At 34.2% G+C, this 72089-nt stretch overlaps 2 protein-coding genes, 2 long non-coding RNA genes and 1 pseudogene across 4 annotated transcripts; 4 read left to right on the top strand and 1 right to left on the bottom strand.

Moving 5' to 3' along the window:
• The first annotated feature begins 31334 nt into the window (after nt 1-31334).
• LOC145033415 (cationic amino acid transporter 6, chloroplastic-like) lies at nt 31335-34203 on the top strand. The gene is made up of 5 exons (XM_078982040.1): nt 31335-32032; nt 32226-32448; nt 32770-33100; nt 33262-33490; nt 33590-34203. Exons 1-5 carry the CDS (start codon nt 31630-31632, stop codon nt 34177-34179), a joined length of 1776 nt encoding a protein of 591 aa, XP_078838166.1. The 5' UTR covers nt 31335-31629; the 3' UTR covers nt 34180-34203.
• A 1304-nt stretch (nt 34204-35507) lies between these two features.
• LOC145033414 (uncharacterized) lies at nt 35508-37905 on the top strand. The gene is made up of 6 exons (XR_013677532.1): nt 35508-35598; nt 35932-35986; nt 36598-36639; nt 37247-37318; nt 37490-37547; nt 37643-37905. It is a non-coding gene; the product is annotated as an uncharacterized LOC145033414 (long non-coding RNA).
• Nucleotides 37906-43010: 5105 nt separating this feature from the next.
• Nucleotides 43011-43705, bottom strand: LOC145033413 (uncharacterized). Its single transcript, XR_013677531.1, has 2 exons — nt 43592-43705; nt 43011-43278 (listed from the first exon to the last, which is right to left on the bottom strand). It is a non-coding gene; the product is annotated as an uncharacterized LOC145033413 (long non-coding RNA).
• Nucleotides 43706-54183: 10478 nt separating this feature from the next.
• On the top strand, nt 54184-55995 carry LOC145034528 (uncharacterized). Its single transcript, XM_078982965.1, has one exon. The coding sequence runs from the start codon at nt 54523-54525 to the stop codon at nt 55768-55770; it is 1248 nt and encodes a 415-aa protein (XP_078839091.1). The 5' UTR covers nt 54184-54522; the 3' UTR covers nt 55771-55995.
• Nucleotides 55996-60066: 4071 nt separating this feature from the next.
• LOC145035204 (uncharacterized) lies at nt 60067-61230 on the top strand (annotated as a pseudogene).
• Nucleotides 61231-72089: the final 10859 nt, after the last annotated feature.

Here is a 72089-nt window from a genome sequence, read left to right as displayed (position 1 = left end):
ACGCGCAATCAAACCATCAAAGGTTGATCACGTAAACACACACAATCTTCCAGTCATGCATTGAGTTAGATTATTAATTAATGTAGTAATTCCTAATCGGTTTTTCTACAATTTGTAAACATTATTCACACTTTGTTTAATCTTCACACTCATAATCCTAATCGGATGTTTGTCAGACTGTTAATTCTAATCGAAGATTATCTTGATTTTATAGTTTCGTTCGAATGATTTTTTGACTTTATAATCTAGACTTCTAGATAAGTTAAGTTTTTGGTTCTTCTTGACTTTGTGATATATTAAGAATGTATTTTTTTTTTTTTTGAATTTTTTAGTTTTTTATTTATTGTTTTTGACTTAATCACATTGAATATATATGAGTATTTTTTTTTTTAATTTTTTTTTTAAATTTTATCCAGAGAACACGCAATATGAATGTTTGCCTATTTTATTTTGTAGTTTTTGATTTAATCACATTGAATGTGTATGAATGTTTGACTTTATTTTAATGTTAATATCAATTATCAATATATGAAATTATTAATGTCAATTTTGTTTAATGTTTTATATTTTTATTGAATGTTGTTGATTTTGAATGTGACTATGTGTTATCTTACTCTGAATATCGAATGTACACATTTTATTTTATTACCATAAGTTAGTTTACAAACATTGTGTCGATGACTTTTTTGTATTTTCTTTTCAACTTTTATGCCAATATACCTTCACCATTTATATTATTTTGAAGATTATTGTTAACCAATATTAACCATTAACTAAAATCGTTAAGCGACAAAAACCATTAACCATAACTAATATTAACCATATCTAATGGCTACAAAATGCATTAACAATCATAAGGGTTATGGTTCAATTTTGACTAATAACCGAATCAAACCGTCTCATATACATCCCTACAAATCATTTTTCCTTCTTCTTCTTATTATTATTATTATTATTATTATTATTATTATTATTATTATTATTATTATTAATTTTGCTTGTAAAATTACAGTGTGAAATGAAAACAACTAAGATTCGATAAACCAGTATCATGGTAATAAATGTCTTTTCATTTATTCTTTTTCATCTACTCTATATACTGAGACGTGGGTGACCTCATTCTTAAATACTTGGGGTGGAGCACTAGAGCGAAGTTCAGCTTTTTCAGAACTCTTCCAAGTTCCATCATTTAACAGAAGTAATATATGTCACATGTTCCACAACATGCATTCAACTCTTGTATCATGAAACTTTGTCTTTAACTAAGCTCATTTTAACCTTAGCTAGTCACATCAAACAAACACCTACATTTTTATTTAAGGTTGTTTTGTATTCGATTTTTAGGATAATGTATCCATAGAAACGATAATTGGTTATTTTAGACAATAGAGTGAGCGATAAACTTACTTTAGTTTCAAAAATATCATTTAAAAGGAATTTGGTGAGAGAAAGGATTCAGAAGGGCGTTAATCAAAAGCTTTGAGCTTTTTAGCTTCAACGAATTTGAAAGCTTTTCTAGTACAACAAATGATAATAACCGATTTGACATTAGAAATCAGCTTTCAAATTTCTTAATATAAAATCAACAATTCGTTGCATCTATCTTAAATCAATGTGAAATAAACTATGTTTCAATATCTTAATATATGGAGACTTCAACTTTTATTCCTCTGCATGTATCGAATTTGTGTGATGGCCAGCTAACACTTATTCCATCGCATTTAACTCCAAAAAGAAACAAAAGTCGTAGAACTATACAATAAAACTCAGCTCAAACTATCATAATTAAATTCCAATGACACATAAAACTAATTCATACTATTTTATTCAAGTTAAATGGAGAACAAACTTGAAGATTGGTGTAAAGTCAAAAAGGAGAGTTCTCTTTTGAAGAGAATCATATCCAAATTACTATAATCATATAGATCATTTTCACACACACACACACACACATATATATATATATATATATATATATATATATATATATATATATATATATATATATATATATATCATCCACATGGGCAGATGGGAGGCTTCGCTTTGTTAAGCTTTCCGTCCATCCATTTCTTCTTGGTCACAATGATGTATGCAATTATGAGTGGTTTTCTTAGATTATTCAAGCAGCCCATCAAGAAAACAATGGAATCAAATAGATTTAGATAGATGCTCCTTTAGAGCATAAAGTATGTAGATGTGACTACAATTTTAATTTACTGAATAGGTAAGATTTTATTTACATAATAGCAACTGTAAGCAATGATAACTATCCATATATGAATTTACAAACTCTTCATCGTAGGCATGTTTTGACATTAATTTACAAAAACTAAGCTGATTATAGGGTTGTTAGTCCAAAATTTTCTTTCGTGACTTGATGATAACTTAAAAGAATTGTCCTTATGTAAAAACTTGTAGCTTTATAAGTCCTATAAGATCTATGTCAATATCACTTCTTAGGACAACAAGTTTTAAAACTTAGTGATAAGTTGTTTAGAGATGTGTTTTAATCAATCGACTAGGAAAACAGAATAAAAACGCGACAATCTAAATAAGATTTGGTTTCAACATGTATATTCCAGAATAGCACAAAGAGTTTGACTACAAAAGTGTAAGGCTAATACGAAAGTTACTCTACCCTTTAAGTACCTATCCTATTTATAGGGTACTTACGGAATCAAAAAAATACTAGGGCTATACATCCTAGTACGAACCCTATTGATGCCTAATAAATACATTAGATAGCGAAGTCATGTGGACCTTAGCTATTTACAAACGCTTCACATAAATACTTTAGGCAGTAAAAACGAATTTTGGTAATTATCCAAGTCAAAATCGGATCTGAAAATTGAAATTTTAGCTGATAGACGAATCAACTCGTCAAGTTCACCCAACTCGTCGAGTCCATACATGGACTCGTCGAGTTCAGCAATCAGACAACATAAATTTTCGATTTCTTGTTCTTTCGGTAGTCCACTTTTGCCCAAATTCAATAGAAAAACAACCTAGGCTATGATACCACTGATTGGTTTTGAGCCCTACAAAATTTCTATGGTATACATGCAACTCTAATGCTTTGGATCTAAGTTTTTCCATTGCTTAGGCCCTAAGTAACGACCCCCATATGGCAAGCCTTGGACGAAATTCTATGGGCTCCCATAGATTTACGTCCATCTTATGTTAATAGGATTCATTAGCACAAACTACAACTATTACTGATTTACATAATCAATCCTCGTTCTTTTAATCAGTCTGTTTTGTTCACTAAATTAATTCCAAATTAATTTCTGATCAATACTAATTAAATAATATGATTTCTCAATTAATATATTATTCTTATAATATATTAATAAATCATAATTAACCTCTTTCTTTATAATCCATCCTATCAAATAACTATGGTGAAGGTAATCCAAAAGGACCATGTTACTATCGAGTCAAGTACATACCAATTATAGTTATGGGCTTAGACACCTAACCCAATACTCACGTCCTACCTCCTCCCACTAATCCCATGCCATGTCCTTCAAAAGGCAGGAAGCATATCTGACCTTCGCCTCCTCAGGGGCAGAAACGCGTCCTGAACGAGTTAGCCATATCCGCTAACCACCTCCTACTAGCAATGGGGACCCTCTTCACATAGAACGCAGGAGGTCTGTATGCACAAAACTTACAGAAAGAAAGAGTACGAGCTCCAACGATAGCCATAAACTCATCATGGAACACGTCCAAGTGCTCATCCAAGATCTCCAAAATCCCCTCCTTGACCGAACCAAAGATCACAGGATTCTGCTTCAAAATTCCATGGGTAATCTCCGATGAGATGAACTCCAGTATCTGCTCGCTAATTGGCTAAGTACCTACACTTTATCCGGAACCAGAACTAGAACCTCCTTCTTGAGTGCTCATGACCAAACTGAAACACAATATGAAAATGATCAGGACATACCCTAGAATCATCCTCCCACAAGCTCCTTAGATTCTCCAAGACTTTCCCCGATTCGAGTATGAATCATATGCTTTCGGTAGTACGGGCCCAATAATACCTTCCACACCCATCCATACTTTCCTTAGGAATCATCCCGAATCCTCTAAGTCACCTACCCAAACTGATGCACCAAAAACTCAAGAAACAACACTACTAAAGCCATTGAGCATATCATAGGCTCTCCTAGGTTCCCGATCTCACCCAACCCTCAGTTGTTGAATGACTCCTACCAATGTCAACTAGTTACATCATGAATATAATCACATGCAACATAGATCAAATAATCCTTCGAGTAAAAGAATCAACCCTAGAACGGTCGGACTCAAGCAAGAGCTGCACAATAGATTCAAATCCATCACTCTGAGATTATTTAACTCGTGCCCCATGTGAGTTAGCATATTCCTTAGCAGCCAATTCACATCACTAAAAGTCCACAAAGCACAAAGCAAGCAACATTCAGACAATGGAAAATCTAACCAACATTCACTAATCAAACCATTATATCCATTATTTGGAAACCATACTAGCATGCAGTTCTAAAAGCTCATACAATTAGGAATATAAAGGCAATCACAAAATCCTAAGCAGATCATTAGCCCATATCTTGCATGAAATTCTCATAATCATATCATATATCGTTATAAACATGTATTGGTATTTTGGGAACTACTTACTTGAGCTCTTCCAGTTGCACATATTGTAACATCCCAAAAACCGAGACCAAATTTTTTTGTTTTTAATTATATTACTTGTAAAATTATGTGAGGAAAAATAGTACCGATATCACATCAAACCACAAAACCATAGTTACATGTCTCAAAAACCATACTGTCAAATAATATAATATCAGAGTACAATCCCAGGGTTCTCAAATGCGGAATCATGTGTATGCGATGCGTTGCTACCCTGCCAACTTTTTCCCCTTAGATGAAGAGGTACCTGAAACCAAAACTAAAAACCGTAAGCACAAAGCTTAGTGAGTTCCCCCATCATACCACATACCATACAATCATACATACTGCCGGGCAATTCTGGGGTGCCCGACCTACCCATATCAAGCCATTCTGGGGTGCTGACCTACCAATGTCAAACCATTCTGGGGTGCTGACCTACCCGTGTCAGGCCATTTTGGGGTGCCTGCCTACCCTCCGGTTTATATCACCCGGCCATGGGGACTATTTCACCTCTACCACTATCACATAATAAAAGATCATAATCATGCTGTGTGACATATCTGGGGTGTTCGACCTACCCTTTGGTCCTAACGACCGAATCATGGGACTATTCCCCTCCTACTACCACTATCACATATATCATATTATACTGGCACATAGCAAACCAGACAATTATCACAAAGAAAATCATCTCAACTATAATCAACTACTAGTGGCTCGGCCTTGGAACATTAGACCCACTTCTACTGGAAGGTAACTCACCTCGATGTCGTGTAGTGTCTGCACTGTCCTCGGTATGGAAATCAACTCTTCTCGACTCCTCAATCCCTACACAACATCCTCTCTACATTACTATTTCATATTCGTAACCCTTACAAGGGTCACTCAAGTCCAAGCCAAAGTCAAGGTCAAAACCCTGGTCAAAGTCAACTTTTGGTCAAAGTCAACATTTGGTTGACCAGACTTGCCGAGTTGGTTCACCAACTCGTTGAGTCCCCACGTCCACAAAATGCTACAACCTGTCCCTACTCGTCGAGTCTAGCAAGAGCTCGACGAGTTGTCCTTCAATAAACATCGAGACCTTCTTCAACTGACTCGCCGAGTTCATCCTTAAACTCATCGATTTCATCTTCATCCGTATGAAGGTGTTTAGTTTATGACTTGCCGAGTTCTCCTTGAACTCGTCGAGCCCGTTTTCATGTGGTTGGGACATCGCCTTGAACTAGCCGAGTTATCTCATATACTCGCCAATTTCTATGATTTTCAGGTCCTTAATGAGCCCAAACAACTAAGGGATCTTCAATCTTAGGATCTGGTCCATCAACAGAAAGGATTTGATGGAAAACACGTCTCGACTCGTTAAGTCCCATGAACGACTCGCCGAGTCCCTCTTTGTCTCAAACTATACAGTCGATTTTAATCGGTTTAAATGCACCCAAACCATAGATCCGACCTCCTAGGGTCCATATTATACGTAAAGCTACGAACTTGATGTCCATGCATGGGGTTTTTGGCTCAAAAAGCCATAAAAAGGGGTTTATATGTTGAATGGGTCTCACATGGCCATAAAGTTGGCATCTTTATGCAATGGGAACCCTCAATGGTTCCAAATCTGAAGTACAACCCCAATATACACAAAAATTCAAGTATAGCATCACTAAAGCTTAGAAAAAGGTAGAAAATAGCCCCAAATCAAGATCTAAGTAATTAATAGCCAAGGTATTAGCTTTATACATCAAATAAGAAGGAAATGTGCCAAGACTTCTGGATCTACTTGCTCTTGCATGATCTCCCAAGCTTCCTTCTCCTTTTCCAACTTTAAATACACAAAAAAAGGTACCAAAAATCTCAAGAACACTCAATAAAGGCTTTTGGTTCCAAGATAGGGTCTTCTGGAAATGAGAGGGGCGATGGAGGCTGGTTTGGGACGAGATAAGTCATTTAAATAGGGTACAAACCCTAAATATTAGGGTTTCATCCATACAAATTCTACTTGTTGATTCGGTCCCCTGACTCGTCAAGTAGGTCACTATAACCCCTGCATAATGTTGAGTCTACTCAAAGAGTTTGGCCTCCAACTCGTCGAGTCCCAGAGAAAAAGTACATATACTTGAGTTTAAATACGTACTAGGAACCAGGTGTTACAAATCTCGCCCACTTATTTTAGACTTCATCCTCGAAGTCTACTGCTAAATTTTAAAAAAGGTCGGGGTAGTGTTCCCTCATCTCGTCCTCCGGCTCTCACGTCCATTGCGAGCCCTTGTGGTGCCGCCATTTCACCTTTACTAGCTCAACCCTCTTGTTCCTCAAAACCCTCAACTTCCTGTTGAGGATAGCTACTGGCCGCTCAATGTAGTTTAGGCTGTCATCCACCAGAATATCCTCTAAAGGCACCATTGCTGAATCGTCTTCCAGGCACTTCCGCAGCTGGGAGATGTGATAAGTGTTGTGAATTTGATCGAGTTCGGTTGGCAAATCCAGCCTATACGCCACCTTGCCCACCCGGGCTACGACCCTGAAAGGTCAAATGTACATGGGGACCAATTTGCCGCGGTTCCTGAACCGAATGACGCCTTTCCAAGGCGACACCTTCAAGAGCACCATATCTCCGACCTAGAACTCCAGGTCCGAACGACGCTTGTCTGCATAACTTTTCTGCCGACTTTGAGCAGTCTGAAGCTTGCTCCAAACATGCTGGATCCTCTCTGTAGTCTTGAGTACCACTTCGGTACTCCCCATGACCCTCTGTCCAACCTCACCCCAGCATATCGGGGTCCTACACTTCTTCCCGTACAACATCTTGAAGGGAGGATGGTCGATACTCGCTTGATAGCTATTATTGTAGGAAAACTCTGCCAAAGGAAGTTAAGTATCCCACTTACCTCCTAAGTCTAAAACACATGCCCGCAACATATCCTTCAAAGTATGGATGGTCCGCTCGCTCTGACCATTCGTCCGCGGGTGAAAAATGGTGCTAAAGTGCAGGCGAGTACCCAACTCTTCGTGAAACTTCTTCCAGATTCTGGAAGTGAACCGCACATCTCTATCAGAAACCACCGAGGCTAGCACCCTGTGCTGAGCCATCACCTCCCGAATATAGATATCGGCCAACTTTTTGGCCGAAATTCTCTCCCGAATCGGAATGAAATGGACGCTCTTGGTCAATCGATCCACAATGACCCAAATCGAATCCACTCCACGCGCGGTCCTGGGAAGCTTCATGATGAAATCCATAGTGATATCTTCCCATTTCCACATCGGGATATCCAACGGCTAGGTCTTGCCGTGGGTCCTCTGATGCTCGGCCTTGACCTTCCTGCAGGTAAATCACCTCTCAACGTACCAAGCCACATCTCTCTTCATGCAGGGCCACCAATAATCATTACGCAGATCCCTGTACATCTTCGTCGCCCTGGGATGGATGGAAAACCTTAGTTTGTGTGCCTCTTGCATCAATACCTGGCGCACACCTCCATGATATGGGACCTACACCCTACGTTGTAGTGTCAACAATCCACGACTGTCATAATCGAAGGAGGAAACTTGACCCACAATACGCTCACTCTTATGATGTTCCTCCTTCATAGCCTCCTGCTAGGCCTCTCGGATCTACTCCAACATCGGAGTTTCCACTGTCATCCTCATGCAAATATCCCTGATCGAGGATGCCTTGCGACAAAGTGCACCGACCCTGACATTGGCCTTCCCTGGGTGGTAGAGGATCTCACAATCGTAATCCTTCACCACATCTAACCATCGATACTGTCTCATATTCAGATTTGGCTGATCCATGAGGTACCTCAAACTCTTATGGTTCATGTAAATAGTACAACGGACCCCATAAAGGCAATGATGCCAAATCTTGAGGGCGAAAACAAATGCCCCTAACACCAAGTCATGTGTTGGATAGTTTGCCTCATGAGGCTACAGCTGCCTCGAAGCGTAGGCAATAACATGCCCCCTCTGCATCAGTACCGCACCCAAACCCGAGATTGACGCATCATAATATACTATGAAATCCTCCAAGCCCTTTTGTAGGGCTAATATTGGCGCCTCGCACAATCTCTATCTCGGTGTCTCAAATGCAGCATGCTGCTCAGGCCCCCAATGAAAGACCACGAATTTCCTTGTCAACCGGGTCAAAGGTACAACTATCTTGGAGAAGTCCTGAATGAATCTCCGATAATATCCTACCAGTTCCTGGAAGCTCCGAATCTCAGATGGAGACCTCGGAACCTGCCACCATATCACGGCCTCCACATTGGTCGGGTCGACCGAAATCCCGTTCTAGTTGACAAGGTGTCCAAGAAACTGCACCTCGCGTAACAAGAACTCACACTTGGAGAACTTGGTGTACAAGATCTCACTCTTCAGAGTATCTAACAACTCTCTCAAGTGATCCTCATGCTGCTCCTGCGTCTTGGAATAAACCAAGATGTCATCAATGAAAACTATCACAGACCAATCCAACATCGGCCTACACACGCGGTTCATGAGATCCATGAACGCGACAGGAGCATTAGTGAGCCCGAAAGGCATCACCACGAACTCATAGTGACCATATCATGCCCGAAAAGCAGTCTTCTACACATCCTCCTCTTTGACCCTCATCTGATGATAAGTTGAACGTAGATTAATCTTGGAGAACCAAGAGGTTCCCTGAAGCTGGTTTAAAAGATCATAAATCCATGGGAGTGGGTAATGGTTCTTCACCGTTACCTTATTTAGCTCCTGGTAATCTATACGCATCTGATGCGACCCGTCCTTCTTCTTCACAAACATGATTGAGGATCCCCAGGGTGAACTACTCAGTATGATGAATCCCTTGTCTAACAGCTCCTGCAACTGTGTAGACAACTCCTACATCTCAGGAGCAGCTAAACGATACGGTGCCTTGGCTATCGGAGCTGCACAAGGGACTAGGTCGATCCTGAACTCTACCTGCCTCTCTGGAGGTATCCCAGGCAACTCCTATGGTATCCAAGACATAGGCGACATACCCCGTACACCCCTTCTGGAGATAGCGCCTAGCTCTCGCTACTGATCATAAAGCTGGTCCATGATGTGGCCTCTCGCCTTGAATCACCACTCTCCCCCACTTGGGGTCCTGAGCCAGACCAACTGTTGCACGCAATCAGTCACTGCCCAATTGGGGCTCAACCAATCCATGCCTATAATAACCTTGTTCCCCCGTAACCCGAGTAGTCGCTGGATTTGGCGCCACCACTGGCGCTGCTGCTGCTCCTGTCAACCTGGGGCAGTTGGCCTGTCTATGGCTACTCTGATTGCAATGAAAGCAAATTAGGTCTGATGTCTGAACAGTGGGGCAGGAGCAGTACAATCCCTGCCAAAGTGCCCCGTCTTGCCGCACTTGTAGCAGCCCGATGATCCCGCTCTACAAGCTCCCTGATGTGGCCTGCCGTACTTCATGTAGTGGCTCTCGCATGGCTGGCCCTTCGACCTAGTGTCGGATCCCTTGGGTTTCTTCCCCGAAACCCCAGTAATATGCTCCGTTTCTACCTTCCTCTTCCTGAGGTGCTCTAAATCAATCTCCCTCTCCATCTCCCTAACAATCATGGACTCCAGGGTTGGGCAAGTTGAGTAGCTGACTTGCTCCCGAATATCAGCCCTCAACATGTCGTGATAGCTGGTCTTCCACATCTCCCTATCTCCTGCATACTGTGGTACCAACAAGGCTCTATCTCGGAACTTAGCGGTGATCTCCGCTACTGACTCTGTAGTCTGTCTCATGTCAAGAAACTCCCTGGCCAGCTGCTGAAACTCCACAACTGGTGCAAACTCAGCCCTAAACCTGGTCACAAAGTCCGACCAAGTCATAGCCTCGATAGTTGGGGCTCCTAGTGAGTCACTAACCGACTCCCACCAATCCCTAGCTATGTCTCTCAAACAACCCGCAGCAAGGTGAACCTTCGACCCTTCCGGGCAGAAGGTCGTCAACTGTGTAGACTCGATGTCTACGATCCATCTCTTAGCAGTAATGATGTCCTTCGCCCCATGAAAGTCTGGTGTACCACTCCCCCTAAAGTCCTTGAAGGACACTGTGCGTGTCCCTGACAGGCTGGATGCCAAGTCACTCCTAAATGTCCAGAGGCGATCCTCCATCATCTCAATAATCCCCTCCTTGATCGACCCAAAAATGATCGGGGTCGCCTCAAGGATGCCTCTCATGATCTCAGATGCGATGAACTCGCATAGCTCGTCATCAATCTTCTCGGATCCCGCACCTGACCCTCCTGCTCCATGACGCGTAATCACCATTTTGAAATAAAACACATAAACTTCAGCTTCATACGTATTGTCAAGAGGTCTCTCACACTCTCCAAGTTCCTTGGTTCCATCTTCACCCTCCTTGATTCGAGTACGAATCCTCTACTTCCAGTAATACGGGCCCATACTACCTTCCACATATATTCGTACTTTCATCAAGGATTGCTTCGACTTCACCAAGTCCCTTTTGACTAATACTACTTCCCAAACTAATCCCATCTTAGGCTTGTCCAAGGGCACTCTCTGGTCTACTCTCTGCCATCAACTACTCAAGGAGTCCCTACCATCTTTCCCTACCTACCTTGCGAATACTATTACATATTCGCTTGCTAGCTAGTTAAAGCTAGCTAGAACCCCTATAAGCACAAAGCAGCCCTAGCATATAGCTTAATAAACTCATACAATAGGCATATAAGGCATACTTCCTAGATCCTTAGCCCTAATCTAGCATGCAGTTCTCATAATCACGTAACATGAACACAAGGCATCCTCCCTAGATCCTTAGCCCTAGTCTAACATGCCGTTCTCATAATCATATCATATAACATAACATATCAGGTATGAGTATCTTGGGGAAAACTTACTTGAGCACGGCCAGTCACACGCATCACACACCTTATTCTTTCCCAAAACTCCTTGTTTTATAACTTAGAAAACCGTTTTCTTGTAAAAATATTTCAGGCCCTCGATTTCAGTCCAGACACCCCTGAAGGTGTGCTCGAATCCCTCAAATCAAGGCTCTGATACCAACTTGTAACATCCCAAAAACTGAGACCAAAAATTTTGTTTTTAATTATATTACTTGTAAAATTATGTGAGGAAAAATAGTACCGATATCGCATCAAACCACAAAACCATAGTTACATGTCTCAAAAACCATAATGTCGAATAGTATAATGTCAGAGTACAATCCCAGGGTTCTCAAATGCGGAATCATGTGTGTGCGATGCGTTGCTACCTTGCCGACTCCTTCCCATTAGATGAAGAGGCACCTGAAACCAAAACCGAAAACCGTAAGCGCAAAGCTTAGTGAGTTCCCTCATCATACCACATACCATACAATAATACATACTACCGGGAAATTCTGGGGTGCCCAACCTACCCATGTCAAGCCATTCTGGGATGCTGACCTACCCATGTCAAGCCATTATGGGGTGCTGACCTACCCGTGTAAGGCCATTGTGGGGTGCCTGCCTACCCTCCGGTCTATATCACCCGGCCATGGGGACTATTTCACCCCTACCACTATCAAATAATAACATATCATAATCATGCTGTCAGACATATCTGGGGTGTCCGACCTACCCTTTGGTCCTAACGACCGAATCATGGGACTATTCCCCTCCTACTACCACTATCACATATATCATATCATACTGGCACATAGAACACATCAGGTAGTAGCAAAACAGACAATTATCACAAAGACAATCATCTCAATTATAATTAACTACTAGTGGGCCAGCCTTGGAACCTTAGACCACTTCTACTAGAAGGTAACTCACCTCGATGTCGTGTAGTGTCTGCACTGTCCTCGGTACGGAAATCAACTCTTCTCGACTCCTCAATCCCTACACAATATCCTCTCTTCATTACTATTTTGTATTCGTAACCCTTACAAGGTTCACTCAAGTCCAAGCCAAAGTCAAGGTAAAAACCCGGGTCAAAGTCAACTTTTGGTCAAAGTTAACATCTAGTTGACCAGACTCGCCGAGTTGGTTCACAAACTCCTTGAGTCGCCACATCCATAAATAGCTACAACCCCGTTTCTACTCGTCGAGCCTAGCAAGAGCTCGACGAGTTCGCCTACAATAAACATCGGGAACTTCTTCAATTGACTCGCCGAGTTCATCCTTGAACTCATCAAGTTCATCTTCATTCGTATGAAGGTGTTTAGTCTATGACTCGCCGGGATAGCTGATACACTCGACGAGTTCTATGATTTCCAAGTCCGTAATGAGCCTAGAAAACTGAGGGATCTTCAATCTTAGCATCTGGTCCATCAACAGAAAGGATTTGATGGAAAACACGTCTCAACTCATCGAGTCCCTCTTTGTCCCAAACTATATAATCAATTTTAATCGGTTTAAATGCACCCAAACCATAGATCTAACCTCCTAGGGTCCATATTATACGTAAAGCTACGAACTTGATGTCTATGCATAGGGTTTTGGCTCAAAAAGCCATAAAAAGGGGTTTATATGTTGCATGGGTCTCCCATGGCCATAAAGTTGTCATCTTTATGCAATGGGAACCCTCAATGGTTCCAAATCTGAAGTACAACCCCAATATACACACAAATCCTAGTATAGCTTCACTAAAGCTTAGAAAAAGGTAGAAAATAGCCCCAAATTAAGATCTAAGTAATTAATAGCCAAGGTATGAACTTTATACCTCAAATAAGAAGGAAATGTGCCAAGACTTCTGGATCCACTTGCTCTCCCTTGATCTACCAAGCTTCCTTCTCCTTTTCCAACTTCAAATACACACAAAAAGGTACCAAAAATCTCAAGAACACTCAATAAAGGCTTAGGGTTCTGAGTTAGGGTCTTTTGGAAGTGAGAGGGACGATGGAGGCTGGTTTGGGACGAGATAAGTAATTTAAATAGGGTGCAAACCCTAAATATTAGGGTTTCATCCAGACAGCTTCTACTCGTTGAGTCGGTCCACCGACTCATTGAGTGGGTCACTAAAACCCTCGCATAATATCAATTCTAATTGACGAGTTGGGCCTCCAACTCGTCGAGTCCTAGATAAAAAGTACAAATACTTGATTTTAAATACGTAGCAGGAATTGGGTATTACACATATCATACCCCTTTCTTTGATTAGAAACCCTTCTTATAAAACATTTATTTTATGAAAATTTTCACCAAACCCTCAGCTTGAGTCCAGGCATACCCGAGAGTATGCCTGAATTCCTCAAACCAAGACTCTGATACCAAGTTGTAACATCCCAAAATACGAAGGTAAAATTTTCATTTTTAAAGAATAATCAAAACATTAATGTATCCTTTACTAAAACATTTAGAATTATGTCAGAATAAAAACAATTATCAAAGTTCATTCCCTGAGTCATGGATTACAAAAAAAACGGGTATGTTCGCTGTAATCAAGCCAGATCCTTCACTATCAAACATGAAGTATCTGAAACCATAAACCACAACTGTAAGCACAATGCTTAATGATTTCCCTAAAATACCACATACCATACATAACATGTGAGTCTTTCATATCAACATGCAATAGGAGGTGCTATGTGCCAACCATAGTCTTGCCATTATGCCACGAGTCGTATCATGGTCTTTCCTTGCTAGGCCGGGGTCAAAAACCATGGGTCTTACAGACAAGTTCATGGAGCCACCTCCTGGTCTTCCATGCAAGCATCACAAAGACAACTAGCATACAATCTACCGCTACTTATCTAATTAACAGCCAGAGTCCAAACTCTGGTCTTGCATACAGATTGCCATGAGCCACCTCCTAGTCTTTCATACAAATACCAAGGGAAACCCCCAGGTCTTCCTAATATACATAAACAAAATGGGTCAGCATTGGTGCTTTTAACCCATAGTATAGTGAGGAGACTCACCTCGACAGGTGAACCCACAAATAAATCTCTTACTGCTGATCTGCTAGAATTCCCGTGCTATCAAACAAATAACACCCAATTAACAATTGGGGTCCAAACCAAATCCAACAATCTATATATGGGGTAAAAAGATGATTTCACCCCCTACCTGGTTGGTCTAAGACTAAGGCCTAAACTCCCAATCATAAAGGCCCACGAACCAAAAAGTATCTACAACCTACTTATGGCCCAATTTTCCAAATTAGGCTCATACCCTTACATGGGCCTTACCTTGAAGCCCATTAACTTATCCTAAACCAAAACACATATTCTCAAATGGCCTAACATAGCCCCAAACAGCTAAACCCAAAAAGGTAGCGCAAGCACTCAAAGCCCAATAAACCAAGTACACGGGGCGTACAAGCACATACGTGCAACGTACTTGCTTAGAGGCTTTTATGTTGCGCCTGCCAGCTTGTACGCCCAATGTACTCATGTTATTCAGTGCAACCTTGATTTTTCACTTAATCCATTAAGACAAAGCCCCAAAACATAGATCAAACCTCCTTGAGCTATATTATCATGTAAAGTTGCCAACTTTCCATCCATACATGACTAAATAAAGCTCTTAAGCTTAAAAGGGACTTAATAGATGACTTAAAGCATGTATGATACCAAAATTCACATAAAGCTTGCACCTTTATGCTTAAGGACACCAAAACAAACCCACATCTGAAAGAACAAGACCTTAAACAACCCAACTCATCCATAGACCAAAAAAGGAGACCAAAATCAAAATAAACTAGCCATGAAAGAGATCTAATCATACACAAGCCAATATGAAAACTTGATACCTCAAAAAGCTTCCCCATAAGATGATGATTCTAGATCCAAAGTCTCTCCACCAAGCCAAACAACTTCAAGCTTCTCTTATTTCCTTCCCAATGTTACACCCCTAAACCAAGGATGGCGGAAACGTCCAGGGGTGGAGGACTTCATGTATAGTATCATAACAACGAGTATAATAATGAGCGAAGTAAATGCAACCATCATAAATATAATCGAGAAAGTTACATGATTTCATAAGTTACATGTTTCAAAATCGATTACAATATAATAATAAAAGAGTTTGTTCGATGCCGTAGCGTTCCATACTCAAAAGCTTGATAGTTGCCTGTTTTTATTGGTTACCTGAGAATACAAGTAATTTTGAAAGAGCGTTAACAATTAAGTTGTTGAGTGCATAAGCTTTTGTATATACAATTGAAAACCTTTATTTTTTAAATGTAGTGTATGTTCAAGAAAAAATCCAATATTTTCCTTATAAAATGAGTTGCTATCTTAAGACTCAAAGATCGAAATGTACAAGTATTTTTCCATACTTATAATAGTGTATGCAGTTTTAAATAAATAATACCCATTTGAATGTAGAGATTCCCATAAACCATATGTGTCGTTATTTCTCTATGTGAGTTATTATAACCATACTATTGACATAGTAACCTGTTACGACGTTCTTCTGGCGTCGGAATGTTATGACATTTGTCACCCCAAACCTACCGGTCTAGCTGTTGCAAGCGGCTTAGGTGTGGGTTTTCAATCGCAATATAGATCTATATACAAGAATCATGCTCTCCCTACAAGAGACTCTGGTTATAACTACATGATTTTAACTAGTACTTTAAGAGTATAACGATGTAGTGCCTCACAACCAGGTTTAACGAGTTTACATGTAGTGTAATTGAAAACCCTTTTTGCAGTAGGAATAGAAACTTCCTTAATAAGTCTGTAGTGTTAATGTACCATAAACTATACCTATTATAGTTTATCATGCATGTTTGTAGTGAGTGAAAACCCTTTTTGTAGTGTAAACATAACCTTTCATAGCGAGTTTGTAGTGTAACGAACCATAAACTATACCTATTGTAGTTTATCATATATGTTTGTAGTGAATGAAAACCTTATGATGAATGACTATGTCTATTTCATGAAAGAAAACTTAACAGGAAACAAAATCAATATGTAGTTATTAATGTTATACACTGTGCTCAACATGTTACAAGGTGTTAATAATCTTGTAAACTGTTTTTACTAGTTTTAAATTTTCTATCACTGCTATTATAAAAATCAATGAAAATCAAAAACTGAATCCGTAAACTCTAGGAATTTATAAAATGTGTCTAGTTTGTTCATAATTTTTATTATGATTTTTAGTGGTCTCTGACCAGTGTGAAAATGTCCATCTTCATAGACCGGTCCGAAATCATTTCTGAAATGATAGACAATTTTGTAAAAATCGCCATAAATTGTAGAGACATCGTATGAACGTATCCAAGTAGTCATTAGAAAAGTATAAACCTGAACTATTTGCATATTGAACAATTTTGAAAGATATTAAGTTTAAGGTGGTCAAAAGAGTTCATGAATAGACCCTAACTTTTCTGTTGAAAGCTTTTGTTTGAGTTTAGAATATGTTTTGGGTGTTGTAACTTGTATCCCCCCTACCCTAAAACTTGAGGAAAACATGAAAATGTGGGGTTATGAACTCACCTTGAGTGATTCTCTGAGGTGGAAGGTTGAAGAAGTGGTGTTTCAAGTCAAGAACACTTGAAGGATGCTTGAGGGTTTTAAGATCCTAAGAACAATTATGTCGATATTCGTGTGAATGATCCGTGAATTGAATGAAGAAATGATGAATATTTAGGAGCAAAATGAAGAACTTACAAAGAGTGGGGGAAAGAGCTCGAGACTTCCTGGGGAAATTTTTGAGTTCCAGAGAGAGAGAGAGAGAGAGAGAGAGAGAGAGAGAGAGAGAAAGGGAGAGAGAGAGAGGAGGAGGAGGAGGAGGAAAGAGAGAAATAATTTGTTTTTGGAGGAAGCAATTGAGGTTTTATAGGTGAAGATTAAAGATATAATGAATGGATTTGGTCAAGGGCAAATCTAATGGAGTGTTGAAGAAAGATATTGATTTGACTAGGTAGGATGTGAATAGTGACATAAAGTGGGTATGGGGATGGCTTGGTGTCATAACTTTATGGAAAAAGGCAACAAACCTTTGTGTTGGATATTGAACAAAATGTATGATTTATAATAATAATTCCCCCAAAATAGGGACAAAATATGAGTCTAGGGAGTCTAATATGTCAAAAATAAGAGGGTAAAAATTCCCCATGAAAATCATCAAAAACGAGCTTAAAATGCGAAAGTGGTAAAAAAACCAGAGAAAGGATGTGAGCATGCGAGGGATACTGATGGTCCGGAAGGGTTCGAATGCGATAGTAGGGGAAGTTATGAAGGTCGATCTCGCTGCAAATGGCGGTCTCGTTGCGAATGGAGATCTCGCTGCGAATGTTCTTGCCCTGGTTGCAAACCTCAGATCTGGAAGCGAAAGTCTCCTTATGCGAAAGCGAACGTCCTCAGGTGAAGGCAAAAGGGTCTAGCTTCGTTGTGAGGGTTGTCCGATGCGAGCCTTCCCGGCTAGACTACGAACCTATAGCTTAATGCGAATGTGGTTTAGTACCTGTGAAGGCCTGCAAAGGTTCGCAGGTGAATAGTGCCCTGCGAACCTTCCTTGCCCCTCTTGGTTTCCTTCTTATGATTTGAGCTGTTATCAACCAAGGGAAGGTTCACGATGGTATGGATGTTCATATAAACATTAGAAAATGTGATTTTTATTCACAAGAGGTTTGAGAGAGATTGGGAGAGATTTTAGAAAGAGATTTGGAAAGGATTAGAGATAGAGTGTGAGAGATTGAGAGAGACTTTGTTTGTAGCCTTTGTTAGTGTTTGGCCTCGTAATGCAAGGTTTGTAACCCTCATTATGCTTCGTTATGAATGTTTTACACCCCTGAAGGGTTCATAATAGTGCTTTATAGAGTCGTTACATCACTTACCGTGGTTAGGGTTTAACATTTGAAACTTCTAAGCGACACTTAGTATTTTGATAGAGAGTTGTACATTAGGAATCATAGAAAAAACCCTATCATACAAGCACTAATTGTGACATCCACAATTTCACGGCCAGAAAAGACTGATTTGTTTATGCTTTGTTTTATAAAATCAGAGTAATCCTTTGATTAAAAGTGTTGCGGAATTTTTTCCCGGAAAACATGATAATTTCTTTATCAAAGCATTTCCGAAGAAATGCAATTTATTCATTTTAAAACATTTGGGATGTCCTGGTCAATACAGACACATAAACATAAATAGAACTTACATTATTTAACAATAATGATTTACATTTCCTTTAATCTCTCAGTGAAATATGTCTTCGTATCAATACCTGTGATACAAAGAAAATTGAGTGGGTCAGGCTTGGGAGTCTGGTGAGCATATATGGTTTTCAACCCACAATAATATAATTATTATAATTATTAATCAAACAATCAACCCAATTACCCATCCCCATTATCTCCTTTATATATTAAGGATTTACCCTAAGAATCAACTATCCTTCACTCATTCATTTCTAAGGATTGACCTAAGGAATTGGCACAAAGTTCGTTGTTGCCCGTGGTTCATACATCTGGTGAACACGTAATTTAAAACATCCGGTGAACACTTAGTTCTAAAATACCTAGTGAACACACTCAGTTCAACAACACCAAGTGAACACATCTAGTTTAAAAATACCTAATGAACATACTGAGTTCAAAAATACCAAGTGAGCATATAGAGTTGAAAAATACCTAATGAACACATTGAGTTAAAAAATACCTAATAAATAAATTGAGCTCAAAAATACCTAATGAACACATTGATTTCAAAAATACCTAATGAACACATTGAGTTCAAAAATACCTAATGAACACATTGAGTTCAAAAATACCTAATGAACACATAGTCCAAACTTTCTCTATGAATACGATCTCCTAATGAACACAAAGTCCAAAAGCACCTGGTGAACCCAATCACCTACTGAACACAAAGTACAAAAACACCTGGTGAACCTAATCACCTAATGAACACAGAGTACAAAAACACTTGGTGAACTCAATCACCTAATGAACACAGAGTACAAAAACACTTGGTGAACCCAATCACCTAATGAACACAGAGTACAAAAACACTTGGTTAACCCAATCACCTAATGAACACAGAGTACAAAAACAACTGGTGAACCCAATCACCTAATGAACAGAGAGTACAAAAACTCCTACAGGCTACGAGCCTATTAACATTCCAATGGACTATTTAGTATAGCATGTGGTCGTTGTCTCGGATAACTAGATCATCTTAAACATCGGGACCTATCATCATTACTTTTACAATTTCACCATATAAGAACAACCTTTATCCCACCCCGTCAATGTTCATAACGATGCGATCTAAACTCTTGTATCTAAAATTTTCCTCTTTACCTGATCCCTACTCACGGATCTAAAACTATGCCCAATCTATACTCCTGGACTAGGGAAAATTAACTATGCCTTAATCTCGTTTATCAACAACATCTACCCATGTTCTATCCAACATATTTGTTGATATAAAATACATATACAGTTTAACTCATTTAAAAACTATATAAAACATCCATTCCACACTCATCTCAAATAAACAACAATATATAAAAACATAGCACGTATTTCATAGTAAATACTTCATATTTATGTGTTAGAAGAATGTAACTGCACACTCACTTGATTAGACGATGCTTGGACAACACTATGACTCTTCGACTAGTAATTCTCCAGTGAAACAGGGATATCTTCACACACCAGGCTTCTCGCGGGCAATGCTTCAGCTCGACAACTCTGTTTCTCGGAATCTTCATAGCGTCAGGACTCACTTTGGGTATCGGGGATGGTATCAGAGCTTCGGGGGGTTAAAAGAAGGCTTAAAGATGAGTAGAGTAGGAGAGAGGTTGAGAAATTAGCAACCAAAACCGGATGCCTTCATTTTCTATTTATAGGGCTGGAAATTTAGTTTTCACGTCGTGAACCATCATTTCACGTCGTGACCTTGGACGTCATCATGTGCGTAGTCGCAACTTGGGTTTGCCAGGCTCAGAAGGGTCACATCACTGAGTTCACGTCATGAACCCTGACACAGGGTTGGGGTTCGTGCCCCGAACTTCAGAAATTCATATCTTTCGCATACGAGCTTCGTTTTCAACGTTATTTATATCTACGCGTAAGTGAGATTATGCTCTACAACTCTAGTTTAGACTCAGTTGGCTAAATTTGAATTTATTTTTATTATATTATTTTTAGTAGGCCGGGACAGGAAAAATCCTCTACTAAATCATAACTTCTTCATCCGACGTCCGTTTTTGTTTGTCTTTTTACCGTTAAACTACTATTAATGAGATCTTTGATTCTCATTTAGATTGTTTCGACCAAAAACCACTTGATCTCATATTCGAACTTTGGGCTGCATACTGCTAAGTTGAAACTTAGAAAAATCATAACTTCCTCATACGAAGTTAGACTTGGACGTTCTTTTTATACACGCTCACAGTTTAACGTATTCTACGACTTTTGTTTAGATCGCTAAGGCCAAATAACTTCTTTGTTATAATTCGGATTTCGGAATTCTTTAAATATCCGAAATCCTTGTCACGACCACTACAGCTTCGTTAATATTATTCATTCAAAATAATATTCTATCAAAAAGTCATTTTTGATGCTCATTGTCTCTAAATTGACTAGCCATGATCTACGGGCGTTACACTAATTGAGTTTATCGGTTTGACCCGTTGATATGATATCCCTAAAAATTAGCTATTTAAGTTTCAATTACTTAATCATTATACCTATAAATACGTATAAATATCGATCCCTAAATTTTTTTTCTTCACTGGTGTCTTCAAAGCTTTTAGAGTATAATTCTTCTGCATCTACATTAATACATTTCAATCCACCATGTTTAATATACAAAACTCTTCACTTCCATCCTTTTTTTTTTCCTGAAATGATAATCATAGAATTCAATCTATGACACTATTTTTTTATTAAAATATTCATGACATATGTTTAGATGCATAAAAAAACTCTATATGTACATTATTGTCATCTACGTAAATATTGTGTTGTATATTGTTGGGTTTTAAGCTTTTATACAAATGGTTAACTTCAAAATATTAATACATAAATATAAAATATAAGAACAATTTCTACAAAAGATCAAGTAATAACATTAAATGGCAACATACTTTGAAACTATCCTGCCATTTTATGTAATTCCATTATCTCTCAATATTTGTAATTCCATTTTAAATAGAATGTTATACAACAATTTTTTTGTTAACTTTACACTCAGTGTTATCATCCTACCCAAATTAGGTTATTGTTTTAAGATATTTTTCAACTTCAAGACTCTGGGACTAAAATTGCAAGACTTAAACTATTACGGACCAAATATAATTTTGAACAAGATCGGGGACCAAAAATGAAATTGTTTCTTTCATACAGGTTAGAGCAACGAATGGGGATACATTCCTTATAGGAGAGGACTTTGAAAACATAATACTGGAGTTTACGTGAGTGAGTTCAAAAGAACAGAAGGAATTGACATGTCAAAAGACTATCTTTCCCTTCAAATACTAAGGGAAGCAACCGAGAAAGCCAAGATTGAGCTCTCTTCTACAACCAAACATACATCAACCGTCCATTTATCATAACTGATGCATCTGATGCTAAAACTGTGTGAAGGATATTGGAATCACAACATAAGAGGTTGATGAAGTTCTTCTGGCGGGCTGGAATGACACTTGTCCCTAAAGATTAGGAGGTTGTTACTGAAATATTTAGGAAGACTCCACATAAATGAGTGAATCCTGATAAAGCAGTTGCCATGGGAGCAGCAGTTCAAGGTGGAATTCTTAGAGGTGATGTTAAGGAGTTGCTTCTTCTTGATGTTAATCCTCTTTCTCTTGGGGTTGGACACTTGGTAGGACTTTCTTTAAACTTATTGGTAGAAACACGTTTATTCCAACAAAGAATGGGATCGAATTCCTCCCACATATCTATTCAGCAACTGCAACCAAACACACCACTTGGAAGGAGTTAAAAGATGAAAGTACCCTTGTAATCAATCTTTATACGTAACTATTCGTTTAGATATATAGAACATAGGTATTTTGGTCTTCTATTAAAAAAATAATGCAATTGAATTTCACCCATCTATACAACGAGTTAACCCAATTACACATTGGAATGTAATCTTGAATTCTGGTTCTGTCGGAATCCACTCTTTTAGATTCCACATGAGCAGACAACTAAACCTAAGTGAGAATCAAAGTCTAACTAAGAAAACGGGAAATGGCATCCACAATGAACTTTTTGGCGAATTTGAACTCATATACATCGATGGGTCTGAAATATGTGCACAAGATATATCACACACCTACCAAAGTTTATGTGATACTCATTTGGATATTAAAGCAAATATAATCAATCTCTTATTTAATCATATTAATCAGATTTATATTTTGCCTAAATACCAGCCTATTATTTATCACTTTCAGAATTCAAATTTAAAACATATAATCACACATACCCGATTCTTGCTTCCACTGAAAAAGAGATTTAATCTTTTATTTTCATCAACTTCCCACTTGTGTATCATCTTCAACAATAATCATCTGCAAATCAAACAGGTAAGTTTCTAGACAAACATAATCATGTTGTGTTCAACACCCAGTACTCCATAACTTCGGTCGAACTTCAGAATGAGCGATTGAAATCAGATTATCATCGATGTATATATTAGCCAGAGCAAAGGTAGCCAGTGGTGGAAGAATTTTCTCTGTCACCGATGATTTTAGGGCAAAAGTTGAATTGGGTGTGTTGCGAGAAAGGGAGTGGATACAAGTGAAAATCAATTGCTTATTAGGGCAAAAGTTGAATTGGGTGTGTTGCGAGAAAGGGAGTGGATACAAGTCAAATATTCAAACTGAATACATGGAGTATATTTTTATTTTCATATTTTTACATTAATTTGTTTAAAAAATATCAACTAAGGTAATTAATCTATCTCATAATAAATTAATATACATATAAACATGTTTTTCCTTATTTTCTAAATTATATATTCATAAATGTTTTTTAGGATTTTTTTTATTTGATTATATATATATATATATATATATATATATATATATATATATATATATATATATATATATATATATATATACCTATTTTTAATAAATAAATAGTTTTAATCTATTTTTGTCAAGTGTTATTCTAATATAATTCTTTATTAATATTATATCATATAGATATATTAGGCAACTCATTTCAAATTCAAATTTATATTTTCTAATTATATGTTAAATTTGAATTTATAATAATTTTAAAATTTTGATATATCTCTTAATTAATAATTTATTTAAAATAATTGATTAATAATTATAAGATTTTATTATGAAGATTTATATATATATATATATATATATATATATATATATATATATATATATATATATATATATATATATAATATAATATAATATAAAGGAAGTTAGCAATAGTAACTTTTATGTGTTTAGGTTTTTGCCACAAATGTTTATTAAATTTGACACTTTTAATCCTTAAAGTAAAAACTTTTATATTTATGTGTTTTAATTAAGTTTTTGTGTTTTTAGGGTTTGCCACAAATCTTTAGTAACTTTGACATTTTTCGTCATTGTAAGGGAAAGTTTTATATTTTGGTGTTTTTTCTACAAATCTTTAATGAATTTGATATTTTTCGTCTTTGTAGTCAAATTTTTTACATTTTGACATAAAAAACACAAAAAACGACATTTAGAATTTTGCCACAATATTTTCCCAATTTTTGCAACTTTCACATTGTTGCCACAACATTTTTGGATTTTCTCCATCAGTGTCCCTCTTTTGGTTATTGTACACTTTTAATATCTAATTTTAGAGGTTGTTGATTTTCTTTTCTATTTGTGGTGATTTACACTTTCAGCACATATTTTTTTAAAGTTTATCAATTTTTCTCATATTACCCCAAAAACGATATAGCCGCGAGTTCTTTGCTAGTTAATATTATAACATGTGGTTGTATAGGTTATAAACTAGTACCAATAAAGGAGGATCCGATGAATTTATGGACTTATCAACTTAGAAAACTATGAAATCCAACTATATATCGTATAGCGGAATTAATGCAACCTAATGGAATAGTTGGACTCCTATCAAATAACATAATATTTTAAAATGGAGAATTACTTTAGACAGATTCCAACTCGCATAAATTTTGGCCCCACAAGGTTTATATATCTCGTCAACATTGTTGACTCAACAATATGTCAAATCGAATAGGAATTGATGTAGAGGTAGAAAATCATAATTGAGTCAGTGTGTCACGGGATGCTTCAATCACCGTGTGCCACTTAGTATTTTCTCCGACTAAGTCAGGCTAACTTCGACGATCTAGATGTACTAACGAACTTAGGAAGCAAGAGTTACGACAAGGGACACTTCAATAAAGATTCTATTATATAACTCAACTTCTTTACAAGACAACTTCTTGATGGTTTTGACAAATGAGTCCTCCCCCTATTTATAGGAACCTTACACCTCCTCAAATGGAAGTTTCTAGGTCCCGATCATTCATGACTAATCTAGACTCTTCCTATTATATACATGGATTTTACAAGACTCTAGAATATTGTAAACTTGTATACGATGCTCTAGAAATCTCTAAGTCTTCCCGAAATTATCCAAATCGTTCTTGTATGATCTAGCGTGTTCTAGATCCTTCCAAAGTCTTCTGGGTCGTTCTAATTTCTTCTAGTGCCTTCATCATTTATTCCGGATCGTTCTCCTTAATTCCATGGACATCTATAATATTCTAGCACCTTCCAGGGTCTCGTAGAGAATTCTTGATTTCTCCGGAGATTTCTCGAGTATACTTGATCGTTCCAGAGTTCTCTAGACGATTGTAGAATTTTCCAGAAACTTGGTCCGTGACACCCTCCCCCACTTAAACCCTTGACGTCCTCATCAAGTCTTCTATACATATGTCTTGATCTTGTCACGGGGCTACTTCGTGTCTTTTCGTTTTCTCCAAAGTATCTCTTCGAGTAAGGCGTGCTTTTATTTCTCGATGTACTTTGATTCCTATTTCTTCTCTCATCCTCGTAAAACCTTGAGTAACTCTTCATGTAGGATATGGATCCCTGTTCCTTCGAACGTGCCTCGCTTATTCGAACTTCCCGTTTTGGCTTCATATTCTTCTTGATTATATTGCTCTTGTCATAACACAACTTCATAGTTGAAAGGGATCGAGCTTTTGTCTTTCTTCTTTCCAAGGGAATTATATGGATAGTTGATCCCTTGGTTATACGCAGGGTGTTGTCTCTTTCGAACGACCAAGGACATACCATATCCAGGAAATCCATTCCTAGTACCATGCGATAGTCGTCCATCGGAACCACTATCAAGTCGATGGTCCCTTCCCATTCTGCGATCTTCATGGGTATTCCACGAGAAACTCCGAGGATCGGATTAGATGGAGAGTTGACAACCTTCAACCGACCTAACTCCTTTGTATAATGAATACCCAACTTCCTTGCTTCTTCCTCTGCGATGAAACTATGGGTTGCTCCAGAATCTACTAGCGCCTTAGTGTTCCTTGCATTCACTTTAACTTCGACGAACATGAGACTCCCTCCTTTATTTTCTTCCTTCTTAGAAGATTTTATCTCATCTTTTGATATTGAGTTCAAAAAACGCATTGAGCTTATTTGTGCTTCATCTTCTTCTTCTTGCAAAACCATCGCATAGAAGGTCTTTTTCTTCGGACAGTCTCGGATCAAGTGAGGACCATCACACAAGTAGCACTTGATCTCCTTTCGCTCTTCTCTTCGGTTTCTTCCTTCGATTTCTTTTCCTTTCGTATTTAATGTTTGGGATGTGTTTTGTTTGGTTCCAGTTCCGTCATAGTTTGTTCTCCTCCAATATTCTTTTTAACCGTGCTTTCTTTTCGAAATTCCATTAGATCTTCTGCCATGGCAATAGCTTCGTTAATGTCTTTGGCATTTCTCCTTTTGAGCTCGTTGTAGGACCAATATTGTAGTCCATCCATGAAATAGAAAAGTTTGTCCTTCTCCTGCATGTCAGGTAACTCTAGCATCAAGGTCGTGAACTCGACTATATAGTCTCCAATGGATCCCGTATGCTTTAGTCCACGAAGTTTCTTCATCGCTATGTCTTCAACATTGTGTGGGCAGAATTGTCTCTTGAGTTGCCTCTTGAATTCTTCCCATGTGTCTATGGTATATAATCCTTTTTCAATATCACCATGCTTCCTTCGCCACCATAGAGCTGCACTCTCGCATAGATAAAGTACGGCTGTATCTACCTTCGTCTTGTCGTCCTTCACTTGACTAGCATTGAAGTAGCATTCCATCGACCAAAAGAATTCGTCAAGTTCTTTGGGGTCGCGTTTACCTCCATACTTCAATGGTATGGGTGCTTCTGTGTGCGGAAATGTTCTTGCAATGGTCCCTCCAGTGATTGCTGCCTTGCACAGGTTTACTTCGGCTTGTAATGCATCTACCTTCTCACGGAACTCGCTCCGCAGAGTGTTAATAAGTCCAAGGACTTCTTCCTTGATGACACCGATGGTCTCCTTCAATCCATCGCTCGTGTCACTTATCTCGGCAACGAACTGATCGACGGTATCCTTCCATTCAAGGATCTCACCGACGTTAATCTCTGTCCTTGTAAGCTTGTTCTCTAGGCTTGCCAAGGCATCTATCGATTGGTCCCTCTTCCTGGACTTTCTTCCTTTCTCCTCGACGACAGGGGGCACGCTTGCGACTTCACTACTTCCTGCTTCCGTAGTCATGATCTCTTGCTTGTACAAACTCCGGCTCTGATACCACGTGTCACGGGATGCTTCAATCACCGTGTGCCACTTAGTATTTTCTCCGACTAAGTCAGGCTAACTTCGACGATCTAGATGTACTAACGAACTTAGGAAGCAAGAGTTACGACAAGGGACACTTCAATAAAGATTCTATTATATAACTCAACTTCTTTACAAGACAACTTCTTGATGGTTTTGACAAATGAGTCCTACCCCTATTTATAGGAACCTTACACCTCCTCAAATGGAAGTTTCTAGGTCCCGATCATTCATGACTAATCTAGACTCTTCCTATTATATACATGGATTTTACAAGACTCTAGAATATTGTAAACTTGTATACGATGCTCTAGAAATCTCTAAGTCTTCCCGAAATTATCCAAATCGTTCTTGTATGATCTAGCGTGTTCTAGATCCTTCCAAAGTCTTCTGGGTCGTTCTAATTTCTTCTAGTGCCTTCATCATTTATTCCGGATCGTTCTCCTTAATTCCATGGACATCTATAATATTCTAGCACCTTCCAGGGTCTCGTAGAGCATTCTTGATTTCTCCGGAGATTTCTCGAGTATACTTGATCGTTCCAGAGTTCTCTAGACGATTGTAGAATTTTCCAGAAACTTGGTCGGTGACAAGTGGCTCATAACTTTAAATTCTATGTGTAGTTGATTATTTATTCGCCTTTTTATCGTCGCTAAAGGTCACTGTCGCCGCTAATAGTGTCGTCTCTAAAGGGTGGTACCAACGATCCGTGTGAATGCCTCCGAATCAAGTTCTGGCCCTACGATTACATCTTGATCCGACGAATGGGGTTAACGAAAAAATTGGCGCATGTTTTCCCTCCAACATGTCGCCGCTAATGGTTAATTCAGCGTCGCTAAAGGCGTCGCCCCTAAAGGGTGGCCTTTTTGTTCCCCTCCAGGTAGCAGATCGCAGACCAGGTATCACCTCCACTCCATTTCTCTCTCGTTCTTCCGGCGATTTCAATGCTTCTCCGGCGACTGGAGACTCGTTTTGCATCTTCCATCGACTATTAACCACCGGTGCACCCCACTTCTTCAACCGGAGTGATTTCCAGCTCCTCACCGGCGTACCTGCTCCACCGGCGACATTCTGAGTTTCCGACGTATTTCTCCACCGATAAAGGTTTGTTTTCCTTTTTGATTTCCACCGCTTTTTGTTTTTGTTTCCATTTCTCTTTCTTTTTTTGCTAATTTTACTGCTTTTGGTGGTCTTAAGGAGATTTCCCCATTACAACCACCAATCACCGCTACTACTGCCTGTCTCTGGTGAATTCCCAACCTCCACTGCCGCCATCTCCACTATTTTCAGTTCTAGTTCTACAACCACAACCACAGGTGCATTAATATACTCTATTTATGTATGAATTTGATATATATATATATATATATATATATATATATATATATATATATATATATATATATAAATGTGTATTAATTTGATATATGTGTGTATATATGTATATATGAATTTGATATATATGTGCATGAATTTGATATAAGTGTGCATATATGTGTATTTGAAAATGTATTTGATTATATGTTAATTTAGTATAATCAAAAGTTATATATGGTGAGTATGTTTATTTGGCTTTAAGAATGTTTTTGAGTATGTGTTTTTATCTTTTGTTAATTTTATTAACTTCTATGATTTCATTAATACTATTACGCAATATTTGTAATGTAATTTTATTAACTTCTATGATTTCATTAAATGGTATTAGCGACGACAGGTATTAGGGACGATGCCTTTAGGGACGACTTTTGAGTATTAGCTACGAGGTATTTGTGGCGATCCAATTGAGACGACATATCGTCCTTAATACCTTTAGGGGCGACTTGCTTGACTATTTGCGACGCTTTTTGTCGTCCCTAAAGGTGTCATTTCTTGTTGTGTTATGTGTTTTTTTAAAACGTGCTTTTCTAAAAACATGCATATTAGATTAACGAGCATGAAAATGGAGTTTTAAAATAAAAGAATTTTGGACTGATATTAAAGCGTAGAAAACTGAGAAGTTACTTTTTATTAAGGTTCTAAAACTCGCCGCCATGGCTCCAAGATTTATATATGCCGCAAAGCTTAACCCGTCTTAAATCATATATATGTATAAAAAGGAATAATAATTGAAAATAGATATAAAAATATTAATTATATATCATGTTTTACAAATATAGTGGTTCGTCAAGGTTCGGAAAAGCTTTAGACTTGACGACATTGTCCTCAAATCTCATCTTAAGTTTTTTAAAACCTTCCTTTTAGTAATTGGCAAAGTCTCCTTATATTATATGTGTAATGATGAACTAACTTATTAAAACTTATTATTTAAGTCAATAAGTAAGAATGAAATATCTTATCAAAAACTCATAATTTAAGTGGATAAATATTTTTAATATCCTTAGGATATTAGACATTTCAAATAATTTGTAACTGATGCATATATCAATAAAAACTTCAAATAAGTGATCACAAACACCTTCATATTTTGCTTTTAGCAGCTTCTTTCTATGGCTTTTAATGTGTTTCTGTAATTTAAAAAACACAATAAAATAAAACAAAATAGGTAACTAACATACTATAGTAATCAAAGTTTATTTTACTAGACAATAATAAGATAAAATGAATATCATTAAAATCAAAGGAAATTATTCTAAGGAGTTTTATTCGAAGATCAAATCTTTTGGCATTAATAGCGTGTATATTCGTTAAGATGTTGCATATGTTAGTAAATCTTTTCATATCCAATGGAGTAGGAATGACTTTGAGTTCAATTTTTTTAGTTTTAGAAATTTTTTTATTTTTCGTTCCGAACACAAATGTTAATCATAATTCCTATAACTCAAACACATGTTTTAATGTTTTTAGAATTAGCCATTATATAACTTGAAACACATGTTCCGAACGAAATTTTTTTATAAATTTGTTCTTTTCAAGTTATATGATTTCCAATTAACCATTATATAACTTGAAACCCATTTTTGATATTCGGTATGCCTTTCTATTAATCAAATTAAAAAAAAAATCTACCTAATCTATGTTAAGAATATCCAAATTTAGCAAAAAAATTTATATTTTTTACAAACAATATTTTAAAAAATATAAACAAACAAAAAATTAAAATGTACTCAAACAATATGTAAAAAACTAGAAAAATATTATTTAAAAAACATCAAAAAAAAATATAAACGAACAATATGTAAAATACATTAAACAATATTTCAAAAAAATATCAAATAAAATCTAAATAATAAAAAATATAAATAAATAAATAAAATGTAAGCAAAAAAATATAAAAAAAACAATATATATATATATATATATATATATATATATATATATATATATATATATATATATATATATGAAAGTAAGGATAAAATATACAGGGCAATTTCTTTAAATTGCATCTAATCAAAATTTCAAAAATTAAACGGAAAGTATGAATTTAACCAAAGCAGGAATAAAAACTGTAATTACTCTACAAATTAAAATGGTGGCTATTACATCTTTTGTTATATGCTTGTCTACTTAGGTGTATTTTGGGCGCGTGCTAACTTATTTTTCATGGTTTTTTAAATTGTTATGTTTGGTAAGCCAAAAAGTAGTTTATAAACTAGTTTTTTTTTTAAAACTGTTTAGACTAGTTTTTTTTTTTAATTTACAAATATATCAATTAATTAATTATAAAAACACATTCTTTTAAATATCATTTTATATCATTTCATATTATTTAGCTAGTTTAACAAATGTTATTTTTTATTAGTTATTTTTTTAACTATCAGCTAACTTTTTATTTAACCGTTAACTTTTTAGCTACTAGCAAGCTTTTCAGCTAACTGCTAACTGAAACATAAACTTAGAAAAACCCTTTAAAAATCCTTGAGGTTCAGACCTAGAGAAGAAAGGTTGATATAGAGCGCAAGTTGATTTTTTTTTTTTTTTTTTTTTTTTTTTTTTTTTTTAAAGATCGAGACTTAAAATCAAAGACTTACCGTACAAATGCTTTTCTCATAAATTGCTGCGTGCCCAAAATATTGTCAAATGATTTTTTTTTTTTTTTATGCAGCTTGAAATAGTTAGGATGCTTAGTGATGTTTATTCACCCAGGTCTAAAAGTAGTGATTTGTGGAAAATAATTTCTGAAAGTGGGCATATGATCATTAATTACAATAAAAGAAACAAACCATTATATTCTTCTCTAGTGCATATTTAAGACGAACCTTCTTGAAAGCTAAACAACAGAAACTAATCCTTGAACAATGGCAGCCATTAATAACAATCAAACTACACCTCCAACCAACATTTTTTTTCTCTCTTCTTACTTCAGGTCTCTTTCCAAAACCCCACAAAGGCTAAGGAAGAGGGTTCTCGCCACATGGACACCAGAACAAGAGCTCAACCAAATGAGGCTAAGGTCTGGTGCTGACATGAAGAGAAAACTCACATGGTTTGACCTTATTGCCCTTGGTGTCGGTGGTATGCTTGGTGTCGGAGTTTTCGTGACAACCGGACCCGTTGCAAGAGATAAATCCGGGCCAGCTGTTCTTGTTTCTTACGTCATTGCTGGAATATCAGCTCTTTTCTCCTCCTTGTGTTACACTGAGTTCTCCATCAAAATTCCAGTTGCTGGTGGTGCCTTTAGCTATCTAAGAGTCACTTTTGGTATGAACTTGAATGATCAAATGCATGATCTATATATATTCTATATATAACAAATTAATTATTTTACTTTATCGCGAAAGTCTTTCAAAACTCTTTAAGCATTCATGTTAGAATACTATCTGTCATACTTCACTACCACTTCTTTAATTTCTTTTTTTTATGCTTGATAGTATATGTATTGCGTTTGTTGCAGGAGAATTTGTGGGTTATTTTGCAGGGGCAAATATATTAATGGAGTATGTGTTATCGAATGCTGCAATTGCAAGAAGTTTCACGGAATATTTGTGTACTACTTTTGGGCAGGAAGATCCAAACGCATGGAGGGTTGAAGTAGATGGTTTAATGGAAGGTTACAACATGTTGGATTTTCCAGCTGTTGCTCTCATTTTTCTTCTTACTCTTTCGCTATGTCGGAGGTTGGATTAATTTTGTTAATTTTTCATTTTATTTTTCCTGTTTTACTTAATTATTCGTCGCTATAGCGATCCAAAAGGGATGCCATATATTTAATTCATTGGTTGTTATTAAATAATCAAATATAAATGATTGTTTTACAACACGATGAACTAGTGGATTTTATGGTAGTGACTTGTGAAAATGACACAAAAAATTATTAATTAGTGCCGTTCTAAAAGAATTACAAAAAAAAAAACATAAAATATTATTTTATTATTATTTTCCTTTTGGTTTGAACTACATAGTCACTAATTTTCTGTTAATTTTTTGAAATATTTCAGCACCAAAGAAAGCTCCATGCTAAACACTGTAATGACAATATTTCATGTGGTTTTCTTTGGATTCATTATAATCGCGGGTATATGCTACGGGAACACAGAAAACTTAATCCAGCCAAAAAGCTTAGCTCCTTATGGTGTCAAAGGCATTATCGATGGAGCAGCCATCGTTTATTTTAGCTACATCGGCTATGATTCTGTCTCAACAATGGCTGAAGAGATTCAGAACCCATCCAAGAGCCTTCCACTGGGCATAATAGGTTCAGTTCTAATTGTCTCTGTGCTGTATTGCCTTATGGCTTTGTCTTTATGCCTCATGGTTCCCTATAACAAGGTAACTAATTAGTAATTCTATTGTAATTTTCTTGAAAATATACATATGTTAAAAGTAAAAACTCGATACTAAAGAAGAGAAACTAAAGAATCATTAGTCTAAGTTACTGTAGTTGAATTTTCTGTCTTATAAATAGGAATTCTTCAAATGGTTATTCATAGATATCGAGTAGTGCATCATTTTCCGTTGCTTTCCAACACATTGGGTGGAAATGGGCGAGCAACATTGTCGGAGCAGGCGCTAGTTTGGGAATCGTGGCGTCTCTTCTCGTAGCAATGCTTGGCCAAGCTCGGTATTTGTGCGTCATCGGTAGAGCTCGGTTAGTGCCTTCATGGTTCGCTAAGGTGCACCCTACAACAGGCACCCCTCAGAATGCAACCATTTTCTTAGGTAAGTGATCGAATAGTGAAAACAGAAAGATCGAATATGCATTCTATTAACACGTGAGTTGATGAAAATGTTTATGTTTCTTTGACAAACATATAATAGGGTTCTGTCAAGCATCCATAGCGCTTTTCACAGAATTAAGTATTGTGTTAGAGATGATCTCCATTGGCACCCTGTTGGTATTCTATCTGGTTGCAAATGCGCTAATCTATCATCGGTATGCCATCAAAACCAACAATCTACCAATCTACACACTTATCTTTCTCTTACTCCTCTCAAGTGCTTCCATTGGCTTCTCCATCTCTTGGAACTTGAGCCACCAACCAAGGTGGGGGTTGGTATTATTTGGTGTTTGCATGATGGCAATCACTGCAACTTTTCAGTACTTGATGTCTTCTGGAAGTGTCCAGGATCGGGAAAATCATGAATGGCAGGTACCATTCATGCCATGGCCGGCGGCGCTTTCTATATTTTTGAATGTCTTTCTTATGGCGACATTGAGAAAGTTGTCGTATGAGAGGTTTGGTGTGTGGGCGTGTTTGATAACTTTGTTTTATTTGTTGTATGGTGTTCATTCCACATATCAAGCTGAAGAAATTGAAATGGAAATGGAGGGTGATGGTGGTGGTATGAGAGAACATTGTCCTAATTCAAATGGAGAACAATCAAAGGTTGATATTCAAGTGCTTTAATGAAAGGAATAATGTTTTCTGCAACCGTTTTGCAATTTTTTTAATGACTGTTGGACTTCATATTAGAATTTCTTTCTTGAAATTGATATCAAATTTAATTAATTAACCACCACAAAATCAAGTTAATTCGTTCATGCTCTCCACTTTAGCTGCTTTGCAATAAAGAGTAAAACTTTAATCATCTAAAAGGCTTGTCTATGGGTTTGTCAATAGGGCTGATGAGTAACGTATGCACACAATTTAATAGATAAAAATATTTATAATACACTGAATTTTATAGAAATTTACGTGCATACATTTTAATAGATACTAACTATTCATAATATATTGAACTTCATAAAATTTTGTATGCATACAATTTAATAGATACTAAAAGTATTTACAATAAATTAAATTTCATAAAATTTAATAAATTATCACATCATCTTTCTATATTTCATTCAATTTTATGAAAAAAAAATTATAATATATTGAATTCTATAAAGTTCAATAGAACATTATAAACACTAATTTATAATATTTACTTGAGAAATAATAAAATTTTCATTTTTTTTATTGAACTCCAAATTTATTGAATATTAAAGTGACATCTCATAATTGTAGAGTTTATCCATTAAATAACAGCCTAAATTTGTAATATCATTCAACTCTCGCATTGAGATCGGCATTGTGGATGCTCTCTTTCTCTCTCTCTCTCTCTCTCTCTCTCTCTCTCTCTATATATATATATATATATATATATATATATATATATATATATATATAAGACTCAAAGGTTGTATACACACACAAATATTAAGATGTAACGTTACTTGAGGATACAAACTATATTTCTATCATGCATCCAGTGTTGCAAAAATCGGCCTACTCGGCCCGAGTACTCGGAATCGTTATGTAAACTCCGCAAAAAAATCGAATTAAGTCAAACTCGGTCAAAAATCGGTCAGCATCTCTCTAACTCGAGCCTACTCGCTCAGTTAAGTCAAACTCGACCAACTCAATCAAACTCGGTCACAGGGTCAAAATTATCATAAAACAGAGAAAAAAAAATCATGAATTTCAAGATTAATAGGTATAATACACTTAATGATTTACTATTATTTAACATACACATATGATTATTACCATATATATATATATATATATATATATATATATATATATATTTACTATATTATTAAGGATATTGCCTATTTCTTGAAAATTAAGAGGTATAACTATTATAACATAATGTACAATCCTATTAAACATAATGAAAACGTCTGAGTGCATGCTCCATTGATTGTAACCGACGGTAATACCTTCTCCCTATATCTAAATGTGGAAAACTCTAATTTCAATTGCATTGGTCACAGTTTCTCCCAAATCTCTTGTGTCTCTCTAATTGCTCTCTTCCGTCTCTCTATATATCGTCTCTTAGTAAGGCTTGAATGCTCCGTTCCACTCTTCTTCACCTATTCTTTTCGAGTTATTATTTGATTTTAATCCCTAATATCTCTTTTCACATAATCAATTGTTTACTTAATTTTTGTTGTTAGAAGGTCTCGATTTTCTGTTTTGTTTAAAAAATTCCTCAAAGAAAAAAAAATTACTATGAATATTGAAACCCTAATTCCTAATTGAGTCAAGGGTAATATGATCTATTTCTTTAACATTCACCACAAACTTGACAATCACCATAAAACATGCTAACTTATTTTAGATATGAGGTAATAATCACTTCTATTTTCTCATATTTTTTTATTTCATCAGGTTTTTGTTGATTGGAGCTTTTAAGGGAACCGATGGCGATGAAACAAGGTAATAGGTATGAGGTTTTCGTTGATTGGAGCTTTCTAGATTCTTCCCTTCATATTTTTGATCTTTGACTGCAAGTCCAAAATATAAAGTCCCCTCCATTATTTCGTTGATCTATCTCTTTATTATTTTGTTTTTATTTTGATTACTTATGCTTTATGAAGTTTTTTAGGGCCATCGAACACAGTTCGCATCCCCTCAGTCACCGTGTTGCTAAAGTTCTAGATCTGTAGTTTTTGAAATCATTTTCCCAATAAAAATGCTTCAGGTTATGAAATCATTTTTGTGTGTGTGTGTGTGTTTCAGGAAGAAGAGGGGGAATGTGATGTTTATGATTTTGATCGAACGAAATTATATATTTGTTTGGAGCCCCTTTATCACTCAAGACATGTAACAAAAAAATGGGTTGCTACAATCTAAATATATTATAATATTCAAGTGGAAATTATGATTCATTATGTTAAAGTGTGTTCCATTTAAATACTAAATGTAATAATTAGTCAAAATTATAATAAACATCCTGATGGTTTCTTACAAACTAAATGTTGTAAATTCTTTGATTTTTTTTAATTATTTAGATTTTGTCTACTTTTTAACACTTCTGGTGATTCTTTATTCCAGATCTATGAAGAGTGAGGATCTACATGAGAGTTTATTTGTAAGGTATATCAATAGCTTTAAGCATATATGTAATCTATTTTTATTTTTTATCTTTATTTTTGTTTTTTGGAAATAAAGAAGTAAGGGATTTGATTATAACCTTCACATATTATTATGTTTTGCTGGTGAAATTACGTAAAACCAATATTTTCACGGTTGTAGAGTTGTCTTAACACGAATTGTATAAATTCCAATCTAGGTCGGTGGCAATTAATGGAAATTGTTAAAGAAAAAGACATGGATACTTTTGGACTATCATTGAATATAATCTGATTTGGACAGATTTTTCTGCAACTCTCAATATTGAAGTTCCAGTCTTGAATTTGTTTTTCTCATTAAAGAAATGTCCTAAAAATAAAATAATTCAACTTTGAAAGTTTTAAATATAAATTATTATCCCCAAACCATCATATGTTACTACATGTATATCTCCACCTTTTCAAGCTTTAACTTTATAAATTTGATCCATTGCAAAATGCAAACTATTGATGATTGGACTCATGAACAAGCAACCTAATGTTGGCATTTATGCTATGAGTAGTGCGTAGTTTGGATATTTTATAAAAATTTGATGATTGTGATAGTAATATTTTTTGTTTGGCTTTTGCAGGTAAAGAGGGTTTTGCTAGCATTCCAGATAAAGACTTCTGTAGTTTTGTGTGTTATCACTTCTTTATTCCAGGTATTGCAGCAACATTCTACCATGGCTAATGCTACTCTGTTTTGTTGACTTGTAGACTTGTAGTGTTAGACTCTGTTTTTTTATTTACATGAAATCTTGATTTCTTTTAAAAAGTAAAATACCATTTATGCCCTTTAGTCTAATAAGCTTTTATTTTCCGTTGAAATTCAGAAAAGTGATTTATTTTCAAGAGAAGGGATGCTAAGATGCAAGTTTCAGCTAAAAATAAGTAATGTTTCCCCCTATGTTTGACTAGCATGATTTATTAGTAAATATGCTTTGGGTAGTGGATAGTTATTAAGTAAGACTTATTCTTGTTTGCAGTTATCTATATGACTGGAATTTCCAGGCATGCTTTGCAACATTGTCATATATTTTAGATTTGTGTATCTTTATTTATGTTGGTATAGATTCTTTGTTCATTGGAAAGTGAATCTTTGTACCAAGACAAGTATTGTATAATATAAATAACATAATTTTCAAGTATAACCCACTCATTGTGATATTGGTATCCAACGCAATGGCTATGGGTTATTGTAAAATTTTGGGTTGTGCATATACTTTCGTTGAGTTTTTAAATAAAGAAATTTGGTTGTTGATTTTTGATATCTTAGTGGTGTTTGTGCTTCTATAGTCGACTATTTCCATTTTGTGCACATGACGAATATAACAATTACATGTGTATTCATTAATTGTTTAAATTGTTTAATTTTCGCATATTCAATGTTAGACTACATTGTACACACTCCCTCCCCTTTGTATATAAATTAACTATGTTTACTATGCTCAACCAATTTACAAGTAGAAAATTAAATATGTAATCAGACAATAGTAATATTTTTTTATTATAATAAAAAAAATTTAATATGGAAAAATAGATCAATTATTTGTACCTTCAAAAATTAGTATATTTTTTATCCAACCACATTATACGTTGTATACAAATATGATCAAACATAGAAGATGAAAAATTATAATTAATTTTTAGTGGTGCTTATTATACTCATATGAATGCATCAATGTTTATTAGTATTATTATTATTTTGAATAATAATTAGCTTAACGTAAAACTGACCGATAACAATGTATGTAATAAATGCCTTTTGGAATTTATATGGAACATGGATCAAACTATTTTAAGCAAAACACCTCATCACATATACAATTATGATGCTAATTATTAACACTTCAACCGAAACAAACTTGGGTTTGTACGTATCCATTTGTGTTAATAACAAAAATGATCACAATAAAAAGATTTTTTGTTAATCAATGAAATGTTTACAAAGAAAATTAATCATTGAATCTAAATTATCCTCAACTTGTTGAAATAAACTATTCATTTACTTTTGAAAAGAAACTAATCACCAAATTCCGTATTCTAATCGTATACTTTTATTTTTATCCCAAAACAATCTGACGAAAGAAAACTAATAGCCGAAATAAACTTATCACCGCCGCCGCATCGCGTGGGTATCCTACTAGTATATATATATATATATCTTAGATTTTCAATAATTATTCACGAATTGAAACAATTGTGTGTATTTCAGTTTTTATGTATTTATATGTATCTAATTTTGTTATATATTTAAATCAAATTATGATTTTAAGTTATGATTTTGACATATAATTTTTCTAAAAATATTTCTATATGAGTTGCCGAATCCGTATACTCCTGAGTAGGGATGAGATTTAGAACCGGAAACCTGGACCGGAACCGGAATCGGACCGAAACCGGAACCGTTAGAACCGGAATATATAAAACCGGTTCCGGTTCCGGGTTTAAAAATTGGCTTTATCCGGGTTCCGGGTAATCCGGGTTTGGGTCCATCGGGTCCGGGTAAAACGGGTCTAAAAACCGGAACCGGTGTTTGGAACCGGAACCACTTTTAGGGCCGGAACCGGTTTTTGTGAAACGTTTAAAAGATGCATATCTCATTCGTTTCAACTCCGATTGACATGCAGTTTTTTCCAACATGTAGTTTAGAGTTTGTACATGTTTTTAGACTATAAATTTGCCATTTTTAGTTTAATATTCATTGACTTACAGTCCCCCAAAGTCGAGATATCAAAGCTGGAAGTTTTTAGTTTTTTAGTTTTTTTGTATTCGGTGAAAGTTTTAAAACATGCATATCTAATTCGTTTGAAGTCGGATTGACATGTGGTTTTTTGCAACTTGTAGTTTACAGTTTGTACATGAGTTTAGACTTTAATTTTGTCATTTTTGGTTTAACATTCAATGATTTATAGTCCTCCAATTTCGGGATATCAAAACTGAAAATTTTCAACTTTTCAGCAATTTGTTTTTGTACTTTGTATTATGTGAAAATGTTAACACATGCATATCTCATTCGTTTAAAGTCGGATTGACATACGATTTTTTCCAGAGTGTATTTTAGAGTTTGTACATGATTTTAGACTATAATTTTGTTAATTTTAGTTTCTTATTCAATGAGTTACAGTCCCCCAAAGTCGGGATATCAACATGAAAATTTTCAAAGTTTAATCCGCTAAGTAGTAAGTAATTACCGAACAATTAAGTACCGAATAGCGAGTTCTACAAATTTGCATGCATCTAATACTTATACTACAAAACATGCTAATTACCCATGGAAATTTACCTAGAGAATAACTTTGGAAAACCAACAAAATAAAGATCCTGGTTTTGAAACAGATTTAATATAGAAAAATATCAATTCATAATTCATTAGAAATTACACTATGGTTTTTGTAAGATTTGAGGTTTGTAGGAAATCGTAAATTATATATATATATATATATATATATATATATATATATATATATATATATATATATATATATATATATATATATATATATATATATATATATATATATATATATATATATTAAAGATGCACAATCTTTGGAAAATTACCAAATCATTTTTAAATATGTCAATTTGTTGGAATTATTAGTTTTTGAACTTTTTTTTTAAAAGAAGTTGTAATCTGATAAATCGAATAGAAAACCTGATATTACATACACCAACACATATTAGTAACCATTAGCCTAAGGTTTGATTCATTTACTTCATCCACTATTTTATAATAATAATAATAATAATAATAATAATAATAATAATAATAATATTATTATTATTATTATTATTATTATTATTATTATTATTATATGTATGCATGCATGCGTATATTTTTGTGTGTTATGTTCCTTATTTCGGTTTGTATGTTTAGCTTTACATTTTACTTTCCATGAGACATTTAAGTGCTATTTGTTTTTTCGAAGTGAAAACAGTTGAAGTTTGCAGACCAAATCTGTAACCATCTGCAGTAGAAAAGATGGATCAAATGGTTACACTCTGTAATTAGAAATTTATTTGTTTTTTAACCTTTGCAAACTGTTGCAATAAATTAAAATTAACTATATGATAGTTAAAAATAAATCTAAATGAAAAATTTATTTAGTTTAATCATATCAAATCAAATATAAAGATTATTGTGATGATATGATTTTTAAAGAGGTTTATATAAAAGAATTAAACATAATATTTACTAAATTACAATAAATAAAATTATTAATTTAGCTAAAAACATGTTTATTTTTGTTAAAATTTGAAGACAATGATTTATTTTCCGGTTAACTTCAATAAATGTAATTTTAATGATTAAGTTTATAATTTATTATTATTTAATTTTAAACAATATAACATAAAAAATATTTACATGAAATTTACCAAAGTATTTTGAAATTATTTGAAATTATGTAAAATATACTCCAATTGCTTATAATATTATTCAAATATTATTAAAATAATAAACATATTTTTGAAAAAAAAAATAATAAACAAATCTAAGTTGAATAATATAACTTAAAGTAAATGAGAAGTTGTTTGAAGATGATGGTCCGGTGCTGGCTACGCAACATGTGCAATAATTTTTAAGTTAAAAGTCTTCCAAAAAAATAGGTGTTGGGCTACGCAACATGTGCAATAATTTTTAAGTTAAAAGTGTTCTAAAAAATAAAGAGTTGTAAAAAGTCAAATGATGCATGTGTACTATGCATCAAAGCAAGAAATTGGTTTTTCTGAAGAAAAAAAAAAAAAAAAGAAGAAGAAAATCTTATATGATGATGTGATGAATTAGAGGAGATCGAGCCTCACCTGCATTAACTTCAAGCATGTCTTGAAGTGTCAATTCATAGATCTAATGGGGGATGTTAGAATTGCATATGTGGATGACTTTGGAAAGGCCGAACATTTCAACGAGAAAAATCGTAATATCATATCCCATTGATGCGTTATTTACAATGTCATTGGATCCATGATGTGTTGTGACAACAATTGGGTAACGTAAGTGAGTTGATTTCGACAAAATTATTCCTAATTTAGTAAGGATTATAGATTTTTTTTTTTTTTAAATCTCCCCTAAGCATTGTTATTATTAACAACGAATTTTTGGTGATGGGTTTTGGTCATGGTTGTTGCATTTCTCTCTCATAGTCGGCATTTTATGATGTTCGGCTAAAGAGTCGAACATAAACTGCAAACCTTTAAGTAAAAAAAACTTTGAGGTTAAACTAAGTTTATCATGAGTTTGATCGGCCGTTAGCCTGAATAGACAAAAAATAAATAAATAAATAAATATGGATTCATTTCATTGCAATCAAGGAATGTTCACTATCATTTTGCCCATTCAAAATACTTCATAGCATATATATAATGAAAGTTTTGGCATTTCAGTGCAAGACAAATTAGCCTATACTAATTAACCATAAAAAAATTAAAGCTTTTTATAATTAATATTTAGTTCAACTCCAATTGAGTACCAAATTCGTGTGTGAACCATTCCAATCGCACTTCATTTTCATCACCAAAATGGAGTTATTAATTAAATAGCAACCCACTAACTTGGTTAATATTTAATTTTACTCCACAAAAATCAAACTTAATTCAATACATCAATTGATTAATATTTATCAACAAATATAAATTAATCAATATATGATTATAAAAATTTAATCGAGAGTTTTACAATGAATACAATATTGAATATTATATTTAAAATAATTATACGTTTAGTATTTATCAATTTTGGTTTAACAATGCCGTTCAATTTTTCTTTTTTCAAATTTACATACATTTCAAAATTTAAAATATAACTAATTATGTATTATAATTGTTATGTTTCACTAAAATAGTATTATACTAAGAAAGTAAGGTATTTTTAACAATAAATTACTAAATTTATAGGTTTTTTTTTAATGTGTAGTTGGTGAAGAAAAAAAAAAGTTTGAAGAGCTGAAAAAGTACTAATTTATTTTGGTACTAAGATTAGAATTGTCCATAAGCCTACAGGCTACAGGGAATGGGTGTGCTAAGCCCACTCATCAAATTTGTTAGCACACCATGCACTGTTTCATCATCAAGAAGAGAGAAGGGAAAAATGATGATGGTAGCTGTGAATTTGTGATTAATCATTTTTCATTTGATTTTTTTTTATTTATTTTTATTCCAAAATCCAAAGTGTATATATGTTTTATGATAAAAGCTTAGGTGACAGATAAAAATCTGATGACAATATGTTTAATATGTTATGACTCGTTATAGCTTAAGGTATTAGTTCAAGAATTAAGTTTGCAGTATAGATAAGTGAACATAAAAAAACAAGCGACAAATTATTTTATCTTATTGTAAGTGAACATAAAAAAACAAGCAACAAATTATTTTATTTTATTGTAAGTGAACATAAAAAAACAAGCAGCAAATTATTTTATTTTATTGTATTTATTGTTGAAATCTCATCAATTAAAATCTTGCAATCAACATACTTTTTTACATTCTGAAATTGATTTAAAACACATACTACATTGATCTTTATTATTGTTATTTTTATCACAACAATATGAAGGTGTGCATCCTTGACGTGATAAACAATTAGTCACTTCTTGTATTGTCTCTTTGATCCAACATCTACCATCTGTACACAAAAGAGGTTAATATTCATATACAACATGACTTTAGATTTGGATTTATTTTTTGTACACCTTCAGATTAACCTTTGAATCTGAGAATTTTCAATGTAAAAAATGTTTTATTCCCGTAATAGTTCGTATCAGCTCAAGAAATTACTCATATAATATATAATTTCATGATAAATCTTACCTTTTACATAAAGTAAATTGCCGAAAATCATAACCAACTACATAAATTTTTTTACTAAGCACCATGTTATACGATACATATAGTGTAAAACTTAAGCAAATAATACTAAAAGCGGTTCAACAAATTACCTGTAGCCATACAAATCAGAAGAAAAACAAGAAAGTGACGACGAATAAGCATAGGAAAGTTCTTCGTGTCAAATTATTTCAGCCAATAAATATATAATTGATCAACACATGAACTAAAATTTATAACGAACATTAAAAGAAAAAAAATCGAAAGCTACATGAGCTTTGCATGAATAAGTTTGAAATGATACATGCCGGTTACATGATTTGGGTGTATATATATATATATATATATATATATATATATATATATATATATATATATATATATATATATATATATATATATATATATATATATATATATATATATATATATATATATATATATATATATATATATATATATATATATATATATATATATATATATATATATATATATGGGAAAATAGAATATACATTACAGCCCCACCTAAGCTTAGGTACTAAACCTCTTGAAAATATATTGTTTTCCTATATAAAGATTACGGTTAATGGATTCACGGTTATATAAATTCAAGATCGACACAATAGGGTTTAGGGTTTAGGGTTTAGGGTTTAAGTTTAGGGTTTAGGGTTAGGGTTTAGGGTTTAAGGTTTATGGATTAGATTTTGGGTTTAGGGTTTAGGGTTTAGGGTTTAAGTTTAGGGTTTAGTAGTGTTCACTTGGGTGAAGTAATAAACGATAATTACAGCCCCACCTAAGCTTAGGTACAAAACCTCTTGAAAATACATTATTTTACTATATAAAGATTACGGTTAATGGATTCACGATTAATACTTCAAGATGTATATTCTAGATCGACATAATATGGTTTAGGGTTTAGAGTTTAGGGTTTAGGGTTTAGGTTTATGTTTAGGGTTTAGGATTTAGGGTTTTAGGTTTAGGGTTTAGTGTTTAGATTTAGGGTTTAGGGTTTAGCTTTAGTGTTTAGGGTTTAAATTTAGGGTTTAGGTTTAGGTTTAGGGTTTAGCAATGTTCACTTGGATGAAGTAATAAATGATAATTGAGGAAAGAAAACGGAGATGAAAAAACGATAATGAAAGAAAGAAATATTATGGAGAATGATATATTTACCAAGTGAAACCAAACCGGGTATATTTAGCATGTTAAAACGATATATTTTAGAGGTTTAGTACCTAAGCTTAGGTGGAGTTGTAATGTATATTCCCTATCCCCATATATATATATATATATATATATATATATATATATATATATATATATATATATATATATATATATATAGAGAGAGAGAGAGAGAGAGAGAGAGATAGGTTCAAATGTTTTTAGCAACTATTGTGTGCATAAATGCACCAATAGGAATTTAGGAATAATTAAATAATTAAAAATTGTAATAAGGGTAATTATGTAACTTTAGCATGCTAATTAAAATAAAACCCCTTAATTCATGGAAATTACCATAAAAATTTGTTTGACCAACTATTTAACCCTAGCCTTCTATATCATACGTATTCTGCCTCCTCTAATTTTCTTATGGAAGAATGAAGATGTTTCCCCATTCCATCGATTAAGAAGATGTTTCCCCTTCCCTGTCGGACCGTCACAGCCAACAACACCGATTATTTTTTTCTCTCCTGCTACATGTTACGGCATCAACACTCTTGGTTTCCTTCTCCTTCAATCGGTCAACACTCTTGGTTTCCTTCTCCTTCAATCAGTTGTTTTCTTAACCTAAATCTATAGGAGTGAAATCTTGTTTTGACGTAAGTTTCTCTCTTTTTTCTTTTAATATGGGTTTCCATTACTATATTTTTTCCGTTTTCTTACCGGTTATCTCCACATATTTTTTCTTCGTTTTTGATTTTTGGAGTTATAATGATTATAAACTATGTAGATTATAATATTAATTTTTGTGCTTTGTTTCTTTAAATGCGAATGCTTTGAAGTTTAATAGATTGTTTTAATATAACTCAATACTCTTCTTGACAAGATTTTTGCTAATAAGAATTGTATCTGCCAAAACAACATTAAAAGGAACATGTATATTCTAGAGCTCTCTATTATTCTTTGCAAAGAGTAATTGTTTTATTTTCTTTAAATGGGGTACTTGTCCTATTTTTATTTGTAAAATTTAGGTTTGATGATTCAACGTATTTATTGGAAAAAATGGAGGAGCAATGAGTAATACATAATTTACAATCTTTAGTTTCATATAATTGATTTTGATTTTGTGGAATTACTTATTCTTCTTGTTGCAACAGTATCTAAAGGTTCTGTCCTCTATATGTTCGATAAAATGTCTATAAGAACCCATCTTTTTTCATTACAGTTTTAGGATTACATTCTATTAGAACAAATTAAAATTCTTTAATGTGAACTACATCCCGTTAGAGTTTATAATTTTTATTCTCATAGAATGTACTAAATTTTTAATATTTGAAAGTTGATTATATTTTCTTTGTGAATTTATTCTTTTAGAATATACTAAAAGTTTTAATATTTTAAAGTTGATTATGTTTTCTTTGTAGATATTGAAGGGTCTCATTGATGTGGAAAAAAAAGAAAACATGGAGAACGAGCGTATTCTAGCAGAATGTGTTCTGCCAGAATGTATAAAGTGTTTCTTAACAATATTTTAGTTAATTGAGTAATACTTAAAGGTTTGCGAACTTTAGCTTTTAAATGGTTTCAAACTTTATAAATTTTTATTTTAACCTACTGTAATATAACTTGTTTGCTTTACCTAATGAATATTAACCTGAAAATTCTTTCAGAATGCGAGCAATATTCTTTTAGAATAAAAAGGGTTTTAGTTTGAAGAAGGCTACTATTCTTTCAAAATGAATAAGGGAAATATTCTTCACATGTAATCCTGCAAATTGATCAGAACTAGACAACCAAAAAAGGCAGGGAAGCTTTAATTTTATTCTTTTACAATGATTGTTCTCTAAGAATGAACTCGAATTTTATTCTTTATTTTTTTCATATCAGAACACAAACACAAGTGTATCACTACAAATTACTTGGCAATGAATTTCTAATAGAAATGGCTTGAAGAATGACTTGAAGACCTGATGGGAAAGATTTGAAGAATGAATTAAATAATGGTCACACTCATTGTTTAAGAATGTTGTTATTTTTTTAAGAACTATACTTGTTATTCTTTCAGAAGGTTTGTTATTATTTAATGTATCACAATCATACAATTTAATTATTTGGTATATATTATTAGTTCAAGAATTGATTTTGTGTATTCTTTCATAATATATTTACTAGTTTATGGTTGACACTCTGTCCTTCTGACAGAATAAAATCAAAAAATATATTTACTACTTTATGGTTAAAATTCTATCATTCTGACAGAATAAAATCAGATTTTTAATTTTAAATTAATTTAAAATATTCAGATTTTGAAAAGCAAAGGAATTAATTATCCCTAAAAATCCGAAATTTTCCTTTTATAATATAGGTTAATTGACTAAAATGCCCTTATGCTCAAATTTGTGTGATTATATGGTACATGTTATCCTATTCTACTATCATAGACCCTTAGATCATGATTTTTGATTATATTTCATCCAATGGTCCAGATCTATGCATTCTAGCACACAATAGTTACTAGAAACAAAATAACCTAACCCTATATATATATATATATATATATATATATATATATATATATATATATATATATATATATATATACACACACACACGGACTGAATTATAACGAGGATCAAAAGATTTGCAAGAACTTAAGATTTTGTAATCCGCTCATCATTTTTCAAATCACAGAAACCACCACTATCAATCAAATGCAATGTCTAAGCCATATCTAGACTTTAAAAATTGATAATTTTTTTATGAAAAATGTTCTAATGAATATGCATGACTATTAACGGAAAACACAGATATGCATGCATGCATCAACATTCATATGGGATGCGGATGTATCAACAATGCATACATACGAACATTTATTTTTAAAAAATCATAAAATCTTTTTTGCGTTACCTATATATAGATTAGATTAATGGTTTTGATTTTGAAAAATGATGAACATAATTCAAAGTTCTCATAAATCTTTTGGTTCACAAAATAATTTCATCTCTCTCTCTATCTCTCTATCTCTCTCTCTCTCTCTCTATATATATATATATATATATATATATATATATATATATATATATATAAACACACATACGCACACACACACACATATATATATATATATACACACACACACACAGAGGGAGAGAGAGAGAGAGATCTATGTTCAATTGAGAAAACAATAAATGTTGAGAATGATTGAATCATTTTTCAACCAATCAATAATTTTTATCGCAAAATACTCCAACGTACTGTAGGATAGAGGATGGATAATATTCATATATGAATATAAATATAACTACATTAATATATGAATCCACCAGATCTTTTTTGCCACCGACCACCACTCCCACCTCCACCACTAACCACCGTTGTGATAGTTTATATGAATAATCACTTGTTCATAAACTTCTATATATATATATATATATATATATATATATATATATATATATATATATATATAGGTTCACGTGAGACAACCTAATTTTGTGAGACCGTGATATGCAATCATAGCCACTCATTTTTATATAAAAAAATAAACATTTTTAAAATGCAAAATAATTAAAAATTTTCGAAAGAACAGATTCAACTATTATTTTCGTCATTTATATTTTCCCAAAAAAAAATTAAAAAATATACCAAAAAAATAAAGGAGAAGGTTTGTGTGTTCTTGAAGCCTAGAAGAAGAAGAAGGAGGTTGAAGGTTCAAGGAGAAGGTTATAGATATAGGGATGTCGTTTCATTCTCATCACTTTCTGGTAATCAAGATCCTAACTTGCCTTGTAGTTCCTTAGATATCTTTATGGTCACTTTTATGGGGTTCTTGTCCAAGAAGTATGATTTATGAGTCATGGATGTCCCAAGATTGATTATACTTTCAAATCTAGAGGCATTAAGGGTTGTAAAGGCATAAAGGTGCAAACCTTATGTCGTTGGAGTCCCATGCAAACCCTCAGGATGTTGTTATGGCCTTTTAAGCCCCAAAAGGCCATGCATGGAAGAAAAGGCAGAGACTTTACGAGAGCAAACGATGTCTAAGGCCTGGATCTATATTAGTACACCTTAGTTTGGAATACTATGGTTTTTGGATAAGAATTTATGTCTTAAGGAGTTAGGGTTTGAGCTTAACCCTTGTAGGAAAGGTATTAACGGGTAAAGTTGGAAACTTTACTCCTTTAGTAGTGTTTCCAGAGTGTATAAGGAGTTTGGAGGGCTTAATCTGTTAAGATGGCCCAAACAGACAGACAGACTCGACGAGTCCAGAGAGGGACTCGACGAGTTGAGTCGAATTGTCCCGATTTGGTGCAGAGCAGAACTCGATGAGTCTAAAGAGGGACTCGACGAGTTGACTCGTTTTACCACGTCTATGAGTAGCGAAGGAACTCGGCGAGTTAAGTCAACTTGGGGTGTTGACTTTGACTTTGACCAAGCGTTGACATTGACTTTAACTTGGGGTAAAATGGTTATTTTATCCTAAGAAGGATTATCAGTTCTTGGGTAAGTATTATGTTGGTAATGATAGCTCGGGGAGTCGAGTGATCGGTAATCCGGGGATCTGCCAGCTAGCAACGAGAGGTTTATTTGAGGGATTCTGCAGTCAGCGTGTGAGGTGAGTTTTTTTCCAGTAGGAACGGGTCGAAGGCACCAATGTCGGCCCGTTTATGTATGATAGTGTATATTGGATTTAGATCCGATGTCGGGGTTATCCCAATGTAGTTTATATGTTCCGGATTTCGGTTCGATGTCGGGCGAGGCCCGAGGAAGGTTTATATGTATGTTACCAAACCACGGTTTGATGTCGGGTGGTACACGAGGAAGGAATGCATGTTTAGTTATACTTTATATCTTTGTGATACTTGTATGTGCCTGGTAGGGAGATGAGTGTGGGCGGGGCCCCGTATCTCATCACTAGATAAGTGTGCATGGGGTTCCATATCTCATTAGTAGCAGAGTAGGGTGGGGCCCAAGATAGACGGGGACTTGAGACTATCAAACAATTTATGTTATGGATATGTAATGTTGACGTTTTTCAAAATAACTTGTATTCTCAGGTAACATGTAAGCTGAGGAGTAATACCAAGTATGTCAGGGTATTATGCTTTTGGAAAACTATCAAACAATTTATTTTATGGATATGTAATGTTTAAACAATGTACTTGATGTAAACAATGTCAGTTGTAATGTATTGTTGCACGGTGATGTTTATGTTATGATTCATGTATATTCATTGTGATGATATTCAATTTTAGCCACGCGAGCCATCAGACGTTTCCGCCGTCTGGTTCAGGGGTGTGACATGGTTTCCTTAAATCGTAGTTAATTCTATGACTAATATACCCTTCCATGTTATTATGGATGATTAGTTATTATTTTAAATTTTCAATTAATTTGAATCCCAAAAACTAAAAACTGACTATAATTATTTCTCACTATTTTCATAATAGTTGCAATTTTTATTTGAACCAAACTATATATATATATATATATATATATATATATATATATATATATATATATATATATATATATATATATATATATATATATATATAAGGAGTGGTTCAAATGAGAACTATAAAAGATTAAAAATCTTAAGAACCTCTATTTCATAAGTAAATTTGTGCTTGTGATATATCAGATTTGTTTATCTCTATACTATGTTTTATTCACGTTTTATTATATTTGAATCCTGACTTTTTTTATATATGGTTGAAACCATGATTTATTTATTTATGATTATATGTGTTTTTAGATTCTTTTTATATATATATATCATAATTATGCTTTATTCATTTAGGATTGCAAATGTATTGGACTTATTTATCTTTTTATTGTATTGTATTTATTTTATGATTATATCTATTTTATCTGCATTTCAAATATGAAAAATCAAGGATGGTTTTTCACTTGTCTAAAATTGTGATATGTATTCAAGGCAAGTGAATTCGAAATAGTTATGACCCTTACAAAATGTTGCTTGCGAATTTTTGCTGTCAAAAAATAGAACAAGATAATTTCAGAGCATCATATTTCATGTGAAAAGATTCATCACTAGAAAAAAGAAACCCATGTGGCACCGAGAAAAGAAACAAATATGTATTTATGAGTAGAATTAAATTTAGTTTTATTCGTTTAAGAATAAAAATTGATGAATATTAGATGTATGTATTTTTGAATTAAAGTAATGTGACTTTACTCATTTATGAATACTACTAGATTAACATATTTCTATTGATTGTTGTTAGATAGATATGTTATATATTAAATCAATTTTTTTGTTTATTTTCTAATCATTCATTATTAATATGGTATCATATAAATTCTGGAAATTCTGTGAAAAAAGTTTTTTTTAAATGAACACCTTTATTCACTATGAATGTGTACACGTATTCGGATTAAATGATGAACTCATCAATATTTTTTGATAGATTGGTAATAAAAAAACGTCTTTTAATCAGGGTAAATTTTTTTTTTCTAAATAATATTATTGATTAAAAATAGATTAAATACATTTATAGTATTTAGGTAAAAAATAATTAATTAGATAACATCTCATGATTTTAGGAGTTATTAATTATCCATATTTAATTACATCGTAAAATTCCTTTTTTACCCTTATGAAATTATTGGTCTAAAACTATTCTCGCGTTCTCAACCTTTTAAGTGTTCTCATTTAATCATTTCCATATATATATATATATATATATATATATATATATATATATATATATATATATATATATATATATATATATATATATATATATATATATATATATATAACCAAATTTTTTTTTAGGGAAAATGACACAAATACCCTACGAAATTTTTAGGCTTTACCCGTATAGTCCCTAAAGTTTTTTTCGGATTTTATGGGTCCTTATACTAGGATATAACATGCTATTTTAGTCCTTGTCAACCTGTTATAGCCGGTTCAGTGACATTTTAGACTAAAAAAACTCATATTGTACCCGATAAAGCCAAAAAAATAAGTTTGGGGATCAATAGAAATTGAGTGTGAATCGGCTTTAGAAGAAAAGAAGAATTTTTTTTTTTTACAAATTGATCCCCGAACTTATTTTTTTGGTTTTATAGGGGCATAATGTGAGTTTTTTTTTTTTTTTTTTTTTTTTTTTTTTTTTTTTTGTTTAAAAGGTCACTGAACCGGCTATTACAGGTTGACATAGATTAAAAGAGCAGTTAATATCCTAGTTTAAGGACCTATAAAACCCGGAAAAAAACATTAGAGACTTAACATGTAAACCTTAGAAAATTCGTAGGACATTTGTGTCATTTTCCCAATTTTTATCCTTATTGATTTTTCACACTAATTCTACATCTTTATTAAGTAACTCGTCTAAGAAAAATACAAAAAAGAATATTATGTAGGTGTATATGCATATTTTTTTTTTTTTTTTTGAAAATGTGCATATAACACAAGAACATACGAATATACACCAAATATATGATTTTTTTTTTTTTTTTTCCAAAACATGTTCTTTATTTAAGTTTTTTAATTGCACCGGGGAAAATTTTCGCAGAAATCAAAAAAGTAAATACACCAAGCCACCACTGATATGGGTAGCTTCATGTGTATATGTGCAATTTTTTTTTCAATATTACAAAAAAATAGTATAAATATTTTGTTTTACTTTAAAAAACAATTGTTGAAAATAAAATACATATTTAGTGTATATGCATAGTTTTTTAGTGCATATGCACATTTTCAAAAAAGTGCATAAAAATTTGTGTGTGTTAGTTTTTTTTTTTTTTTTTTTTTTTTTTTTTTTTTTTTAAATTTTTTTATTTGATTTTTTTTTTTTTCAAAATTGCTTTTACATTTCTTTTACATAAGTGAGGTCATACCAATATACACATTAAATTTGATATCAAAATTCAAGATGAATAAAAAGTTGTTCTATTCACTATTTCGAATTATTTCTCCATGGGACCCTTTAGGGCCTAAAACAAAAGATAAGGCTCTTTTGAAATGAGCTGGATATTAATATTTATTTGCATTAAATTTATAACATTTAGATATAAAAATAACATGGAATTTGAAATAGTTATAAAATGAAGTCCTTCCTAATAAATAAAGAATATGTTGCCACATGTCCTTTTTTTTTATTTGGACACATATCATTTTCTAGAATTTTTAAATTTTTTATTTTTCACTTATCATTTTATTGTATTTTTTATTTTATTAAATTAAAATTTTAAATTTAATATGTAAGGTAATATATATGTAAGATATTTATTAGAAAGAGTTTATATATGTAATATATTCAATAAATTAAAACATTATTAATTTTAAAAATTAAATCTTTTTCTCATTTTTCTTATAAATTCAAACTTTTCAAATTGTTAAAATTTCATATTTAATTTTTCATTTAAATAAACCAATGTAATATATGAGTATAACACCTTGTTTTAATAATAATTTATGAAAAGCTGATATAACATACAACATGGTATGACAAATATACTTGATGTTTGTTAACTTATTATCGGTTATTTATTTGCATCAAATTTATAATATTTTGATATAAAAATGGTGTCATAGGATTTGAAATAGTTATAAAATGAAGTTTTAACAATAATTTATGAAAAGTTGATATAACATATAACATGATATGACAAATACATCCAATGTTTGTTAACTTATTATCACTTATTTATTTGCATCAAATCTATAATATTTTGATATAAAAATGGTGTCATTGAATTTGAAATAGTTATAAAATGAAGTTTTAACAATAATTTATGAAAAGTTGATACAACATATAACATGATATGACAAATACACTCGATGTTTGTTAACTTATTATCGGTTATTTATTTACATCAAATCTATAATATTTTGATATAAAAATGGTGTCATTGAATTTGAAATAGTTATAAAATGAAGTTTTAACAAAAGTTTATGAAAAGTTGATATAACATATAACATGATATGATAAATATACTCGATGTTTGTTAACTTATTATCGGTTATTTATTTGCATCAAATTTATAACATTTTGATATAAAAATGGTGTCATTGAATTTGAAATAGTTATAAAATGAAGTTTTAACAAAAGTTTATGAAAAGTTGATATAACATATAACATGATATGATAAATATACTCGATGTTTGTTAACTTATTATCAGTTATTTATTTGCATCAAATTTATAACATTTTGATATAAAAATGGTGTCATAGAATTTGAAATAGTTAAAGAATGAACTTTTAACAATAATTTATGAATAGTTATATAAGATATGATAAATATACTCGATGTTTTTTAACTTATTATCGATTTTTTTTAAAGTTTGTCACTCCATAAATGGTTATATTCATATGGTTACCATTTAGCAAAGATCATTAATAAAATGAACATGTATGACACAAATAAATAAGTAAATTACGTAAATTCCCTCGGACTTATGCTCGTATAGAAACCAATAGAGCCCATTTTACTAAAAAGAACCCAAAATAATAAGCCCTCTTTAAAGTTGTAAACCCATTAAGCAAGTTGTTGAATGTTGATAGAGAGAAAATAATGGATGCAAATGCAATGCAATGCAAGTGCAATGAGTTGGTGGTGGGGAACAACAGTGTGGTGGAGGTGGAGGAGTTGGTATAGTGCACTAGTGGGGGGTGCACACCACATACACCCGCGCATTCTAGCATCACCATCCCCCTATCGTCATCCACATCATCACCGTCCACCCACCCCACCCGGTGGTCCTTTTCTTTTACCACCTAACCCTCTTACTTTCCCTTCTTTCAAACCACCGCGTAATTCCTCCGCTTCTTCCACCCCACCATAATTACATCACGCCACTCATCTGACGATCTTTCTATCATTGTCCTTCCTTTGGATCTTGATGTCCGCCACTGCTACCGCCGTTTCCGCAGCCGAGAAGCCTGTCCGGAGATTTCCACCACCGTGTTGGACCCAAGATGAAGCACTAGCACTGATCCAAGCCTACCGGGAGAGATGGTACGCCCTCCGCCGTGGGTACCTTCGCACCGCGGACTGGGATGCGGTGGCGGAAGAGGTAGGCCGGATATGTCCTGGCGCCGTACCACCCAAAACATCCGCCCAGTGCCGCCACAAGATGGAGAAACTCCGACAGCGTTACCGTGCAGAGAAACAACGAGCGCTGTCGTTCCCTGGTGGCCAGTTTCTCTCAACCTGGTTCTACTTCGAAGCTATGGATTCAATGGAGAAAAACGGTAGCGGATCTAATGCCGATGAAGAAACACAATCCGGTAATGATCTCAATTCTTCCGGTATGAAAAATGTTAATTCGAAAAATAATCATCAATCCAACGCAATTACTGTTTCGAATTATGGGGGTTTGCATCCTGGGCGTGGGATTCGCTTCAAACCAGTTGCAGCTGATAGCAATTTGGTAACTATAGCAAGCAGGTCAAATAATTTTAGGGTTTCACATAACTATGCTGCACAAGAGGAAGATAATGATAACCATGATGAAGTTGAAGACGAATATTTTATTGAACCTCCAATCGGTAAGAATTCAGGAAAAACCCACAAACCATCCTCTCAAAATTATGCAACAAGGTTCCAGTCTGATCATCATAACAACAATGGAGTTCATGTACACCCATCAAATTTCCAAGTTACAGAACATTCAGGTATTAGACCAAGAAAATTTAGCAAGACTGCTTCAAACTCGAATCCTAGCTACTGGAATGAAAACGGGGAAGAAGACGACGATAATGATGATGGAGAAGATGAAGTTTGGGTAAAGATGGGAAAAGACAGGAGTTCAGCATCCATTGAGTTTAGAGATAGTAAGTATGCTGACAGGAACAGGAACATGAACTCAAGCCACCACTATTTGAATGGTGAAGATGATTTTTCAAGAGAAAAAAGAGGGGTGAAAAGAGACAATGACAACTCCTTAGGAGAGATTGTGTCATCGATTAAGGTTTTAGCTGATGGGTTTGTGAAGATGGAGAAGATGAAGATGGATATGGTTCATGAGATTGAGAAAACACGAATGGAAGCCGAGATGAAACGCAATGAGCTGCTTATCGAGTCACAAAAACAAATCGTTGAGGCTTTCGTTAAAGGTTTAGCAGATAAGAGAAAGCAACAACAATGAAAGCAACAAGTTTAAGGTCTGGTTTAATTAGATGTTATATTTATTTTCTTTATATATATATATATATATATATAGAGAGAGAGAGAGAGAGAGAGAGGGAGATTATTGGTGGTGTAATTTAATCGTTACCCATGTCCATGATCATATAACTGAGAGAGATTATGCTTCAAAATTTCATAATTAGTGCAATAATAATGTGAATAAATGAATGGGCTTATTTGTTGATGTAGTGCATTTATAGTTGATGATAAATAATGTAAATGTAATTGACTAATCACATTGATAGAAACAAAAACAGCGAACAACGGCAGGATCGCCTTTTTCTGAATAGCAATGCCCTGTAGCGTCGGTGAGAAAATGAGCTGCCTTACACACCAAGTTGCAAGCATCGCAGATGGATACTTGACGTTCTTCTATGCACTCTACTGCCATAACCCTCATCATCATCGTCTCATTACCTGTTTAACTCTCAAAAATTAATTCTTCAACTAAAAAAATGAAATGTAAATCATATTATATTAATACAGGATCATATATGAGAAATGAAATATTTGTTAGAAACAAGGCTAACCGTTTTGTAACTGCTTGAAGGCTTATGTTTTGTAACCAAGATACGATTACGAAAACTATTTTTTTCTCTCTGCATAAAATTGTCTTAAAGAACACAAAACATAATCAAGGTATTATGTGTCTGTTAATCAGATTAGTGCTGTAATCTGGTTCGATTTCTTGGATTGACCCGTAAGTCTGCATTCATATAACCCCATGAATAAGGGTTGAATTACGATTTAAGAAAGTGTTGTAATCGCGAACCAAGAAATTATTCAAGTTATTGTTTTTCGAAATCTCTAAGTTCTAAATTGTAGCTTATAAAGTTGTTTATAATCTAGTTTTTTAATGAGTTAGTTTGAGACAACTTATTGATAAATTTATATATAAGCTAAAAACCATTTTTTTCAACCACCGCCAAACATAAACTTACATTGTGGGTTGCATATGGTTGCAAAAACGGCTAGCTTTGTAACATTCATGGGTGTCTAATGAATTTGAGTGGGTATTAAATAAATAAGGGTAATTCTTATACGTATTCATCCAAATTGCTTCCCCTTTGTGAGTGGATTGGTGTATACCTCCATAATTTGACAATTTATGTAAAGGATATAATTGACAATGAACTTTGAAAAAGTTAAAAGAATAATTTACCTGTAGCTATTAAAATGAGGAAAAGAAAGAGATAGAGCATCGAAATGTTCTCCATAACGAATCTTCTATATAGATAGATAAAAAAAAAAAAAAAAAAAACTATGATTTATATGTAATGTTAAAATGATAAGTTCCACGAAATTGGCATGTATGTATTTGAAACCGTACACGGGTGGTTTAGTGAAATGTGAAATAGTGAATCATACCTTACATTTTGTTTGGTTCCAATTTTTTCTTCACCACTTACCCTTATATATCTATTACAATAGATTTTACAAATTTGGTCTGCTTTTTTCTGTTATTGAACTTGATCTATATTTTTTTTACGTAATATGTTAATATCAGTTTGTAACATCTGATTTTAAAAAAAGAATTATATTGAAAAAATTAAATATAATAAATAATTTAAAATAATCATAATCAATTAATAATAAAAATAGTTTTTATGAAAAAATGTTATGAGATGTTTAGATAATTATGAATTTGATGAAAACGTCAACTTGGAGATAGCTGGGCGTTGACCATTGTTGAACCACAAGACTAGCTAGGACTAAAATGAGTAAAAATACGACGGAGAAGGAATAATCGTGATATTAGGGAAAATGCTAGCAAAGTTATAGTGCAATAGTGGCCTTTGTATATAGTTCTTATAATTAATTGTGTTTGTTTAATTTTTCGTTAGTTTACAAAAAAATATTTTTTTCTTGTAATTTTGGAATTGTTTTTTGGATTTTGAACTTGTTTTAAGAATTACTAAGTAGTTTTTTTTTAGAATTTTTAGTCTAGAATCCGGAATACTGGTTCGGAATCCGCGATGTCGTTACGGAATCAATCAAAAAAATATTTTTTTCTCTATCCGGAATGGTTGTTCCAGACAAAGTGTTTATTTTTGTTAACAAAATTGGTTATTACCATTGTTGTCCAAATCACGATCTTGATCGTACGATCCTAAGTATGAAAAACGAGTCGGATCGTAAATGGATCGTAGTTGGAGTAGGATTACAAGTAGGATCGTAAGAACATAGGTATGATCGTAGGATTGAGATAGGATCGGATCTTACCTTTGATATTTATTTATTTATTTTTTTTGCACATGAACTTTTTTTAATATTTTATGTCTTTTATCCTTTACTAACTTAGCTTTTATCATTTTATGTTGTGACTTACAACTAATATTTTGAAGTTTTTATAACTTTTTGTATGAAAATTTAAATATTTGGAATATTTTTTATGTTTTAAATTTATAAATTAAAATTATGTTTTATTTTGTGGGATCTTAAGATCCTGATTCCGATCTTGCAAACTCAAAAAAAATCCTACGTAGGATCCCGATCTGTACAATCTTAATTATTATATTCAAATAGGTTAGATTTCTTAATATCTAAAAGGGTAAATGACACAAAAAACACTAATTTTACACAGAAATTCGATTTTGACACCGTGTTATTTTTTGTGTCAATTTTGACACTGTGTTTTCCAATTTGTTACAATTCTGACCACTTGACCGTTTAACCAAGTTACATGCTGACGTGACATGATGACGTGTCAGTTTTGATGATGTGGCATGCTGACATTATATGATGACGTGTCAAAATTGAATTTTTTTCTCACAAAAAACACAAAGTTTTTTTTTTTTTTTTTTTTTTTTTTTTTTTTTTTTTTTTTTTTTTTTCCGATTTTGACACTAAGTTTAATTTTTTCTTTCAACTTTGACACTATGTTTTTTTTGTTCCAAATCGAACATCATTTTTTCCAATTTTGTTTAATGTTAACAATTTTCTATTTGAAACCGTATAAATATTTTTTAATACATTTAAACCGTATAAAAATGTTTTTTTTTTCATTTAAAAACCATAGTTTTGTATAAATACACTTTTTTTACACTCAAACCATAGTTTTTATATAAATATATATATTAGTTATATAAAAATTGTATTTTATATTAAATATGCAACTTTAAAATGTATTTGGAGGTTTGGAGGCGTGTAGTCGATCAAAACTCAGATATCAAGTTTGCAACCCATCAAATTTTTACATCTTATTAGAAACTTATGTTTAGTATGATTTTCATGATATAACTAATACTTTGAATGTAAGAAAAAAAAACATTTTGTATTTAAATAAAAATGTGTTTTAAACGAAAAAAATATGTTTATACGGTTTAAAATGTAATAAAAAAATATATTTATACGGTTTCAAATGGAAAATAGACAAAATTGAACAAAATTTGATAGATGATGTTCGATTAGAACAAAAAAAAACATAGTATCAAAATTGAAATAAAAAATTAAACTTAGTGTCAAAATCAAAAAAAATAAAAACTTAGTGTTTTTTGTGAAAAAAAAAAATCAATTTTGACACGTCAGCATATCATGTCAGCATGCCACGTCATCAAAAACTAACACATCATCATGCCACATCAGCATGTAACCTGGTTAACAGGTCAAGTGGTCAGAATTGTAACAAATTAGAAAACACAGTGTCAAAATTGATACAAAAAATAACACGATGTCAAAATCAAATTTCTTTGTAAAAAGAGTATTTTTTGTGCCATTTACCCTATCTAAAATATTTACATAATTATTCTGGTTAAACATTTTAGTCAACACATATTAGTGTACTATTTATTATGAAAAGAAATATCTTATTTATTAAATCACTCTCTATAAAATCAAATAAACAAATATGCAATAAGATTTTATATGGTGATAATGAACACCACCCCTAGCCCCTATGCAGTGCACTACTACAATTAACTTTCTCGTAGACAGTGGGGGCAGCCACCATCAACCTTATCCACCCACAGCCATACCCACCACCATCTTCACTCTAGTTTGTGGTCTTTGTGTGGTGTAAAGTTGAAAAGTCAACGGGTAAAGTATGGCTTTGGTGGTGGGGTGGTTGACTACTAGTGGGGTGGACGTACGTCATACCTACCATCGCCATCCTCCATCGTCATTATCAACACCCACCCACCCACCACCCAATCTCACCCTCTTATTTAATCCAATCCACCTCCCCCCAAATCATCCAAAGATTAATCTTTCCTCCATTCTATAACCACCAATCCTCTCAAGATTCAGATCCAATCCCATGTTCACCATCGTCGTCGTCAAGCCAGTCCGGAAATTCCCTCCGTCGTGTTGGACGCATGACGAGGCGCTTGTTTTAATCGAGGCTTACCGTGAGCGATGGTACGCCCTCCACCGTGCCTTCCTCTGAAACCCTGACTGGGACACGGTGGCTAAGAAGGTAACGACATCATGCCCGGATGTAACCCTGCCGAAGACCTCCGCCCAGTGCCGCGACAAGATGGAGAAGCTCCGACAGTGCCACCGCGCCGAGAAGCAGCGTGCGTCTTCGTTCCTTGGTGGTCGGTTCTTCTAGTCGTGGTTCTACTTTGAAGCCATGGAGGCCATGGAAAATGGACCCAATTCCGAAACTGTTAACAATAATTCGACCAATCTTGAAATCAACAACGCAACCCCTGTGTCGGATCATCAGAGCTTGAATCTGGGTCATGGAACTCGATTTAAACCTTCTTCTGTTCAAAATCTGGTAACATTAGCAACTAGTTCCACCAATTATACTCCTGCTTTCGGCTCCAAGTTTTCAAATCACAATTCCTCATACACGAACAACTGGTCTAATCAAGAAGACGACAACGAAGATGGATATCTTGATGATTCTACAATCAATGAAACCCCGATTCATCTGGGGTACAAAAATCACAAGACTTCTCCGTTCACTGGTGAAATTCATATAAAACCCTCGAATCCTTCTCAATAGGAACCCGCCCACCATAGACCAACATGAAAGTTCAGCAAGGTTGTTCATGAACATGAAGTCGATGAGGATGGCGAAGTGTGGGTTAAAGTGCCTAGAAACACAAATTTGTTTCAGGGGAACCATCAAAATGGAAAGAGTTGGAATCCAAATTCGAATTAGGGAAAAAAGAGAGGGAATGGAGGGATATAGGAGGTGGCTTCTTTGATTAAGCTATTAGGAGATGGGTTCATGAAGATGGAGAAGATGAAGATAGACATGGCTAAGGAGATTGAAAGGATGCGAATGGAGATAGAGATGAAACGAAACCAATTGATATTGGAGTCATAGAAGCAGATTGTGGATGCGTTCTTGAAGGGTTTGATTGATACTAGGAAGCAGCCAAGAACAAAAACAATGGCGGATTAGTAGCTTCTGATAATGTGATTAGTTCTTGTTTTCAGTAATGTGTTTTTAGTTGAGATTACATAGTTTTCCTTAAAAACCTCATTACATGTAAAACTCTTGCACATTATAAATCACTCCTTTTCACATATAATAAAAATCAAAAAGCCTTGTCCAATTGACGTTCCATAGAGGAGATATCCCATGAAAAAGCAAAGTAACATGAATACAATTTATATTCAACAAAAACTAACTTGTTAAAGCAACTGAACAGCAAACCATCGATGTATACGAGCAGAAGTTTTGAGATGTTTTGTGGTTGTAAACAGGTTTGTGTATATCAGAAGTAATTTTGTTTGCTTGCTCATGTAGATTTTGACCCAATCTTTATCGCTTGATCAGAGAAGCAGTGGACCAAGTTGGAGCTGATTTTAGTAGATTAGGGTCAGACTATGGTCAGCATAGGCTAGACTTTGGTCAACTTGCAGCTAGAAAACTACTCTTAACCACTATGTAACGATTTTAAACTAGTTAGGCCATTCTTATCTATTTATTGAATATTATGAGTATATATATAATTTATACTTTAGTTTTTGGCTCTTACAAGAATTTGAGCAATCCTGACATGTATCTCAGTACATTTCTTTTAACTTTTGTGCCTAAAAACTAAAGGGTCTAGTGTAGATTATCCTATTTTGAAATTCATGTAATTCACGCGTATAATAAAATTCTTACTCTTACTAGTCAATCATCCATGAACTCATCAAGTTCTTCATTTTCAATAGACTCGGGACATTTCAGATCAACTCATCGAGTCCCTCCATGAACTCGCCGAGTTCTTCATTTTCAACAGAATCGGGACATTTCAGATCAACTCTTCGAGTCCCTCCATGAACACGTTGAGTTTTTTAGTTTGTTAGTCCCTTCTTAATGCATTAAGTCTGTATTCTTCAGATCTAAACCCCATACTGCAAATCTGAACTGGAAATGCCTCTAAAAGGGTAAAGTTTCCAACTTTACTCATTAACACCCTTCCTAAAGAGAATAAGCTCAAACCCTAACCCACAAAAGCCAAAGTCTTCATCCAAAAACCACCAAAACTTCAAGATAGACCATGGGGTCATAGATTTGGACTCTAGGGATAGAAAGATCACGTAAAGTTCCAGCTTTCTCTACATGCATGGCCATTAGAAGCTCCAAAAGGCCAAAATGATGGTCTAAAGGTTGCATGGGACTTCCATTGCCTTAAAGTTAGCACCTTTTGCCATGAAAACCCCTCAAGACCCTATATCCGAAGTGTTAACCCATTTAGGACGTCCAACTCCCAAGGACCATGATATTTGGGCTAAAACCAAGCAAAATAACCCTAGAAGGAGATCTACTCAACTAAAAGGCAATGTTCAAGCTTTATAACAGAAAAGTTTCGTGGATGAGGCAAGGATTATGGATCTATAAGCTCCATCTCGTGTCTTCAAGCTTTTCCTTCTTCCAATGGCTTCAATATACACCAATTAAGGATTAATAAAATTAAACTAAACAATTAATTTAATCCTAATCCTTACCCTCAAATTTTCGAAAAATAGGGTATAATATTTATTCTAATTTTAATTATTTCTTTTAAGTCAAGTAAAATAATAATTACCAAAGTTTGGAAAGCTCAAAACCCTTGTCATTTTTGAAAACTTGGGGAGGAAGGATAGGGTTTCCAAACCCTAGCCCTAAAATCGAAAGCTTAAGGGGTGGAGGCTAGGGTTCTTAAACCCTAGCCCTTGTCGAAACTTATGGATTCTTAGGGTTTAATTCCAATAAACCCTAATTTGATCTATCCTTCTATTATAGCTATTTAACAAAAAACAAACCAAATGCTCTAATACTACTTATGGGTTTTAGGCATAACAAACAAATTCAAGAACTCTTAAGTGTGCATGCAACCTAAAACAAGATCTAAGTTTTCTCTATTGAACCTATAACTTAGAACACCAAAAAGAAACCCTAAGAACCTTAGCATATTTTCGAAATTACTAAATAAAAGGTTTAGGGTTATATACCTTTCAGTTGTTATAGCAAACAACTAGACATTCCCTTTGAAGATCTCTTGGAAGCTTTGAACCACAAATGTCGTGCCTCTAATGGAATCATACCTAAGCTAGCAAGAAGATGACTTGAAGAAGGATGAGAGGACGGGTAGAATTTTAGGCTATCCTTTGGAATGATATGGTGGTAGAAAATGCAAGGGCTAATGTCCCTTATATAGTGGTACAAGGAAACCCTAGATAACCCTAATTTGAATTAAATAATATTAATTCAAATTTGGTAATTATCTACTTCCCTATTATCCACATGGGATATTTTAGAAACCCTAGAATATCCCCTCCAAAACCGTCCATAGCTATACCAGGAAGGTTTTGGAGCATTTTGTTCAACTATTGAACATTTCACTTTAGACTCTACACTTTTAATTAATTCTTTTAATCCTAAAATTAATTCCAATTCATTCTTTGAATGAAAGGTCTCACACTACAACAGTTGGACTCAAATAAGAGATGTACAATAGGGTTAAACCTAACCTTCTAAAATTATCTCCTCTCTATAATATGTAATTTAGTGTATTCGCTTACTAGTTAGCTGATGTTAATGAATACTCATAAAAGCACAAATCAAGCAACATTCGAGCATTGAGCAATCAGAATCAAGGCATAACCTAAACACGTCATCCTATCACCCATTGATCAGTACTAGCATGTAAGTCTACAAGCTCATACAGTAGGCATATAAAGGCATCTTGCTTTAGCATTCTATCATGCAATCCTGAGCAGATCCTTAGCCCTAATTTAGCATGCGATTTACATATTCTCAATTCAAAGCATAACACAAAAAATTTATGGGTAGTTTGGGAAAACTTACTTGAGCTCGGTCGATTGTATACACCACTGACCTTTCTTTTATTAGAAAAATCCTGTTTATAAAGCATTTATTTTTATGAAAATTTGACCAAACCCGCAATTGGAGTTCAAATATACCAGGTATGCTCGTATCCCTTAAATCAAGGCTCTGATACCTACTTGTAACGTCATCAAACTTCATTTTTTTTCATATTAATTAAAATATCAAATAAAAGTGTTAAGTAAAACCAAAGGGAAATCATAATGTATTCATAATCTTCCAAAACACATCAGAGTCAAATAAGTGAAAAGTCATGGTGTGTATGATGCGATCATCCCGAGCTCTTCCCCTTCGATCCAGAAGTACCTGAAACATAAACTGAAAATCGTATGCATAAATCTTAGTGAGTTTCCCAAAATACCGCATACCATACATGTAACGCCCGGGTTTCAGGGCTAAGCATTTTTGTCAATGTAATAGTCTAGGTCAACTATTGTAACTCTTTTTGAAGTAATAAATATGAAATATTTGAGTATTATGTGAATTATGTGTGTTTATGTGTTTATTATTTAATTATAAATGTATAATTAATAAAGAATAAAAATGAGCGTCAAAATTAAAGTGTGAGATAATCCCGATATCTCTACACAAAGTTGTAGAATATGTCTCAAGGTTTCTGTAGATATAAAGAATGCCGAAATCCGAGCTATAACGAAGAAGTTATGACCCGCCGAAGTTTTACGGCAAAACCGGCACGGCACCGGGAGACGTAAATAGTGAATTTACGATAGAAGACTTTTTAGCCTTAGCAATCTAAACAAAAGTCGTAGAATATGTTAAACTAAGAACATCGATAAAAAGAACGCCCAAATCTGACTTCGTATGAAGAAGTTATGATTTTTCTAAGATTCGGCTTAGCAGTGCACGGCCCGAAACTCGAATTTTAGTTCGAGCGGTTTTTGGCTTATGCGACCTAAATGAGAGTTGAAGATCTCATTCATAGGAACTCAACGGTAAAAAGACAGACGAAAACGGAGTCCGTATGAAGGAGTTATGAACTCTTCGCGGTCATTTAACAGTCTAAACGCCTCCTACTGTTAAATTTGATATCGGTCGAGAATTAGCCGACGGAGTCTAAACGAAAGTTGTAGATCTTGATTTTACCTACGCGTGGATATAAAGAACATCGAAAACGGAGCTTGTATGCGAAAGTTATGATTTTTCTAAGTTTGAGGGCTGATACGCGATAGGGGCGACGTGGCACCACCAGAATTGGACACGTGGCACCACCAGAAGGCCACCACATGGACCAACTCGGCGAGTAGGTCCCCCCTACTCAGCGAGTCCATCAGAATCCTCCCCTATAAATAGAGGTATCGGGTTCCCTCATTTCCTCACCCCTCACCCCTCTTCTTTCTCTCTCTAAACTCTCTCTCTAAGCTCCCTAACCCCCCTAAAAGCCTAGGTAAACCCCCTAGCACCCGAAGGAAGCCCCGAGGCTCCCGGAGTCCCGATAAAAGAGCCTTTCGGCTCGGGAACGCTGCTCCAGCGAAGCCCGGTTTTCGAGAAAAACCCACTGTAAGTGATCTGTACCTATCCTATCTTTAGTTTAGCTTATGTTTTAATATAGGAATGTTATTAGGTCCTTAAAATAATTATTTGGGCTATTATTATGAGTTATATTAAGTGTTACTAACACTTATATAATAATAATAATAGTCATGCAATTAATTTGTCACGGTTATCATTAGATTAAACCCTACTGGTATCGATACTAGGTTTTATCGAAGGAATATCATTTTGAGAGTAGCGAAGCGCTGTCCGAGTGCTGAGTCACCACCTAATCAGGTGAGTGCATAGTTACTTTCAACTTACACATAGATATGAAGTATTTTATATAAATTACGTGCTATGTGTGCATATTATCTGAATACTTGCTATCTATGCTAGATGAACGTTGTTATACATGTTTTCAATGATTTAAACTGTATATGTATTTTATATCTACGAAAATGTTGGGGCAAAACATGGGTAGATGTAATAAGACGATGTGTGATAAAATGATGAGAGGCCTCGATGTTGTTGTTGTTGATCCAGTCATCTAGCGGAGTATAGATGACGACCACGGACTCTTCTAGACAGTCCAGTGGAACACTAGCAGGCTCGTAACCTGTAGGTGTTGTGAACGATGTGTTCACCGGTGTACTCCATCCCCCACATGGTTGCCTATTAGGACATTTATTGTTGAGGAATCCCCTTAGCAGTAGTGTCCGTCCCGATGATGATCCTTAGGCTAGGTCCCTTATGATAGGTGTTTAGGGACGTAAAGTGAGGATAACGGGAACGGGTAATCGGGTTATTGTTGATTGATGAAATTAATAAACTTATTTATTGTGGGTTGAAAACCCTATGTGCTCACCAGGCTCCCAAGCCTGACCCACTCAGTTTTATGTATTACAGGTAGTGGCGCATGAGCATAGGTGTGATGTTTTGGACGAGGGATTACGGATATAGGCCTGTAGATATGAAATAATGTAGTAAGACTTATATTGTACTGTTTATACTTTTGATCTGTACGAACATGACATCCCGAGTCTTTTAATGAAATACATTTCTATGGAAATGCTTTTGATAAATCTTTATCATATTATTGTTTTGGGACAAATTCCGCAACCCTTTTATTAAAAGATAACTCTGATTTTGAAATAAAGTATAAACAAAACCGGTCTTTTCTGGCCGTGATTTTGGGGATGTCACAATACATATATGTCAGCTCAAGGCTGTGTTGGGTCTATTTCACCCCCAATTCTATTTCAACTTATATGTCAGCACAAGGTTGTGCCGGGTCTATTTCACCCTTGGGTCTATTTAACCCCATATACATATAGCAAACATGCACACAATCATACACCACATACAATAAGAGTCACAAAGACTACAAGAACATACAATCCATAGTGTCCTACAAAATAATGAACAAACTTACCTCAGTCTGTTGTCAGTCAACAGATGCTCGAGCTGTTGAACCATAAAATCTCCGCACTAACCAACAAAATAAAACCCCAATTAATAATATGGTCATAAACCATAACCAAGAAACTAGTTCATTGGTCTACCACCCGTGGTAAAAGACCATTTTAACCTTTCCTCACTTGGCCCAATATTTGAGGCCCAAACTCAATGGCACTAAAAGCCTAATAGTGGCCTAATTCCTAAAGGTTACCCAAAGCTTATTATGGGCCCAAATCCAAGAAGCCCCAAAGCCTAACAATGACCAAAAGTCAGAAAGGCTAGTGGCCTAATGTAACATCCTAAAAATACCACCCAAATTTTTTTGTTTGAAAACTTTACTAAACCATAATATTAAATATCAAAAGATAAAAACCATGAATCGTGTATCTCAAAATGTCATAATAAATTTATCAACTCGAAACTAGTGTCAAGATCATATCAAAATATCAGAGTCTAACTCCCAGGCTAAATTGTGGTGTGTGCCATGCAATCATCCTGAGCGGTTCCCTTTGCTAGCTGAAGTACCTGAAACCAAAAACTAAAACTGTAAGCACGAAGCTTAGTGAGCTCCCCCAAACTACCACATACCATACAATAACATATAAGCACATACTGGACCTTACCCACTGCATCGAACCGAAGTCCGGAACTGACTAGGGCCTCGCCCACTACATCAGACCGAAGTCCGGAACTGCATCGGAATGAATTCCGGAACTAACTAGTGCCTTGCCCACTGCATTGGACCGAAGTCCGGAACTGCATCAGACCGAAGTCCGGAACTGCATCGGACTGAAGTCCGTAACTAACTAGGGCCTTGCTCACTACATCGGACCGAAGTCCGGAACTGCATCAGACTGAAGTCCGGAACTAACTAGGGCCTTGCCCACTACATCGGACCGAAGTCCGGAACTGACTGATCATATCATAACATAACCATGGTATATAACACAAACATATATACTACATAGTACTGCATTAGACCATAATCCAGAACACATAACACATAACATGCATGTATCACAAAGACATCAAGCATACTGAATTAGTGCATCTGACTGAAGTCCGGAACTAATGCTAACTAAATGGGCCGACATTGTGGCTGTAAACCTGTTCCTACTGGAAGGAAAACTCAGCTCGCAATGTTGTCTGTTGAAAAGCTGATCGGGAACTATCTGACTGTTGCTCCGGTAACTCCCTAGCTACAATTTCCAAAATACACTTAATCAAACACTGATAACTAATCTTAGGGTAAAATGACTATTTTACCCCCTGTTCAAAGTCAACAACCCGTTGACTTGACTCGCCGAGTTAGGCCGCCAACTCGTCGAGTCCCTATCTTTCCTTCTATTTCCTTACTCGACTCTACTCGCCGAGTTTAGCCACAACTCAACGAGTTCCCCTTCCTTATTGATAGCGTTCCAACCTTCATTCGACTCGCCAAGTTGTATGATCAACTCGTCGAGTTCACCTTCAACATAAGAACACGTCCAGTATGTGGCTCGGCGAGTTGTATGAACAACTCGTCGAGTCTGTTCTTTCGGGTAAGGAGATTGCCTTGGACTCGCCGAGTCAGGGCGTAGACTCGCCGAGTCCCTCTACACTCAGATCCATGACTTAACTCACTCAGTCCTTACTCCACTCTTTAAACAGACTTGTTATTACTGAACCGGGAATCAAGGACTCGCAACCTAACTCGTCGATTCCTTTGCATGCAATTTCTATTCAATCGATTCTAATCAGCTTTGGTGCATCCAATACATGGATCTGGGTTTCTGGGACTATCTGAACACGTAAAGTTGCTGACTTTACGTGTATCTAAGAGGCAATGAAGCAAAAACACTCAAATTTGGCTATTATGGGAGGTTACTTGACAAGAACAAAGCCATGGCTGCCAAAAGGTGGCCTTCTTGAGGTCCTGGAACTCAAGAGAGGCTAAAACTTCATCACTAGGGATTTAGGGTTTTTGAGCTCAAAACCATCAATTTGGGGACAAACTAGATCTAGTAGTACAACAATCAAGATAAAAAAGCTTTATTACTAGAAAGGGTGGCGAAAGAGGAGTATAATCTGGATCTACTTCTTCTTCCTTGAGTTCTTCTACCTTCTCCTTCTTCTTCTTGCTCAACAATGCACCAAAATTCCTTCACAAGGGCAAAGATCACTCACACAAACTTCAAGGAGGCTAGGGTTTCGGGAAAAAGTCTGTGAGAGGTGAAGGAGGCTGGTTTTGGGGGCTATAATGATGTTTAAATAGGGTACACACCCTGAAAATTAGGGCTTCATCCAGACTGGCAAACTCACCGAGTCCCGAATATAGACTCGTTGAGTCGCCATGCCAACTTCACGTGCTGACCCGCTGCTACTCGACGAGTTAGGGCCAATGACTCGTCGAGTAGCTTCTAAAATAAGAAGAAAATAATGTTTTAAATGCGTACCAGGAACGGGGCATTACACCTAACAAGGCCCAAAACTCTAATACTGTACATATGAACCAAACCACAAAGCCCAAGACCAGGCTTGGTACGCTACATGTACCAGAAGAATGCCATGTATACTAGGTGGCTTGCCTGATCAGGGACTCGAATGCATACGCCTAAGGTACGCGCCTATTAAGCACTTTTTCCCTTAATCACTTAATGTTTATAACCAGACGTCCAAACTTCATATCCAAGCCTTGGGGAACGTCTTAATGCATAAATTTATTAACTTGGAGCCTTTGCATGGCAAAAGAACTCAAACTCTAGATTTAGCATCCTACTTTCACCAAATGGACATAAATACATGCATGGTTGATCCATAATCATCAAGATGCTAACTTTATGGACTAGATATCTTAGAAACATCAAGATAAGCAACTCCTAACTTGTGGCATGGAAGGATCCCACTAGATCTCATTCATGGGACTAAAATGTGAAAAAAAAAAACTCCACAATACTAGATCCAAGCATAGAATGAGCAAGTTCCAAGATTTATACCTCAATGAAGTTGGAGATGATGACTAGAATCTAGATCTACAATCTCCCCCTTGGTCAAAGCTCATTCTTCAACACTCTTCTTCCTTAAACCTCACCATCACACACTTAAACAAACACAAAGAGGGTCAAATCTTTTGTAGACGGGTTAGGGTTTTCAAATGAGGCTCAAAGGTTAATGGAGGCTGAGAAATAAGGGGATCGTAGGTCATAATGTTGCTTAAATAGGATAAAAACTCTAAAATTTTAGGTTTGTCTCGTGATTGCATATGCCCAACATACTCCCACTTTTCCAAAAATGGCAAATGCCCCCTAGTGACCAAAATTTCAAACTATTTACACACCGAGGGTAAAAAACGAAAAGTACTTTGAATCAGATGTTACAATGGATTAGAAATATATTTTGTCTGAACGGATTAGCAATAATATTCTTTTAAAATGTATTAGTGTTTTACTTGGATTTCAATGTTTTCATTTGATTTTTAACCATTCTTAATTTTATTCTTTAAGAATTAATGCAATTGTTAGCCATTATTAGTAGTATTCTCACATAATGAATGTAATTTATATTAATATTCGTATTCTTTAAGAATGAATGAAATTACTATTCTAAAATATTAAAATTCTTTTCACATAAAATTTTTATTCATTATAAATATTAATCTTGATAACATATGTTTATAGTATTATGTCAGAATATAGTGTTTTTTTCAAGAAAATCAAAAACACATTCTTTTAGAATGTCTAAATTAATATAATTATTATTTAGAAAAATCAGATTTTTAAGTTAAGAAAGTTAATTGTTTCATAAAATCTGTAATTTTCCCTTTTAAATATATGTTACTTAACTAACATACCCTTACAATGAAATTAAATTGTAATTTTCAATTATATTTAATTCAATAATATTTATTAATTATTTTTTTTAAATAATTAAAACGATTCGTCCACAATCAACCTACATCAACACAATATATATATATATATATATATATATATATATATATATATATATATATATATATATATATATATATATATATATATATATATATATAGACACATACACAAGGTTATAACCCGTGGGAACCGCGTGTTATAAAATTAAATAAACTTTCATAATAAAAATTTATAATTATTAATCAACTATTTTAAATAAATTGTTAATTATTAATTAAGAGATATATCAAAAATTTAAAGTTATTATAACTTAAATTTAACATATAATTAGAAAATGTAAATTTGAATTTTGAAATTAGTTGTCTTGTAACACCGTAAATTTTCATACAAAATTTTCATTTTTAAAATCACATAAATATCATCAACACATATCACAAAATCCCAATATATCAATTATGAAAGCACGTGTTCATAATTATTTAAATAAAATCAAGGATCCTCGAACACAACTCCATCTCATGTGTACAAACAAGCCGGCGCCTTCCAGCGATCCTGAGAAGTACCTGAAACACATAAAACCTAACACGGTAAGCACGAAGCTTAGTGAGTTCCCCAAAATACCACATACAACACATTAGCCACTTGAGGCTATAACTCGGTAAGACCCTCCGATCTATGTGTCTCAGTAGGACCCTCCAGTCCCATAGTTCGTTGGACCCTCTGGTTCGGTCTTAGTTAGGACCCTCCGGTATCACAACTCATTGGACCCTCCGGTCTGGTCTCAGTATCACATAATATAACATACATATATCACACAGACAAATGCACAACTCAAGTAAGCACATAAGATCAACATATACACAGATTACTATAACAATATAAGTCACAAAGACAATATGCACGATAACAAATATCACATTGTAAAAAAATAAGACCCTCTGGTCGATAATGTACTATGACCCTCCGATCTACAATGTACTAAGACCCTCCGGATCGGAAAAGTGAGGAGAAGGAATACGTGGCGGCTGAATGCTTAAGCTAGAGTTCACGATGCAACGGGGGAATGAACAGGTTTAATCCCGCATCCATTCAACTTATTCCTTTATGTTCACTTTTGGCCCCTCCCTAACATTTCTTTTTAAAATTAAATCCAATAGTTCCCTTTTAACCCTTGATTCC

This window comes from Lactuca saligna, chromosome 3 (genome assembly GCF_052625555.1).
Source record: "Lactuca saligna cultivar CGN05327 chromosome 3, ASM5262555v1, whole genome shotgun sequence".
NCBI lineage: Eukaryota > Viridiplantae > Streptophyta > Magnoliopsida > Asterales > Asteraceae > Lactuca > Lactuca saligna.
Note: the sequence above shows the minus strand (reverse complement) of the source record. Positions and strands in the feature narration are given on the sequence as shown.

Coding starts and splice junctions, on each gene's coding strand:
- LOC145033415 (XM_078982040.1), top strand. CDS start 31,630: ATGGCAGCCATTAATAACAATCAAACTACACCTCCAACCAACATTTTT. Junction 32,449..32,769: donor ACTCTTTCGCTATGTCGGAG/GTTGGATTAATT, acceptor GAAATATTTCAG/CACCAAAGAAAGCTCCATGC. Junction 33,491..33,589: donor GAATGCAACCATTTTCTTAG/GTAAGTGATCGA, acceptor AACATATAATAG/GGTTCTGTCAAGCATCCATA.
- LOC145034528 (XM_078982965.1), top strand. CDS start 54,523: ATGTCCGCCACTGCTACCGCCGTTTCCGCAGCCGAGAAGCCTGTCCGG.